At 43.2% G+C, this 72,089-nt stretch overlaps 1 protein-coding gene across 1 annotated transcript; it reads left to right on the plus strand.

Annotated features, from left to right (window-relative positions):
* The first annotated feature begins 28,631 nt into the window (after positions 1-28,631).
* LOC147903390 (pleiotropic drug resistance protein TUR2-like) lies at positions 28,632-34,805 on the plus strand. The gene is made up of 11 exons (XM_087373109.1): positions 28,632-29,174; positions 29,268-29,475; positions 29,651-29,676; positions 29,782-29,909; positions 29,997-30,494; positions 30,605-30,900; positions 31,002-31,234; positions 31,386-31,532; positions 31,684-31,938; positions 32,081-32,255; positions 32,398-34,805. The coding sequence occupies exons 1-11, from the start codon at positions 28,632-28,634 to the stop codon at positions 34,803-34,805; spliced, it is 4,917 nt and encodes a 1,638-aa protein (XP_087229235.1).
* Positions 34,806-72,089: the final 37,284 nt, after the last annotated feature.

Genomic DNA, 72,089 nt, shown 5'->3' on the forward strand with positions numbered 1-72,089 from the left:
TTTGCTCACAGGATGGGAGGATCTAGGAGAAGAAAAGAAACGTAAGGAGAACATTAAAGATGAAAGAGATATACCACCAACAGCTTTTGTTTTCTATTTTGATGGGGCTTTTAGTCCTTCATGCCAACAAGGAGCTGGGGGGATGGTCTTGATGAATTCTAAAGGTCAAGAAGTATGGGCAAGAGGACAAGAGCTTCCAAGTATCACAACTAACAATGTAGATGAGTATAATGCTTTGATTCTTGGTTTGGAGGGTTGTCTTCAAAGTCAAGTTAAAGAATTGGAAGTAAGAGGAGATTCTCAGCTTATTATAAAACAAATGCAAGGGCATTACAAGAGAAGAAGTCCTCATTTGAAGGAGCTTAATCAAAAGGCTATGGCATAATGTAGTCGGTTTGATTTCCACAAGTTTGTTCATATAAACAGAAAGAAAATCAAAGGGTAGATGAGTTAGCTAAAGCCATTGTAGTACCAAACTGGGGGGTGGTTTCTTGGGTAGACACTGGATGGCCAAAACTACAAGATGTTCAACAATACCACAATAGAAGCACAGATTGGTTACTTTTGGCCACGCCTCCATAAGGATGTATTTGAATGTCACCAATGGAACCTATCAGTTTGAGGATGTTGATGGCATGGTGATACCTGGATGCACCAATGAGTGTCGCCTTACATTCTTCTATGCTCGACCACCTTGAGGGCTAGCAGACCGTCTCTGTCACTAGAGAGGATCTGTTGGGGGGGGGAAAGATGTAACGCCAAAGATTGATATTTTTAATTTGGCATTGGTATTATTTTTCTCTATGTTTGATAAGAGTTTAAGTAACAAGTGATAGCCTAGCAGCTCTCACTTATTTCTATTTTCTATAATATTATATGGGATTGAGAGGATGAGGGAAATGGCTCATTGTGAATACCATAGGTATGAGTTATAAATACCTTGGTATGGGGTGAGAGTTATTTGTGTATGGGATATTATGGAGTTTTTAGAAAATAGGAAGAGTGAGTCATATAAAGAGGTGGGCTCATGTCCATGTGTTCCAATGATATAAGAGAGGCCACATGCCAAGCATGTGGAAGGCATGTGGAGGAGTGTGAAGTCAAGAGGAATCCTTCTAGAATTCCTATGTGGAATAAGGAGGATGTGGACATGTGGAAAAGAAAGGGTCCCTATGGGCTCCATGTGGGAAGACTCTTGACTTTCTCAATATTTTAAGAGTCTTGAGCATCTTGTGATGGGACACATGGCAAGAGTAGCAAAAAAGGACATGGATGGTGACAGATGAGCTTATGTGATTGATGGGGAAAGGAATCTATAGGTAGCAATTGTAAATGGGTGAAGTAGGGTAATAGAATCTCTATAAAAGGAGCCCTCCTCTCCCTTGTTCATCAATCTCTTCCACCATTAGGCCTCATGTTGCTGTAGCTCTAGTCTCCTCAAGCCTCTTCCATGAGCCTTCTCTCCCTCTTGTAGATATTCTTTGTAGATATTCTCTTATGTAGACTCTTGAGTCCATATCTCTCTAGTTTATTCTCTCTCTATGAGTAGTCTTGGAGTTTCTGCTCCCTCTTGTATGTATGAAACCTCTTCTTCTCCCTTGTGTTTGAAGTGTTGGAGTGGATTATCACTCTATTGGTAATGAAGGTCACTTCAGGTTCTCTCTCTCTTGAGTGTCTCTTCCCTTTTCTTTCTTTCAAAGCCTTAAAAGTTCTTTCTATTCGGCCGCTCACTGTGCACACATGGTCCATCGGTTTCCTGAGCCACCATGCAAACTTCTTCCCCTCTTCTAGAAAAAATCTATGACGGTTGGATCATTGATGAAGGTGGAGTCTTGAGGGAGCATCCTGCTCAGGAGAAATTAGCATGGGTGTAGGGCAGTTTTCATGATAGTTTGACCCCCTGTTAGTGTTTTGCTCATAACTTTCTGCTCGGTAGTCCGATTTTAAAGAAATTTATATTAGCGTGAAGCTCTCTTTAAGGAGCATGTTTGTATTAGATCTTGAATCAGATACTTTTGCAAAAAGTTATGAGTCTTTGTGTCTGACAGTCTATTTTCATGATAGTTTTTACCCCCATCTAGTAAACTGTCCATAAGTTTTTGGTTGCTTCTCTGTTTCTTACGAAACATATGTCAACACGAAGCTCTCTTTAAGATGCATGTCTTATGTGCTTAGATCTTGAATCAGATATGGTTGCAAAATGTTATGAGTTTTTGTGTCTGATAGTCTGTTTTCATGATAGTTTTTACTCCCTTCCAGTAAACTGTCCATATCTCTTCAACCGTCTATCTATTTTCAACGAAACTTATACTCGACGAAGCCCATTTTAGGGTGCATCTCTTTGTGTGTTTGAATCTCTGATATCATGTCTCTATTGAAAGTTATAGGCCTCTATGTCTAATGATAGTTCATAGAGTGTTTTGAGCTAAGTGTAAAGGTGTCTATGAAGGAGGTGCAATGTTTCCTCGAAATCTACCCATCCGACCCAATCAGCCCCTTCAAACTCCTCGATATATATCAGTTCATGTCATGTTGAGCTGCAAGGTCTTGTTTCAACAATGTATCACTCTTCTCTTTGGTGTAGACCAGCTCACTGAGATTATGGCCTCTGCTAATCCTTTCCTTCTCCCTATGCTTGAATACAACATCACTTGGGATGTTACCATCTTCATTCTCATATGAGGGAGGAAAGTATGGTGTGGTATCTTGGCATAAAAGCTTCTTTTTAATGTCCCATTCTTAATGATAATTATCTTTGTCAGTTAGTTCAAAAGCAACAGGAAGTGAAGAGGTGCGTGAAGTTTATTACCCTCAACTTCATATCACAATACCTAATTCTAGAAGACATCATGCTCAAAAAAGGAGCCGACCATAAGGGAAATTTTGGAATAAAAAAGGTCCTCATGAGGAGTGGATTAGCAAAATGGACTAAGAACTAACAAGGCCCATGTGAGTCCAAAAAAGTGCTTCTCCTTAGGAGGTGGTGGTCCCAATATACCTCAAAAAGTGCACCTCACTGTCCCACTTGGAGGGCCCCCTTACTTGGAAAAAGGTGCCCCTCTCTTCCTCCCCAAGGTGGTCCCCATTCCCAAAAAGTAGCTCGCGGGTACCACTACCCCAAAAATTCAAAATTTTCGAAAAGTTTCAAAAATGGCTAAAGCCCCTCCAAATCTTGCCCCAAACCACGCCTATGAACCAAAATCATTTTCCAACCGTGAAATCCTTCATGTTCTCACCATAATCACTTTCCAACTCCAAAATCCTAATTTGTCTCACCATAATTACTCTTTAATTCCTAAATCCAATTTCTTCTCATTGCTTTGTTATGTTCCAATCCCAAACCCTCACTAGTTCCATGGATCCCATTCTATCCTTTGCTAATCTTAAATCTTATATCATTTGAGTTTCTGTTTGCAAATCTTGTTTTGAATCCTCTCATCGCTCCATGTAAGATTGCACCAACAAGCCACAAAAAAACACCTTGCATATTGAAGTTCCACCTGAGTACATCAATGCAGCATCCACAAGATTGCTGATGACAAAGGGAAATTATACCATTTATGACAATAAGGAGCAAGGCATTTCGACCTATGCAGTATTGGTGGACTCTATCCAGTGGATCCTTTGATAGGTGCTCCTCCTATGTTTGAAAATTTGTCAAGTTTACTTCAATATGTGGGAGATGGTCTTCAATTACTTGGCTATTGCAAATGCATTGGTCATAGTGGTATTGAAGCCCAATTCGACAAGGTTTACTTATTCACAATGGAAGAGAGAGAGGCAATGTGTATTGCAAACCTTGAAGCTCTTGTCTTGAGCACAACATTGTATATGTATGGAACATGAAACTAGAAGAGAGAGCGGCAACTTGTATTACAAAGCTTGAAACTCTTTTCTCGAGCATGGCACTACACGGAGAAAACGCGAAGCTATGCACATTGAAAAGATGCACAACTCTCAAGAAAGTCAAGGAATCTTTCAAGTAAAGTATCCATGGGGGGCTCAAAGGCACAGATTTTTGTCCAATCATGGAAGGAATCAATTAAACATGCAACAAAATTATTGGAAAGATTTATGTGATTATACCACTAATTTGGAAGCTGACCCTAACTTGAGAAATTTGAGAGCGTGTGTTGGGAAAGCACTAGATAACTTGGTTAAGATACTAAGAAAGCCTTCCATAGATAATGCGGATGTGAAACAAGTTATAGTGAAAGAGTTCACCGAAGCCATGGTGGATGGATGGGGTGAATCGCACAATACTCATTACATGGTATGTTTATTCTCCACAAAATTCATTTCTTAAATCTACTTTTTTCTTTAATGTTTACCTTGCCTATGGATGCAACACATTATTTATGCTCACAATCCGCAGTACCTTCAAGAATATGGTTCATTGAATGTTTGGAGTGCTCAAGAAATGGAGAAGTCACATTACAGAGCTCGAGGTGCATACTTCAAAAGTAGACAACATGGAGGAGGGATTAATGGAAGTAGTGCTCTTCAAGAAATGTTTGAGTGGCTTTATCGAGCAATAATTGGGTCCTTGAATGCAAGGAAGAAATCTTTGTAGATATAGTTAGCCAAAATGGTTCATCTAACTCAAACATTCATGGAAAAATTTGAAAGCATCCCACAAGCACAAAGGATGGCTAGCAACCAGAAGTTGGTTAGATTAGTTTGCCAAAAAGAATGTGCATTGATGCCATTGATTTATACCATATTGAAAATATAAATTTTCTTGGTGGCTATTTTTTTAATTAGCGGGGCTTTATTGAGCAAAAAGTTTAACAAGGCCATTTATAACTTTAAAAGTGAAAGCCCTTCATTATCTCACCGTACCTATTTCTTCAGTAAAAGTCTCCTCTCTCTCAGAAAGAAAACCTCCTATCTCTTCTTCCATCTCTCCTTGTGAATCTCATCCTCTCAAAATTGCATGGGAGGCAAAAGAAAACTAGCATAGTAGTGGACAAGAGACTAGGAATACCGATCCCACAACTAGTAGCTAGTAGAGTTAGGGAAGAGCATCCGAGATAGCTTGATGAAAAATGGGACGACACCAACTCAGAGGCAGATTTTGATTCTAAGCTTGAAGTAGAGGAATGACAACAAAGACAAGAATAAGAAGGAGAGAGACAAGAAAGGCAACAAGAGAACAAGAATACCGATCCCACAACTAGTAGCTAGTAGAGCTAGGGAAGAGCATCCGAGATAGCTGGATGAAAGATGACACCAACTTAGAGCAAATTCTAATTCTAATCCAAAAGTAGAGAAATGATGACAAAGACAAGGACATGAAGCAGAGAGATAGGAAAGGTAAGAAGATGATGGCTCTAATGAAGAAAGAATAGAGGACGAGGACCAAAGACAAGAAGAACATGATGACTCCAATGAAGAAAGAACGGAGGACAAGGACCAAAGATAGCAAGAAGTCCCCAAAAAACAAGGGGAATCATCAAGCAAAAGGCAACGATTGGATGATGAGGCATGAAGGAGGCAGTTAGAGCCACAAAGATGGGCAAGGAATTCTTGCATCTCAATAGATAAGGAGCCAATTGCAACTGCCACCATGGCAAGCCAAAATTTCAGATGTTCTAGCACTAAGAAGATTGGCTGGTTGAAAGACTTTGCCATCAAGGGAGGGCAAAATAAAACCAAGAAGGGGTAAAGGAGGTGGAGGTAGAGGTGGCCGAGGTGGATGTGGAGGTGGAGGTGGAGGAAGAAGATGCCAATGCAAGAAGCTAGGGATAAAATCTCTTCATGAGATACAAAAATATCAAAATAGTGCAGAACTGTTGATCCCCAGAGCTCCCTATGCTTGCCTTGTCAAAGAAATCATAGAGCAATACAAGGATAGTTTGCGTCTCCAAGCTCTCACCCCATCTGCCCTGCAAGAGGGAGCATAAGCTACTCTTATTTCTCTTTTTAAGGATACAAATCTATGTGCCATCCATCCCAAGAGGGTTACTATAATGAGCAAGGACATCAAGCTTGGATGAAGAATAAGAGGCAACGATGCACTCAAAAAATCATGATCAATGATTCACTAGTTTTGGTGGTTGTTAATGTGGGGTTAAAGGTCACTGTGCCTTAACCCCAGTTATGTACAATACTCAAACACATATATAAATGAATGAAAAAGAAGATTAGGGTGGTTCTGCACCCACCAAAACTTGTGTGGCTCTCTGTCTCTCTCTCTCCTTCTTCCGTTCTTGCTTCCGTTGAGAGCACTCTCAACTGGTATTAGAGCTCGGGTGATCTAGCTGAGCGTGCGTGAATGCTTGGAAGCTCAGCAGCTCTGTGGGAGGAAGGAGAAGCTTTGTGGGAAGCTTTGTGGGTGACTTTACTTGCATCCGAGTGTGCAGAGACCTTGGAGGAACCTTTGGAAAAGTCACTTTGGCTTTACGAAGTGGTTTTGAGAGCCTGTTAAGAGCTTTCAAAGAAAAAGTCGTTTTTTGAGCTTTTCCCTGTTCCGTTCGATGACAGAGACTCCGTATTGACTTGTGGAGGCAACTATTGCTTGCTTTTGGTGTCCACATTACTTCAGGAGCTTGGAAACACCTTCATTCTTGAATCTGAGATCATTTCAGTGGTTTTCTGACTCACTGTGTCAATTCTTGCGTTTTTTGCCCGGGTGTTGGAACTCAAGTTTGGAGCAACCATTTGCAGATCTGTCAGTTCCGGTGGACTCAGGAGGTCCTAAAACTTCTATGTTGCTCATCATTCGCACTCCGGTGGAGTTTACAGATAGCTCTGTTTCCAAAAACGTTTTTCATTCCGTGTGTTGGACCTAGTGATTGAGGCCACGGTTTCCAAAACCGTCTGTCCCATTGCGTTCCGGACGCCCAAAAACCCCTACCTATTAGTTCTTGTGTGATTCGGTGGAGGATTTTCAGAGTTATAAATCTCTGTGTATTCGATTTCGTCTCTCTGTTATGCATTTTTCATGCTAAGGTTTTGAAACCTTAGATTTATGCCACATGGCAGTGGATAAGTGTTGACTCCCATTTCTCATTCATCGGTTGGGATTTTGGAGTTATGGCAGAAGAGAGATATTTGCAGATTTTCTTGCTGAGTCCGATTATGCAATGGCGCCCATGTTTTGAAGCATCTCAGGTTCTATTTTCAGTAGCGCTCATTACCGTGGGACTATGATTTCTTGAGCATACCTTATGCAGATCACTCTGGTTACAGTTTGAGCAGTGAGTTTGAGCAGTGTGCGCTCATTCGTGGTATGCATTGGGTTGCAATGGATGATTTATAGGCCATTTGGATGCATTGCGGTCCTTGTTGGATGCGCTGATAGGCCCAAATTGCCTTGTGGGATGCTATTTTTTATGGACGCTTTGCACATGGATGCTATTTTAAGCTGAGGGACAGCTTTGACACATTGCAGGTGATGCACTGATAGTGCTATGCTCTCTTGGATGAGACATTATTGATGCATATGCCAGTGGACAGTGTTTATGCTTGAGTCATTTGGCACTTATTGGCATTTTCTTTTGGGCCAGATTTGCTCATATGGATGCATAGTATATGCACATGAGTCAGATGCATCTTTTGATGCTTTGAGCTTTGAATTTTGGTGATATTTCACTCTATTGTGGCATACACATTTGGGTGCACCTGGTATTTGGTGTGATTCTCTCTTGCAGGCACTAGCATTTGGGATTTTGCTTTATTTGCATCATGGCATCCTCTTCCATGCCTGAAAAGGAGTTTTTCAGCATTAAAAAGTTTGATGGGACAAACTTTTCTTTGTGGAAAGAACAGATAAGGGATGTGCTTATTCAAAAGAAGCAGATTAAACCCTTGGCAGGGATTGAAGCTAAGCCTGCAAATATGTCTGAGGATGATTGGAATGAGTTGGATGCATTAGCAAAGTCTACTATTAGACTTCATCTTGCAGAGTCAGTTTATTTCACAGTAGTAAATGAGCAGACTACGGAAGATTTGTGGAAGAAATTGTGTGCCACTTATGAAAAGGAAATTGCCTCTAATAAAGTTTACCTCATGAAGAGGTTGTTTGAGCTGCAGATGAAGGAAGGGGTCTCCATTGCTTCTCACTTGAATGAATTCAATATTATTTTCAGCCAGCTTTAGGCTCAGAAAATGAATTTTGATGCGGAGACTAAGGCAATATTTCTCTTATGTTCATTGCCATCCTCATGGGATACCTTCCGTACAGCTGTCAGTAACTCTGCACCTGGTGGAGTACTGAAATTTGATGATGTTGTGGGTAGCTTGTTGGCTGAGGAGATTAGACGGAAGTCTATGGATGGCAACAAGCAGGATGCAGCCTTAAATGTGCAAAGGGGCAGATCACAGTTCAGGGGGAAGTCCCAAGAAAGAGGGAAGTCTCGGAGCAAATCCAGGGCACGGAACATTGAGTGTTACCATTGTGGCAAGAAGGACCATATGAAAAAGGATTGCTACAAGCTGAAAAGAGAGCAAAAGGATAAGAAAAAGAATGCAAATTGGGGTGCAAATCAAAAGGAAGAGAGTCCAAGGGAGGACAAAGGAAAAGTGAAGATCGAGGAGATCAATGCAGTCACACATGATAGTGACAATGATGTTCTCTTCATGTCTAGTTTATCTGTAGAGTTGCTTACCACTTCAGATGATGCATATTCCCAGAATTGGATTTTGGATTCTGGTGCTTCATTCCATGTTACTCCCCATAGGGAATGGTTCTCCACTTATGACAGTGGAAAGACAGGTTGTGTGCATCTTGGAAATGACTATGCATGTGACATAGTGGGAGCAGGTGACATAAAGTTTTCTTTTGCAAATGGGTCTGCATTTGTTTTGAAACATGTGAGACATGTGCCTAAGCTGACCAAGAGTCTTATTTCAGTGGGTCAGCTAGATGATGCTGGTTTTCACACCACTTTTGGCTTTCAGAGTTGGAAAATTCAGAAGGGCTCTATGCTTTTGGCCAAGGGTGCCAAGTGTGGGACTTTGTATCCCTTACATGTATCAGGGGTATTTGATCATGTTGTTGCAATAACCGAGCAGCCAAGCACTTCTTTGTGGCATTGCAGGTTGGGGCACATGAGCCAGAATGGAATGAAACTCTTATGCCGTTTGGGTTATGTACCGCATTTGAGTTTCTCTGATTTTGAATTTTGTGAGCACTGTCTCTATGGGAAGCAGACTAAATCAGCCCATAAAAGAAAAGGAAAGAAAGAGTTTGAAATGCTTGATTTGGTGCATTCAGACGTATGTGGTCCCATGCCTACACGGTCATTAGGCGGGGCTGAATACTATGTGACATTCATTGATGATGCAACTAGGGAAATTGTGGGCCTATGCTATAGCTCAGAAGAGTGATGTGTTCCAGGTATTTCAGAAATGGCTGGCCTTGGTTGAGAATCAGTCAGGTAGAACGCTTAAATGCCTACGGACTGACAATGGTGGAGAGTATCTCTCTCATGACTTTCAGCATTTCTGTGATACTCGTGGGATTAAGAGGGAGCTTACATCCCCTCGTACTCCAGAGTAAAATCCAGTTGCAGAAAAGATGAACCGTACCATTCAAGAAAGGTTGCAATGCATGCTTTCCAATGCAAGTCTTTCTGGTGGTTTTTGGGCTGAGGCAATGAAGACTGCAGTGCATGTGATCAATAGATCACCTAGTAAGAGTTTGGATGGTGGTATTCCTGAAGAGGCATGGAGTGGCAAGAAGCCCTCTTACTCTCATTTGCGTATATTTGGGTGTGAGGCATATGCACATGTGCCAAAAGAGCTTTGAAAGAAGCTAGATCCTAAGTCTAGGAAATGCATCTTTCTGGGTTATGGTGAAAGTGGAGAGATGGGCTATCGTCTCTGGGATCCAGAAGCAAAGAAGATCATACGCAGCCATGATGTGGTCTTCAATGAGAAGAAGATGCATAAGGCACCCATGAGGGATGTGGAAATGAGGAGAATCACTTTCCAGAATGTGAATCCACCTACATATGTTGATAGACAGCAAGCTTTCCATGCACCAAATGTGCAAGAAATGGTGCCACCAAGTACTCCCACAGGTATACAATCAAGGGTAGATGATGGATCATCTATTGGTGGAAATGATGAGCCAAATGTGGCTGATATGCAAGTGGGACAGCAAGCTGAAATGCCCTTGAGGAGATCATCTAGAGTGTCTAGACCGCCTGATAGGTTTGTTCCAGGGGTAGACTATGTGATGCTTACTGATTGCGGGGAGCCTTCTTGCTATAGAGAGGCTATGATGCGTGAGGATCAACGCAAGTGGGAGTATGCTATGCAATCAGAGATAAGTTCACTTATGAAGAATAAGACTTGGGACTTGGTTTCTTTGCCACATGGAAAGAAAGCATTGCCATATAAATGGGTCTACAAAATGAAGGTCACAGGTGATGATGTGCCTAGGTACAAGGCCCGTTTGGTTGCTAAAGGGTTCAAGCAAGAGAAGGGTGTGGACTTTGATGAGATATTCTCTCCGGTTGTGAAGATGACCACACTTAGATGCATGCTTGGGCTAGTGGCAGTAGAGGATATGGAGCTTATGCAAATGGATGTCAAGACAGCTTTCTTGCATGGGGATTTGCATGAGGACATTTACATGGTGCAGCCGGAAGGCTTTGAACGAAAGGGCAAAGAGCATTTAGTTTGCAAGCTGAAAAAGAGTCTCTATGGTCTTAAGCAAGCACCTAGAGGATGGTATCAGAAGTTTGATGCTTTCATTCGGTCCCAGGGTTTTAGAAGGAGTGAAATTGATCACTGCCTCTACACTAAAAGGGCTAAGGATAGTAGCCTGATAATCTTGGCACTATATGTGGATGATATGCTATTGGCTAGCAAGCATACTTATGAGCTAGATGCATTAAAGGAGAAGTTGCATGAGGCCTTTGATATGAAGGATTTGGGACTTGCAGGTCATATTCTTGGTATGCGCATCACGCGTGATCGGAGTAGGAAACTCCTTTGGCTTTCACAAAAAGAGTATGTTACAAAAGTATTACAACGTTTCAATATGGAGGGGGGGAAGGCAGTGAGTACTCCATTGCCTCCATATGTGAAACTGAGTCATACAGATAGTCCCAAATCAGATGAGGAAAGGGCCATGATGGCCAAGGTTCCTTATGCATCAACAGTTGGGAGTCTTATGTATGCTATGATAGCTACTAGACCAGACATTGCATTTGCAGTGGGAGTTGTTAGCCGCTATATGGCTAATCCAGGAAAGAGGCATTGGGAGGCAGTTAAGTGCATCATGAGGTACATGAAGGGTACCAAGGAGATGTGCATTTGCTTTGGTAAAGGAGACATGCGTGTACTTGGGTACACAGATTCAGACTATGCAGGGCATGTGGATAGTAGGAGATCCACTTCTGGTTATGTGTTCACCTTTGCAGGTGGTGCAGTGTCGTGGATGTCTCGTGCACAGAAGTGCATTGCTTTGTCTACCACAGAGGCTGAGTATGTTGCAGCCACAGAGGGTTGCAAGGAGGCTATATGGCTTGATCGGCTAGTGGGAGATTTGGGGATTCATACTGGTGTACCGACATTGCATAGTGATTCCATGAGTGCTATTCAGCTAGCACGGAATCCGGTCTTTCATGCAAAGACCAAACACATTGAGGTCAGGTACCATTTCATCAGGGAGGTACTTGAGGACAAGCGCATAGAGCTTGTCAAGGTTCATACAGATGATAACCCTGCAGATATGCTGACGAAGAGTCTACCTAGTCAGCGGTTTGAGTATTGTCGTGTATTGATGGGCATTGGATAGTATGCTCACTAGTTGTTCTCCCTTAAAGGCACATTGTCCTTTAAGTGGGAGGTTGTGGGGTTAAAGGTCACTGTGCCTTAACCCCAGTTATGTACAATACTCAAACACATATATAAATGAATGAAAAAGAACATTAGGGTGGTTCTGCACCCACCAAAACTTGTGTGGCTCTCTGTCTTTCTCTCTCCTTCTTCCGTTCTTGCTTCCATTGAGAGCACTCTCAGTTAAAACTCTTTTTGTAAACATCTTGACATATCTTATAATAAAAACTTTTATTTATTTTGTTCCAAGGTTATTTCCATTCTATTTGATTTCATGTTATTAATTTGTATTGAATAATTGAGTTTCTTGTGTATGGTGATTCGAAGAGAGACAAGTACAAAATTTGGTTTAATGCATGCATGCAACTACTTACTTCAGATGTTAATTAAAGTTATGCCATGCACTTGGGTTGATTGCATGCACTTGGCATTCAAATATTTTTTTTATTTTTTTTATTTTTTTAAAGGGCTTCAAGAGCCCATCCTCGATCTGACATGCTAGGAGCTAAGACGGCGATGCCCTCTTGGCCTATGGCATGTCAGATCGAGCATAGGATCTTGGAGCCCCTTTTATTATTATTTTTAAAATGATGGTTCTTGCATGCACATGTAAATATTAAAAAAATAAAAAAGAGAGCTCTAAGAGCCCATGCTTGATCTGGTGCACTAGGATCCAAGAGGGCAATGCCATCTTGACTTGTGGCATGCTAGATCAAGCATGGGATCTTGGAGCCCTTTTTTTTGTTTTTTAATAAAATATTGTACTTGCATGCACTTGGCATGCCAATATATATATATATATATATATATAAAGGGCTCCAAGAGACCATGCTTTTTTAGGCACACCAGGAGCCAAGACAATCATGTCGTCTTTCCCTATGGTGTGTCAGATCATGAGCATGGGCTCTTGGAGCCCTTTTTTCTTGTGTCTTAAAAAAAAAAAAAAAGGTTCTTGCATGCACTTGGCATGCAAATATTTAAAAAAACAAAAAAAGGGCTCCAAGAGTCCACGTTCATTCGCAGCATGCGATGAGCCAAGATGGCGATGTCGTCATACCTTGTGGTGTGCAAGATCAAGCATGGGATCTTAGAGCCCTTTTCTTTGTTAAAAAAAAAAAATATGGTTCTTGCATGCACTTGGCATGCACCGAGCATGTTTAAAAAAAAAAAAAAGGGCTCCAAGAGCCATGCTCCATTTGACACTTCAGGAGCTAAGACAACGATGCCGCCTTGTCTTGTGGCACACCGGATCGAGCATGGGCTCTTGGAGCCCTTTTTTAAAAATTTTATTATTCATATTTGCATACCCATTTCTTGCAAGTGCATGCAAGCGCCTTATTTCAAAAAAATAAAACTTTATATTCATTCCCCCTTTCATATTAAAATTTCCTTTGACATTATTACATGAAACATCAATGTTTTTAGAAACATCCAAAACACAAAACTTGGTTCTATTCCATCTGGTTTTGTTTTGGATACAAAGATTTGCCAAGCTCTAGTTGCCATAAGTGAAACTTTTCTTTCACACCAATAGTGGTACTTGGTAAAACTTATGCTATATTCATTCATTATTATGACAATTGCATATTATTTTTCCAAATAGAGATTGAAAACCTTGTTCAAAGTACACATGATAAAGAAAGCATATAATATATACATATTATCATGTTGGAATGTATACAAAGTTGATGTTGTACACCGTAAGTCAGCTTGATTTTGTTTACAACATTTTTTTTCTTTGGCCTCCAAAAGTTTTTGCATAATACTCTTTCTCCTCAAGGGTGCCAAGATAGTGGGATGTGAGAATGTCTTCTTTATCTATGTGGCATTGCGAACACCAATGGTGGCACCCATAACAATAGCCACTAGAATCTTCCCTTGAAGTTTAAGCATAAAAGCTGATAGAACTGCATCTTGCCTCACAAGAATTCATTTGCGTGAAGTGTAAGGTAAGGGCACAAGGGACATCAACTTTGATAGTGCACTACACTTCACTGATTCCCCGTTTCCATTCAGTGATCAGCTTGTAAAAGTCAACAGATTGCGTCAACTAGCCATTTCTTTCTCTACATCCACTCTTTTTCTTGTAAGTAAGTTTCATCTTCTTATCACCCTCTTTATATCCCTTATTTACTTTCTCCCCCATTGTTTTTGTGTTTAACATGAAGCTTTTCTAAATTTTGTGTTTAAGCATGCAACCAAGCATGATATTTTTAAAAGAGATAATGTGTGTTTCTAAGGAACACGGTGTTCAGAATTTTCAGACTTCAATATAGTTTAAGTCTAGAATTGGATTGAATAAAAGTCCATTTTTTAAATATCATACCCATGGTTTTTATGTTGAGATTTTTACATTAGATGACTAGAGGGGTATAAACCTACTTCTGTGTGAACCTTGCTTGTATGGTGTGGATCATCTTAGCCTTCTTTTGATAAAGCCCAATCTTTAAGAAACACCATATTTATAAAATTTGGACTTTTATTAATCTCCAATTTCACAACTGGACTTGAGAAAAGTTCAAATTTTTTGAACATCATAGTCCCATGGTTTTTGTGTTGATATTTGTACATCAAGATGACTAGATGGGTTAAAATATACTATCATGTGAAACCTCTTGGATAGTGTGGATAATCTTAGCCTTCTTTTGGTAAGGTTGATAGCTAATATGATCTTGTGTATTGGCTCCTACGGAGTGATCTCCACTGTTCTCTCCATCTCGCTTTGTGAGCTTCCTCTTTTGAGCACTCTCTTGCATCTTGTAACATGGCATCAGAGCAACAGGCTCTTCCTTCTCTCTACTTGCCAAATTGTGACCTTTTCCTTCGGGTTGGTTATCGCTAGAAAGTTTCTCAAGGATCTGCCCTTTGTTCACATTTAATTGTTGTTTCCTCACTTGTTCTCAGAAAGCATGCCCTAAGAGGTTTCCAATAGCATCTTTGATTTAACAGTTCTCCTTGTAGTGGTCCTCTTGAAATCAAAGTTGCCATATGCTACATTTTTTTCCTTTTTTCCTAAAATCAAGCAACGACATCAACGTAGCATGAAACAAAGAGCAGATGCGAACATCAAATATCCAGCATTATTTTTTTAGATTAAGGTTTATTGCTATAGTCAGTTTTCTTAGAGCCTTAAGCATTGGTAATAGCTGCTATTCTACTTAGGAAGAGCTTATTACAAGTCACCAACTTCTTGAGGTTCATCCTTGTCTATTGTTAACTATTATGGAATCTCAATGTTGTTTTTTATTGTTTGCTAAGAGACCTCCTACATTACCTCATTGTATTTTTCTTAGCACATTGCTATTGGGAATTGTACACTGTTAGGATTTGTGTAGTTCCTTGTTTGTTGTGGTTCTATAACTGTCTATCATGCCATGTGTTATAGGAGCTATTGCATCAGGGTACACCTAGGAGTCCTTCTTCTTGTGTAAAAAGGGGATGTGCACTATGATTGAATCATTTTATGGGTTTGATTAATCTAATCTATTCCCTGTAGACATGCAACACTATATTCAACCAATGGTGTTTTATATTTGGGTGAAATTTTGCAAAGTAGGCAATTTTTTTGCATCTCCAAGGAATCTTGGAAAAAATTATAATGCCTTGTAGGCCCCAAAATGAAACATTTAGATGCCTACATAATTATGCTCATGGCATAACACCATGCCATGCAATGACTTTCCAATCCCTCCCTTAGATGTAGATGCCAAATTTATAAACAATTCATCCCATTGTGCTTCTTGGATCATAAATAAGACCAATGTTTCTCTTTCTTCCTCTTCCATAATACATTGTATCACAACTACTATAAGTCACTGCCCATTTCCCTAAATTTGTCTGTATCAATTTCCTTGATAATTACATAGTTTGAAGGATCCAATAATAAACCAATGTTCTAAGAGGGCTTGGAATTCTGGTGGTAGGTTCAGATTGCTTTGTGCTTTTTAGGACATTTGACTTTACACATAGACAAGAATCCTTGCTCATACATCCTTTGTTGGTGCCACATTGCTATCCCAAGATGTCATCCACTTCATGGCCCAAGCCTTCTCATACCATTTTGCGAAGCTAGCCCACATGCTTTTTCCTCATATAATTTATGCAACAAAAGCATTAATGCCACATACAGTGCTTTAACCTTCACTACTTGTTTGACCATTTCTTCGAGGATCCCGTGCTTGTTCTTCTTTCCAAAGAAGCATTCACCATTTCAAGAATAATTGATGGTAGACCATCTCTACTATCAGTAGGGTATCTCAACGGCCTCCACCAGACAACAAACATTACACTAAGTCTTATGGTTTTTCCCTCTTACTTGTGTTCATTGGGCAACTCAAATAACATCTTACGACACTCATATGCAATGCATACATACATAAGAAATTGGAGAAATTGTTAATCACAAAACACAAATATATGTGTAATCCTTGTATTTGATAATGGCTCTCTTTAAGGTGCTTGGCTAAACAACATTCATCACACCTACAAAGCATCTATAAAATTGAGTCTATCTTCCCAGGAACTCTACATTGGGTCTCTTTCTCTTTGAAAGCTATGGCTTCCTACACCCAACCTATAACACCCTTGCTTTAATGAGAACCTTGTAGATTGCAATATGTATTTTGAGCCATCTCAAATAGACTACTATAAGCTATGCATCTTGAACTCTTCTTTGTGTACTCCTTGGATGGAAAGTTTCATTTTCTAGATTAGTTGCATGCAATTTTGCATGCTTCATAGAAATGTTACCCATCAGTGGGTTTGAACCTATAGCTTTCAAGGGACATGTTTCAAGAGAGCAAGTACTTTTTTTTTGGTCATCTTTGTATAGGCTCTTGTAAAGTGCTACTTTTTGAATGAACCATGTCAGTCTATCTAAACTCGCCAAATGCACCAAATAAGTTTGCATGCTTTTGGAAAGTTGCATCATGCAATACTCGAATGACATCAAGCATAAAGTGATGCTAACTAGGAGATGGTGCTTTTGTCCATCTTGCATCCTCTTATAAGTTATAAGCTTTCTTTGATTCGTAAAAAAGGAAGCTCAATCCACATATAGTGTCAACACCAAACATTGTGAGGCATCCCATATATACTGCTCATCACTAGCAAAGTGTAGCTCTATGGTTGTAAAATTAATGTTTACAATAAGTGATTTTGTACCCACTATCATCATTAGTATTCAACCTCTCATATTCTTGTAATAGGGTTGTATTTCAGCCTTTTTTTAAAGGTGGAGGTGTTTTTTGTCCTCATTTGGTACAACTATAGCTTCCAAATAAGCAGTTGACTTGGATGGAATGTTTATCTTTTAATTGGCCATCGCAATTTGCACCTATGCTTGTAGAATGTAAAGTTTGTATAGATACTTTAGTAGATTCTTTAAGTGCACCACTACCCTCAATATTTATCAATCCATCCCATATAGACTTCAAAGAATGTAAGCAATCACATATGTATGGATACTCTACCAAATCTAGCACTCACTACAAGAAGGTACTTTCATGATGTTGTTCTCACTTTGTTTATCTCAGTTTATAGTTTGTTCAAATCTAACATAAACATTTAAAATTAGAAGTATCATTTTGAATTTTAGATATCTCAATTCACACATCTAATACATAAGGTATTTTAAAAATAATGCCGTGTGAAGTAATTGTAAACATTAAGCATTGAAAAGGTGTTCAAGAATAAGGCCTCTCTCTCTCTCTCTCTCTCTCTCTCTCTCTCTTGTGCTATGAACTTTATCATTTTGAATATCATATTGAATTTCGTATATATCAATGCTTGCAATTATTACACTAATATTGTCACTAATTTTTATAAATTGTAGATTAAGAAAAAAATGTCAATGTTTAGCATGGAATGGTGCTCAATGGTAGTAACATGTGTCAAACATTAATACATGATTATGTAAAATTGGTCCAAAATCATATAATACATACATAATTTTTCATAGGTAGTCACTAATAGTGAGTGCATACAAAAATGTATGCATTATACCTTCTACCTAGCACATACCAAACCAGTTGGAGACCAAATCTTGCATGGATGTATGTCTAGGGTAGCCTAAGAGTTGTGCAAAATTTCATGCCCAACAGATAAGTCCACCGGCATATTTGGTTAGTATGTTCGCCATTTTTCATACATAGTCACTAGTAGGGAGTGCATGCAAAAATGTATGCATTATACTTTCCATGCGGCACATATGAAATCGATTGGCAACCAAATCTTGCATAAATATATGTCTAGGGTAGCCTGAGAGCTGTGCAAAGTTTCATCCCCAACAGATAAGTCCACATGCATATTTGGTTAGTACGTGAGCCATTTTTAATACATAGTCATCACTAGTAGTGAGTGCATGCAAAAATGTACGCATTATACCTTCCACGTGGCACATACCAAATCAGTTGGAGACCAAATCTTGCATGGATGTAGGTCTAGGGTAGCCTAAGAGCCATGTAAAGTTTCATCCCCAACAGATAAGTCCACATGCGTATTTGGTTAGTACATGTGCCATTTTTCATACGTAGTCACTAATAGGGATTGTAAAAATGCATGCACTACACCTTCCATGTGGCACATACCAAATCAGTTGGAGACAAAATCTTGCATGGATGTAGGTCTAGGGTAGCCTAAGAGCCATGTGAAGTTTCATTCCGAACAGATAAGTCCACATGCATATTTGGTTAGTACGTGCACCATTTTTCATAGGTAGTCACTAGTAGGAAGTGCATGCAAAAATGTAGGCATTATACCTTCCACGTGGCACATACCAAATAATTTGAAGACCAGATCTTGCATGGATGTAGGTCTACGCTTGCCTAAGAGCCGTGCAAAGTTTCATCCCCAACAGATAAGTCCACATGCGTATTTGGTTAGTACGTGCACCATTTTTCATACATAGTCATTAGTAGGGATTGTAAAAATGTACGCATTACACCTTCCACGTGGCACATAATACCAAATCACTTGGAGATCAAATCTTGCATGGATGTAGGTCTAGGGTAGCCTAAGAGTTGTGCAAAGTTTCATCCGTAATAGATAAGTCCACATGCATATTTGGCTGGTACGTGTGCCATTTTTCATAGGTAGTCACTAGTAGGGATTGTAAAAATGTACGCATTATACCTTCCATATGGCAATACCAAATCAGTTAGGGACAAAATCTTGCATAAATGTAGGTCTAGGGTAGCCTAAGAGCCATGCAAAGTTTCATCCCCAATAGATAAGTCCACATGCATATTTGGTTAGTATGTGCACCATTTTTCATACGTAGCCACTAGTAGGATTGTAAAAATGTACGCATTATACCTTCCACATGGCACATACCAAATTAGTTGGAGACCAAATCTTGCATGGATGTAGGTCTAGGGTAGGTTAATAGCTATGCAAAGTTTCATCCCCAATAGATAAGTCCACATGCGTATTTAGTTAGTATGTGCACCATTTTTCATACGTAGTCACTAGTAGGGATTGTAAAAATGTACGCATTATACCTTCCACGTGGCACATACCAAATTAGTTGGTGACCAATTCTTACATGGATGTAGGTCTATGGTAGCCTAATAGCCATGCAAAGTTTCATCCCCAACAGATAAGTCCACATGCGTATTTGGTTAGAATGTGCACCATTTTTCATACGTAGTCATTAGTAGGGAGTGCATGCAAAAATGTATGCATTATACCTTCCATGTGGCACATATCAAATTAGTTGGAGACCAAATCTTGTATGGATGTATTTCTAGGGTAGCCTAAGATCCGTGCAAAGTTTCATCCCAAATAGATAAGTCCACATATTTGGTTAGTACATGTACCATTTTTAATACGTAGTTATCACTAGTAGTGAGTGCATGCAAAAATGTACACGTTATACCTTCCACGTGGCACATACCAAATCAGTTGGAGACCAAATCTTGCATGGATGTAGGTCTAGGGTAGCCTAAGAGCCATGCAAAGTTTCATCCCCAACAGATAAGTCCACATGCATATTTGGTTAGTACATGTGCCATTTTCCATACGTAGTCACTAGTAGGGAGTGCTTGCAAAAATGTATGCATTATACCTTCCACATGGCACATACCAAATCATTTCGAGACCAAATCTTGCATTGATTTAGGTCTAGGGTAGCCTAAGAGATGTGCAAAGTTTCATCCCCAACAGATAAGTCCACATACGTATTTGGTTAGTACGTGCGCCATTTTCCATACGTAGTCACTAGTAGGAAGTGCTTGCAAAAATGTACGCATTATACCTTCCACGTGACACATACCAAATCATTTGGAGACCAAATCTTGCATGGATGTAGGTTATGGGTAGCCTAAGAGCTGTGCAGAGTTTCATCTCCAATAGATAAGTCCACATGTGTATTTGGTTAGTACGTGCAAGAATTTTCTTAGTCACATTTTTAAAATATCCTAAAGCACAAAACACAATTACAACATAACTTCTAATAAACAATTTTTTGTTTTATAGAAACAACAAATCCCATTGAGAAGACAATGGACATCATGTACAAAATAGAATCTAATACAATGATGTGTATGAACGTGTATAAAACCATCATAGTGAAATACAAAATATGAGTCCATGAAAATTACAATGGTATGGTCACACAGTGAGCCTATACATATCGAATACAAAAATATGTAATCAACTAGTGATACCCAATAAAAATCTATCTGATCAATTGATGATCCCAAAACTATGATATGTAATGTGCTACTCGTTAGGATCGGCTCTCATGCCAATAGTTGCAAGTATGCTGTCATGATCCTCCACTGTAAGGCGCCATCGTGGAGTGGACATCACCTTGCGAGTGCAAACACGACTCAAAGTAATCTTGATCACAACAACAAGATGAGAATACATGTATGCCTCCTAATCCACCATGTACTCCTGGAACTCAATATAACAACCACACCTCTGTATCTGCTGAAAATAGTGGCCACCTATGATCATGCTATGAGCATCGAAGTGCATCCCATGCCCATCCACTGTATCCTCATTCAACACACTCTTCGCCATAGAGAATCACAACAAGCAATAATCCACACCCTCCTCATTGCCCTCTGAAGCAATGACCATGAAGATATCACCAATATGCAACATATCTGCAAGCTGGTCATAATCTCTAGAGGAACTGAATCCCGCATCCTGATCATCATGTACCTCCTCCCAAGGCTAGAAGGGAGAAAGCACTCGCTGTGCCCATAAATCGGCCTATGGTATCATAGAGCACCCTCCCCAATCATCATCAATGCATTGGAGCAAAAACATGCAAACTGTTGAGAAAAGATCGCGGGGTGAGAGTCACCTATGCTCCTGATGGAATGGAAATCAAGAGTGCTAGATAGTGAACGACAATCAAAAGTCCTGGACTGATCAAGACTCCTAATGTCCACACACCAAAAATACCAGCTCACCACCCTATCGTCACACGACTGAAACAAGGAGATAGCACTAGTGGATAAGTGCTGGCTATACCAATGCACCACATATGTGCATCCTTGAAGCGATCGGCAATGTGATGCAACTAGCATAGATGCAAAGCACGCTTCACGCAAGCACCTGCACTATCATGCTCTCCCTTATCATGCCCTGTCTCGAAGTAGCTCCATGTGATCAGAATGCCTATCTCATGGTGCCATCTACAAAACCAATAAAACTGTTTAGCAGATTTGAACTGACCACCACAGCCGTCTGACCAGATCTAGCACTGCTGCCATGTGACACCATGATTCCTTAAGAAACTATGATGCAAAGTGAAGCAATGCTGCACAAAATGGGCATCATGCGATCGATCATCACTAATGTAGAAGTGATACTCTCGCACAATGATGGGTGAGTCCATGGTGCTATCAATGCCATCCACATGAGCCTGTGCATGACGATAGCTAATGTGCACAAATATAGCAACCTGCAATATGGCATTGAAAAAAAATATGACTATTGAAATAATTCAATATAATGAGGCCATAAAAAAACCAATAACTCAATCACATGTCACATATTCGAGAAATAATACTCCGATTGGATCTCATGCTATGGTGAAAAGGTTTAATTCTCTAAAAAGTCCACCACTGAGACAACCACCCCTATAGGAAATGTCCTCAAACATGCACAGAACTGATAATCGTCCCACTTCTTAGTGGCGTATGTAGCGGTACAGATTCCCTCAAAAACTGTCAATGAATACAACACGTGGTGTCTCCTTCCCCACAAGTTGCAACCTCCTTGATTATGCACCACCATCTAATGTCAGGGTATTGTACTCATACTGTTGCCAATGAACCATCTACATGTCACAAGTATCTAGTGCAACTCGTGGCACTCTAGCAAAGTCACCACACAAAGTACACTTGCCTTCCACACAATCAAGGGAGTGGAATAAAGCCTCAATAAAGCATTGCCATCTCATGTACACAATATGGAATGAATGAAGTCATGAGGGCTAGTAGGAACCACTCCCCTATGACCATCAAGGGAACAAAATATGTCATACATCAATCAAAAATCCACATGGTAGTGACAACAGCATGTGTCACACTCTTGAGAGCATTGCACAAACCATGGCCTACATCGCTCAAATGACCTTTGCCCAATCCTGATCTCTGGGTGCACCTCTACAAATTGAGTGTACAACTCAGTCTGGGCACACTCCAAAAAACATGCACCATGCTCAATGTACACACTGCATGACACCCTCTTCCACAATGCCTTCTTGAACATCGGGGATGCTCTGCAATGCTCCTCCCAAAAATGTTGTATGAAGGACCTAGTGGAATCATCCAACAATCGATCGTTGCGAGGTGCATGACCACTTGAAGCCCAAAGAGCATCAGTCTCACTATCCTCTAGACTTTGCCTCCTAATCATGCTTGCTCACAATGTGCACGGTGCAATCTGAAGAAGACGTGAAGCGATATGCACATGGCCTATCATATGAGGTCTACTAATGGCAGCCACAATAGCATGATGTGTTGCCAAGGCATCACTAGAGTTCCTATTCTTAATAGAAGCATAGGAATGTCAAAAACTGCTAAGGACCTCACTACATACAACCCTATCTCTACGTGCACCAAGGCCAGCAAGCGTCCTACACTCTACCAAGTCAGGGTGATCAATCAGGGACATGAGAAGAGTAGACTATGAAGCTGGCATAAGGTCACCAAAAAAAGACTGCATAATATTGCTAGTACGATGACGGATAGTGGACTTCGGCATCGTGAAGCAACACTGTTGCTACAAGGTGGGGCAAGGGGATCAATGGCAGATGGTAGGGTGGAGGGGGAAAGGGAGGCACCAAGGGGAAGGGGGGGAGGGGGAGGGGGAGGGGGGAGGGTGGAGGGTGAAGAGGTAGAGGTGGAGGGCAAAATGTAGGTGGCTAGGGGAAGGGCAGAGGCTGGAGGTAGGGGAGTGGATGAGGATGTGGAGGGGGGGACAATGGAGGTGGTGGTGGGGGTGGGGGTGGGGGTGGAGGTGGGGGTGGGATGTAGAGGTGGAGGTGGATTGGTGGTGGCAGTGCAAGCTCTAGCTCTAGAGGCTCTCTTGTGCTCGTGAGCCTTCCGCTTGCGCTCCTCGTCCATGAGATTTGGGGGGGGGTTCCTACATCTTTCACATCTACTAGCTCTATGGCTTTGAGAACCCATTCTCAATGAAAGTAGGATGGAATGTGTGACAAAGTGATGGGGAGGCAAGAATGGCTAAGAATGGGTGAAATGAACCAAAATGTGGTGTCTTATAGAGAGCCTGAACTCATCCCCTAGATTATTATTGGTGGAGAAGGTGCTAAGATTGAAAATAATTGGCTACTAAAATTCCGTTTGATTTTGTTTTGAAACTAATTTTTGTGGTCTCCTCAAATAAGTTGATTTTAATCATATTATATATACATGGAATCCAATGTTAATTTTGAATATTTTCATCGTTTGATTTTATTTCAGTTTAATATTCACATAACATATGTGCCTATCTTGATTAATATTTTCGTTAATGGAATTTGAGAATAACCTATGTGATAAACCATGATAATTTGATTATTTTGCCACTTCCAAATATCTCCAATTACCTCGATCGTGGTCATAAACCATGACAATTTGATTATTTTGCCACTTTTGGATACTCCAAATACCTCAATCGTGGTCATAAACCATGACAATTTGATGATTTCACCACTTCCAAATACCTCCAAATACCTCGATCGTGGTCATAAACCTCGATCGTGGTATTCTATGCCTCATGCACTCATATCACATGCATGTATTATCATGCATGTTGATGATGTGGCTCACCATCATCATGATGTGTATACATGTGGCTGATGTGGCACCATGCATGGTGATGATGTGGCAATATGGTGTGGAATATATGAGGCTCTTCCATGACATAGAAATGTGATGTGGCATGATGAGTTGGCATTCATGAGGTGGTAGATTGACATGGCAAATTGAGGTGGAGGGATTGGTGATGTGGCAATGTTGACGAGGTATGCCAAGGTGGCAAGCTGTGATGGCATGGCTCCAAGAGTTCTATATTGTGGAATGATGAGGTGGCACATGTGGCTGATGTGGTAGCATGTGTGGCAATCTAAGGTGACATGGCAACGAGTGATGTTACATCTCCTTGATGACATGGCACCATGTGGTCTAACAACATGGCATGGTGGCAAGGCAAAAATAGATGACTCAGCCTTCCACATGGGCAGCATGCACACTCCAAAGGCTTGCCACTAGGGTTAGTGATGCTCCTAGCCTACCTCACCAAGCCTAATACCAAGCCTACCTTGTCTTGGTATTAGGCTTGGCCATGTCCTGTGGCATCAAGTACAAAAAAAAAGAGGAGTGTATATACAAGAGAGGCACGAAGCCAAGCCAATGGCTTCAAGTACAAAAAAGAGTAGCTAGCACTACTTCTACGACTAATCTAAGTTCTCTACATCCTTGCTCCCTTCTTTGCTCCCTTCTTCACTCCCTTCTTCGCTCCCTTCTTCCTCATCTTCTTCCTCCTGATTAGCCCTAGGGCCCTATAAATGAGGGACAACATGTATCAATGTATGAAAAATCAAATCTTTATTTAAATATTGAGATTATTTAATTATGTTTAAATACGGGGATGCTCCAGTAGCCCAGATATACTGCTCCTCAGTAATCAACCTATCATCATAAAAGTGCCTACATGTATCTCCTCTGCGATGATGGTGGTGGTAGGCTATCTCGATAGGAGTAGGGTACTTGCCCATGATATCAAGCTGCAAGATGACACAATTTGCGGAGGGGTTAGTAGAAAGAAACAACCTCTTAATAAACCACAAAAACACAATATAATTTGAGATCGATACTTACAAATTGGGCCTCCTGTGATTCAACACCCCCTGCTCCAAAATGCATGTTTCCATATTGCTCCATTTGGATCCTTTGTGCCTCCACATGCTGTAGAGTGGGGTCCGCCTTTGCTACCTTCATTGCTTTCTTCCACTCATGCTTGTGAGTGGTGTGGGGCTGGCCCTTTGGTGGTTGACCTTCCTCTCTCCTGGCAATCTCGGCTAGTGCCTACCTCTTAAGTGAAGATCTTTTATTTGGCAAGTATCATAACAATCTTTGACTTGGCCCATGTATTTGTGAATTGAACATTAGGGGATTGGGATACCTAGAGCGAACAGCAACGAGGGTTTCATTAGCCAACTTTTCTAGCTAGTCTTTGTAGTGAATAAAGCAATCTCTGTAGTTGTTAGCAATTACAGAGTGCATGAAGGCCATAATGTCCTTCCCCCGTGCATCCATCAAGATGCCTCCTATCTGAGTGATTTCATAGAAGATCATACCATCACCCTCTAGCATGTCTGCATTATCTAAATCATCCCCACTCCCACCATTACCCCCCCCAAAGCAGTGTGCCATGCATCCCCCACCGCTCTCCCTGCTACTACGCCTACTACCCTGTCGTGTTGTTGAGCTAGTACGCTAGCCACTCGTAGCTGGAGAAGCGACTCTCGACTGCACGGGAGTACGCTGGCCAATTGTAGCTGGAGAAGCAACTCTTAACTACACGGGAGTACGTCGGTAGCTCTGTAAGGTGGAAGGGCCTCTTGACCATGGGGGGGAGAAGGGGCTTGGCTCTATAGCCGGCTAGGCTATCTCAACTCCACTGGGGTAATCTTAGCTAGTGTGGGGCTGGGGTGGTTTGGAGTCTATACTGCCGACTCCTGAGGCATGTTTAGAGTACCCCTATCATGTATGTGCATAACTCTCCAGGAGTGGGAGGGTGCCCCAAAATGTTATATAACTCTTGAAAGATGGCATCCCGAAGATCACGTGAGGCTGAAGAGCTTCTTGGCTACATGATGAACTGAAGAAAAGAAAAGAAGAAGATTACCATCGAGCATGCCCTCTTTCCATCATGCAAAAGAAAAATAAGACTGAGAGCTTGACATTGAGCAAGCATTTACAGACTCCTACATTCTTTGAATTAGAGTGACAAAAGTCTATATTTGCTTGCTCAATGTCAGGCTATTGAAGCTTCACATGTAGAAAAAGAGAGAAGGAAAGAGAGGAGAAAAGAGAAGAATTACAATAAAAGGGTGCTTACAAGAAGATGTTAGAAATGCTATATTCAAGATCTGTGGTATGCTTACTATCAAATCGCATTATGTATTTTCTTAATGGACATGTGAAATAGGTGGATATCTCAAATATCTTACATATGCATGGACATGTGAAATAGGTGGATATCTCAAAAAGAGATCTCTATATCGAGCATCAAGAAGGCTAGGGTGGAATCCATCGAAGCCGTATGCTTGCTTGAGAAGCACTTTCCCTCAAGCATTATGACAACTCAAGTCCACTTGCTTGTGCACATAGTTGATAAGGTGGCTATAGCAGGTACCGTTCATAATCGATGGATGTTTTTTCTTGAGCGGTTTATGAAAACTTTAAAGGGGTTTGTAAGACAAAGAGCAAGACCCCGGAAGCAAGCATGGCAGAGGGATGGCTTGTGCAAGAGTCATTAGTATATATCACAGAGTTTCTTGCATCCACGGAAGAGCTACCAACTACACTAATAGATTCCCTAGAACATGAAAGAAAGAGTTTATTAAGTACTGTTATGGATAAATTTGACCAAAGTAAAAGGCATAAATATGTGTGTGTGCTTGTATGTGTGGCAATAGTATAACAAAATATGGTGTGCATAAGGCCCAGGGATGAGGCGGCAGGGCATGACCATGTGCCACCCTTCCATGTAAGAGGACCCATAAGGTGTGTTGTACATAATCCATGGTAGTACTAATATAAAATGATAAGGTGGCATGGGTCCTCCATGCACCACCCCTCCACCTAGGCAGTCCCACGCCTGCACGTAGTGAGATATGGCCCAAGGACCATGGGAGAAGTAATATAAAATAGGTGGAGATGGATATTATATTGGATTATTCCCTCCATGTAGGATAGGCCCATGTGGGGGGGGGGGTGTAGAAAGTCCAAGAATGCAAGTTAAATAATGGGAAAGTAGGATGAGGTGGCAAGATTCCTTGTGCCAACCCTCCACTTGTCCTCTTAGATGTTTGAACATATTATAAAATTGGGAAGAGGCCAAGGGAGTATCTTAGACTTGGGATATAGGGGTTGATGTATGTGGAAAAATGAGGCAAAGGGTTATCGCACACAATTGAGAGTGTGTAACCGTCTAGCCCACATGGGACACTCTTCCACACACACCCTGCATGTGGGAGGATGCATTTATTGAGGCAACCTTTAATGGCCATTAACACTCTCTAGACACAAAACTCAGACACTAAGCTTCTTTCTAACACAGTTAGCTTGACCAAAAATAAAAGAGAAAAAGAGGCTTGGCCAAGATTCTCTAAAACAAACCCAAGACTTTCCATAGACCATGTTGAGGCAAAGAGGACAAAATGACCATGACCAATAAATATTATTAGAAGGAGAAGCTATTGCCCACTGGTTAGACATGAGTTTATAAGCTATTGCCCACGGGTTACACAGGAGTTTATATTAGGGGACAAAAGCGGAATTAGTTGCGAGAGCTATGGCACAAAGGAAGGAAGGCAAGCCAAGTGTGAGAAGAGGAGAGGAGAATAATAATAAGGCAAAGGATGATTCAAGCAAAAACGACGAAGGGATGATACTAAGGCATGCAAGGTAAGCAATGGCGTGAAGCCGGCATATTAGGATTGGCCGGCTTCTACGTGTTCTCCATGACAACCGTCAACCGTCCGATGCTCCATCAACGGTCTCCATGCATCCTTAGACAAGTATACGCTTCCTCCTCTGTCCCTCTTTGTGTTCCGCAATGGCGGATATACCCAGTCGTCATCCGGCCTCTCATCCCCTAGTCCCACAACAGTACCTTCCTTGCCTACCTCGTTCCATCTTCCTCGGAAATACCGGTTCTCACCTTGTCCTCTGCCTCATGTGAGTTTGCCAGCCTTGGTCCCCTCCTTTCTGCCCCTGGAATTTTGCATTTTGCTGTGGATCGATCTCTCAGAAGAGCCTTCCAACTCGACCTTGCATGCAAATTGGTGAATTTTCCTGCCTCAAAGAACCCATTTCGGATCCAAAAGCTCGTCCCGAAAACGCTGAGTGATCTGCTGATTCAAGCTCCCGGTGGGGAGTCGAGCTCGAACTGACACCGTTCCCTTCCAGGTCGAGCTTGCATGCAAATTGTAAAATTTTCAGCCCTATTTCGGATCCAAAAGCTCGTCTTGAGAGTGATCTGCTGATTCAAGCTCCTGGTGGGGAGCTTCCAAGTCGAGCGCAGCTTTAGCTGACTTCTTCCGAGAAATTGTGCCAGTTGAGAGGAAGTTCTCCCATTCATGAATGGGCACTAGAGGTGGTGCACCCTGGAAAGGCTTCCAACCCTCCAAGCCAGCTGGATCTGCACCAATCTGGTGGCATGGGGATGATCCGCTGCCCCTAGAACCCTCCTATCAGAGCTCCAACCCCGATCACAGTTTCCAGAGTAGTTTTACCGGAGGTGCATTGTCGGAACTTAGCACGCTACAGGACGACAATGGAACGATGTTTGTTGTTCCCGTCCGTGGTTCAGAGACCCCCCTCACTCGGGCCAAGCTGCCAGGGATACATGGCTCATCTACGCCAGAGGTACAGAGGAAACTCGCTGACGCAGACCCTGAAAATGTTCATGAGGTGGCAATGAGGCTATACAAGACGCTCAAACTACATGGGCTGTCAGGAGAAGCGGAAAGGGCGTTCAGGCATCTCAATGAGGCAGGCCATATCAAAGATGAGGACAAGGAGAGAGAAAGCGAGGAGCTGGTGGGGATGGAATACATCCTCAAGAATGGAATAGTCAGTTACCTCCGGGATGTAGCTCGTATTACACCACCTATTCCTCGGCAGGTACAAACTAGTGATAGTTTGTAGTTATAGAATCTTTGATTGATAGAAAACTGGAACAAATCTTTGCAATAGATCATGACGTATGTATTTTAGGTTGTTCGCTTCATGGGAATCCATTACACAGCGAAAATACCGATCGGACCGGATGGATATGAGACCTTCGGGAAGAAACTCCTTGGTTGCTTCTTGGGTCCTTTCATGAGCATCGGCAGAAAAAAGGAGTACGTAGAGATCGAAATTTTGAACGACGTACTTGGCTACGTGATGCCGGGATCGATGACACTGCTCTTAGGACCACCAGGTAGAGAAGGGACGTGCTTGAATTGCATCTCGTTATGGGGGGTTACGTCGATGTATAATCGATCACTCTTTACAGGGGATGTGGTGGAACAGATTTAAATTTCCATTCGATTATATCTATATATGTTAAGACGTCGATCTAATCGTCTGCAGTGCCTAATGTGTGGGTTTTGCAGGAAGTGGGAAGAGTTCTCTCCTGAAGGTGTGTCTCAGGGAGTCCATGCATTCTACAGTTCAATGGAAATGGAATGCTTGTCTCCCAATTGTTTCCGAAAGCTATCTACTGAGACCTTCGTGAACGCCGCAGGTTCTCGCTGGAAGAGCTCAGGTTAACCGGAGTACAACCTTGGATGGAACGGTCTTATATAACGATATGGAAGCTTCCGAGGTTGTTCTCACTCGACTGATAGCTTACATCAACGGGCAGCTGAACAAGTAATTAACTGACCATTGCTCACCAAACAATCCCAACAGCAAAATTCGGATGTTTAAACTGATCTCAGCTCCACAACGTGGTCGCAGGCACATCCCGTATCTGACTGTTCGTGAGACTCTAGAGTTTGCTGAGGACTGCACGCAGGGTATGCGGCCTGAAAACTTTTCACCCCAAATGAGAAAGTTTTTCGCTCACGCACTGGTGGAAGGTCAAGATCCCTTCCTCGAGTATGTGATGCAGGTGCTTGGCCTCAAATCTATCGAGCATCATTTAGTTGGGTCAGGCCAAGACGGAATCACAGAGAACGATCGAGCCCGGCTGACCACAGCTGAAATAGCGTTGGGTACTTACTCTGTGCTACTGTACGACCAACCTTGCTCGGGACAGGACTCCCTCGCCACTTACGATCTGGTGAACACACTTCGCGCCATCAGTCGAATACAACAGTGCTCCGCCGTGATGGCGTTGGTGCAACTTTCTGAGGAGGTTTTTGATCTTTTTGATCGTGTCATCTTGCTTGGAGAGGGCCAGATTCTCTACCAAGGGCCCCGGCAGGATGTTCTCCAATACTTCGCGAATCTTGGGTAAGTGAAGAATGATGGATGATCTGTTAGCCATACATTCAATTACTGTACAATCCACCTATGGAAAAAACGTTTTGAGGTTTTGCTAACCAAGCACGTCTATCCTGTAGTTATGTAAAGCCAGCTCACGTGGATACAGGCGATTTTCTTCAAGATATTGCCGCTGGTGAAGGGGCACAATACGTTGATCATGGCCAAAGGGATTTGCATGTAGAAGAGCTCGTTCTGGCATTCAAAGATTCAGATCTGTATCAAGATATCCTTCGCATAGTTTACAGTGAAGATGTGCTACATACATTCTGGGTGGAAAGTGAGCCTAGTTTGGGTTTGTCTGTCCGGACCGCCGAAACGCAGTCATATGATGCAAATGTTTATGAAGACCAAAGCTCACAGCGTCCAAGCTTAGGTAGGTGCAATCAAAGACAAATGTTACTCGATATTCTTTGTGCCACAATTTTATTCATCACCAGTGCTGATCTACTCCATGCCACTTGGATTTTTCTGCAGAGGTCGTGGTTGCAAAATTGTCAAAGAAGGTGGATTATACTCGTGGAATAGAGAGCACAGGACGCATTCGGATTGGAGACGTGGTGACTGGCATTTCTACGAATGATGGAGAGATGAAGTATATTGCCGTGGGATCAGAGAAAGACCAGCAGACCAGGGCTGAATCGGTGTACACGATGCTAAAGAATGCAAGGGGACATGTGAGACTACAAGCGGAGCGCCTGATAGACGAGGTGCAGTCATATTTGCGCAAGATGTAAATTGGAACTATGGCAATCATACACGAAGCAAAACTAATTTACATCCATGGCAATCATACACGAAGCAAAACTAGAGTTATCAACCTTTTACTTCCTGCTAAAAGTGCTTGTTCTGTGGGTGCAGCCTGAGGGAGAAGACGAAATAGTCGATGAGTTGCCATTTTCAAAGCCTTTTGTGCAAAACCGATGGGACTCGGCTAAAACTCTCATTAAGAGGCAAGTGAAGGTAGCCAAGAGACTACAAATTCTGATCAAGCTACGATTGCTTCAGGTGCTTTGCGTTCTTTTCTCTCAATCAAATTGTAGAATATGACTCTTACATCACCAAGTTTAGGCTTCACATACTTTCAGATGCATGCTTTTAGATTAATATCATCTCGATTTTGTACTCTATTAGTGACCATGCAGACTGCGGATTGCAGGTGATTATTCTCGGGCTTTTTACCGGCTCTCTGTTTTGGCATGCTGGTGGAGTGTACGACCCTTTGGATCTCACTTTGGTGCGTGCAATGGGATTTGTGTGCAACATGAGCATTTTGCTTGTCAATTTGGTCCAGCTTCCTGTGTACATGTTGCAAAGACCCATATTTTACAAGCAGAGAGCTCAGCGCTTTTTTCGAGCTTCATCTTATGTGATCGCTCATTGCACCATCAATATTCCTCAATCTTTTGTTGAGGTACAATTTCGACTCCTGAATTGGTGGATCCACCTTTTGGTTACAATTCACAGCAAAATCACGGTTTTTGCAGCTGTGATTCAAGGAAAACCAAAATTGGCAAGACTCCGGGCTGATAACGTTGTGCTGTTATTGTTTGCAGGCCTTGGTATATTCTGTGTGCGTCTACTTTATGGCCGGTCTTTCATTAAATAAGAACGGAGTACATTTTCTTGAATATGTGGCCCTTCTCTTCATGATCTGCTACATGGGCTCCTGCGTGACTCTTCTCCTAAGTGCTGTTTCCCCTATACTCGAAGCGGCTAATGCCTTAGCTGGTGAGGGCAGATTCTGTATCATAATATTCAATTTCACGTTCTCTGTTTCTTCACTCTCCTTACCATCCTGTTGCCTCAAAGATGTTTTGAATACTCACTTGCTGATCCTTTTGCTCTCCTTTTCCCGATGTTCTATGTACAGGGTTGATTGTATCCATTTTTCTGCTGTTCAGCGGCTTTGTCATCTACCCGAGCAACATCCCCAACTTTTGGAAATGGCTCCTCTATATGAATCCGCTCCATTGGGCCAACTTAGTGTATTGCATGACTCAGATCGGAGAGACCTACACAGACCCTTGCTCGCAATACATAGGCAGCGCGCTGGACTTCTGCGACATCTACCCGAATCTGACGGTGGGCGAGGCGTACTTGGAGAGGTACCAGCTGGCGACGATCAAGCACAAGCACTGGCTAGCGCTGTCGTACGGGGTGCTGGTGGCGTGGATCGTGGTGATAAACGTGCTGTGCTTCGTGGCATTGAACAAGATGAATTTTCCGGAAGGGAATCAGGCGTTGCCGAGGCCGTCGAAGGGGGGGGAGAAGGCGAGGGTGTGGAGCGTGGTGGAGAGGGAGACGACAACGGAGGAGGCATCGTCGAGGAGGGGGTGGGGGGGGGAGTGGATGAGCAGCCGGGGGGGCGGGGATGAGGAGGAAGGGATGGATCAGGCGAATGGGTGGAAGAGAGCGAACATACCGGTGCAAAGTGTAACGCTATCGTTTTACAATTTGGTGTTCGAGACGATGAATGAGAGGGTGGTGTTGAACAGAGTGTCGGGATGGGCGAAGCCAGGGAACATGCTAGCGTTGATAGGGAGTTCGAAATCGGGGAAGACGACGTTACTGAAGGTGTTAGCAGGTCGTACTGCTCCTGGGAAGCTCGAAGGTGATATACTCGCCAATGGCTTCAAAGCTTCTTCGTCGTCGTTCGCTCGTATTTCTGGATTCGTAGAACGTCTTGACGCTCATCAACCCTTCCTTACAGTTCGTGAATCTCTCGAATTCAGCGCCTCCCTCCGTCTCGACCACCAAATCTCTCCCTCCCATCGCTCCGCCTATGTCCAGCTCGTCCTCCAGCTCCTTGGCCTCTCTCACGTCAGTGAACAGCTCGTTGGTTCCATCCGTGACGCCGCTGGTCGTACCTATGAAACCGCTAAGAAAATCACCATCGCCGTCGAACTCGCCGCTAACCCCAGCTTGCTCTTCCTTGATGAACCCACCTCCGGCCTCGATAGCGTCGGCTGCCGCAACATCTTGCTCGCCCTCCAGACCATCGCCAGCACCGGTCGCACCGTCGTTAGCACCATGCAGCACCCCAGCGCTGCCGCTCTCGCCACCTTCAGCAACGTCCTCATCCTCAGCACCGGCGGCGAGCAGGTCTACTTCGGACCCGTCGGATTCAATTGCCAGGAGCTCCTGCGCTACTTCGCGGCCATCCCCAAGGTGCCTCCCTACATGGACTCGCAGAACCCCTTCACTTATGTGCTCGACATGCTCGGAGCAGGCATCAAGCGTCGCGAGCCCATCCACAACTTCGCTGCCGTCTACCGTAGCTCCTCCTTGGCTTCCTCCAACGCCGATGAACTTCATCGTCTCCGTCGCCAAAACCGTCGCCGTGCTCTCAAACCCGTCTCCTCCTCTTACGTCGCCCCTCTCCCCCGCCAAGCTTCCATGGTCTTCCTTCGCACGCAACGCTTCCTCTGGCGCAACACCTCCTACACCTTCGGCCGCCTCACCGGCTCCATCGCCCTCGGCCTCTTGATGGGCTCTATCTATGTTAGCATTGGCTATGGAGACTCCTTCCGGCTCACCTCGCGCTCGCTGTACATCTACATGCAGGTCATGTTGATCGGGGTGATTACCTCCAACAACGTCGTGCCTCAGGTCGGCTCCGATCGCCTCGCATATTACCGCGAGCGCCGAGCCCATATGTACTCGCCCGTCTTCTACCCTATAGCATGGGTACTCGCAGAGATCCCTTACTTGCTCCTCGCCTCTTTGGCCTTTGCAGGTATCGGCAATGGCATGGCCGACATTGCGACTGATTCATTTGGCAACTTCGTCACCTATTGGCTTTCCCTCTTTGTCTTCACCCTCTCCGTTGCGTACTTTGGCATGCTTCTCACCCTTGCCACCTCCCTTCCCATCCTTGCTGCCTTTGTTGTCTCCATTATCACCTCCATGTGGGTTAGTGGCTCTGGTGTCGTCGTCCCCTTCAAGAAAATCCATCGCGCCTACAGATGGATATTTTGGGCCAATCCTTACCAATACGTGGTCAACACCCTCACCGCCGTCAGCTTCTACTGTGACACCTCCTCCCCCCGGTGTCTTAGTTGCGCCCCCGGAGTTCCTTGCCCGGCTTGCCCCTGCAAGCAGCTCTCCAATTATAACTACACCTTTGCTTGGGATAAACTTGAGGGAGTGCGGTCCATTCGAGCCCATACAATCGGTCTCGACTTCGCGGCTCTGCTTGGCATGTCGATCTTGTTCGCAGGTTTAGCATTCTTAGCATTTGCAATTTTCAGGCACAATGCAAACCCAGTCAACCGATAAATACACAATTCGGACTCTTAAATTGATTGACTAATCTATATACGGGTGGCGAAGCCACAATTGACTAGAAAATTATATTTTGACTTGGGAACTTTTGACCAATAAATTTAAGCGTATTTCCTCCGAGGAAGGATTTTTTCATCTTTACCTAGCAAATTACTTCTACCACATAGATCAACGTCTACTTTTCCCATTGGGTAATGTCACTTTTCTTTTCTTACATGGCAATGTCCCCCCATTTTTCTTGCACGAGTTTTACCATGTGGCAATAGTAGGATTTACTAGTCACATGGGAAAATTGGAGGGCAATATTGAGATATGAGAAAAGTTCATTTCCACATGAAAAATAATAAACTACCATATATGACATTGTGCATCCTCAAAATGTTTAACATGATTGACTATATTGGAAGTTAATTGGAGTACATAATGACCTAAATACAATTGACATAGTAAAGTTCCTCCAAACAAAGTAATGAAGGAAGAGACATTGAAAAATCAAGGTAAAATGTAAGCCGTAATTGATGATATATACAACTCTCTCTAATGATGAAAGGTTGTCACAACAACACAAAGCAACTATAGACATGCTTGATAGACGCGCAAAATAACAGGCGCGTCTATAGGTATTACTTGAATAGAGAAATTACGGGCACGTCTAATAGCATGTCTAACAGCTCGTCTATTCGTGCGTGTATTGACACATCTATTTGCGTGTTTACATTGAATAAATACGGGCCCGTCTAACACTGCGTTTGTCAATGCGTCTATTTGCACGTGTATTAGCGCATCTATTAGTGCGTCTATACTAAGAATTAGATGCGTATTTAGATGCAAAACAGAGAATATAAAAAGTGAGATTTTGGTGTACATCACTCCTTTCCAAACATTACCCATGATTACCAAAGCACATAATTTTAACAAAAACATCAATGCTTTTTTGCAAGCCCACATATACAAGAATTAAGTGAGGTGAGAAGAGTGAGACAATATGTAAAATAGTTTTGCCAATATCAATGATGGGCTATGGTTCAATCTCATCGTCAATGGGATCAACCCTTGCCAAACTATATACTTCAAAATCCAAACAAGTGTTTAGATCTACAAATACATTCAACCCAGTACTACTTGTGCTACTCATGTGCTCATCGGAATCAGCATCACCAATGGTAGGCTCGTCCTCATGGGTAATGGCCTCAATATCTGTATCTCCTATCTCATGATCATCCTCCTCTCTCGTATCACGGTCATTATTACGTCCATAGCCATGATCATCCCCATACGCTCCATATTAGTAAATGTACTATACATCACTTTGGAACGTGGCATAATAGGTATGACATGCCACCATCTGTTATTATCCACCATTGGTTGATAGACAACCTAATTCAAACACAAATACAATCATGTTATTTTCCTTGCATCGAAGGTATCAAATATTTAAAAGCGAGTATTTTTATATGTGTGCACAGTACCTATTTACATTGTTGCAGTAGTACTAGTGTGTCCTTCCTACTTTGCCAAAACTTTGTGGAGTCAATAGTTACAAAGCCACTTGCATGGCGTTTGATTGTTGCATTAGGGCCTCTTTCCACCATGTCCTTAAACCACTTTGCATCCAAAACATACACAAAGAAGCGTTGAAAGTCAAGCTTAATAATATCTTGGATTATGCAACAATAATCATCCATGGCTCCATTGGCTCCCTCAAAGCTAGCAATGACGTCGCAATCTTGTGTGTTTCTCTTATCATCAATCCGTTGTGTTCGAAAATGCTTGCCCTCACACCATATAGCATTGAACATAGTGCACTACACCAAGAAAAAATCAATTAAATAAGCAATCTAAATTATTGAAAGCTCCTAACTTATGGATAATATTCTATATACCAACCTTGCTCATGCATCCCCTAGCATACTCCCATTCTTCCATTGTGATATGCATCGCCTCCTCTTTCTCTGCTTTCTCCATTTCATCAAGTATCCAATCCACATGAATATCCTTTGGAAGTGCTCTTAGATACTGAGGGTATGGCACACGAGATCTGTGGTGTGAACGAAAGAGGGCCCTTTTTTCTTATCTTCTTGCCTTTGCATCCTCGTATCTTGTCACCCATATTTTCATCATATCACTACTAAGCACGCAATAGAGGTTGATACTATTATTCAACTCCGTGTCTATTACTTTGTTGCATCCTTTCCCTTGAGGCACAATAGAGGTCATCCTTAGGTCTTCATCATCTCTCCATAGTCGTGGGAGAGAGCCACTACAATGCATAGGCCATTTTTTGACAAAAATATCGACGCTTTTTACATTACATTTTTTTTTTCACAGGCACAAACGTCTCTATAAAAGTCGCTAAAAGCGTCGGAAAAGAACCGTCGCTATATACCGACGATGCTAAACATCGCTATATAGCGACACTGTTAATCGTCGCTATATAGTGACACTGGTAAACGTCGCTATATAGCGATGATTAACAGAACTTAAAAAAAAGGATTAGTAGGGCTAAACAGGGCTTGCTATGGCCCTGTTTAGCCCCACTAATCCTTTTTTTTTTGTAATTATAAAATAAAGTCTTTTTATAACAAAATTTTCTCTACGAAAAGGGTGATACAAAATCGCTCAAATGAAATGATCAAGCAACAAAAGCATATACATGTCGAACATACACAACATTGTTTGTTACAAAATTACCCTTTCGAAAGGGCGATACAAAATTGCTCAAACGAGCGGATATACAAAATGACATACAGGACGAAGAAAATGCTTATACTACCACTACTACTACTTCTACTCATCCGAATCCAAATGGTCCTCGTCTTGTTGGCCTGTTCATTGGTCCTCGTGAGCTACGCCTTCTCCCTGATCCTCGTCATGTGCGTCTAATCCCTAGCCCTAGTGATCGCTCGCCTCCGATGATGGGACCCTTGAGCTTTGATCCTAAGATTGAACCATATAAATCAAAAATTAGATTGGAACTTAAAGGATAAAACAATTTAAAAAGTGAGATTACAAGTAGGAGTAAACTTATACCGTGTGAGCAACCACCTTAGCCCAATCGACCGTCGGTCACATTGCCTCTTGCTCAATAAACATGGCTTTGTTCCTATCCAAAATGCGCGTCGTGTCTCTGCATCTGTAGGAAGACGACCCATCGCAGCTTGCTGTGGATCCAATTTACGAGAGTTAGAGTTAGCTAAAGTGCATGTAATATGTAGTAAAACAAATAGAACAATACATTAAATGAGAAGAAAACGTAGACTTACCATGGTTGCCTCGAATGCCAACCGTTCGCCTACACCAAAGTGCGAAGTACATACAACGTCTAGCCATCTCTTCGCAGTCCTCCTCTAACCCTCGAACAATTCGGGATGGTCCCTATTCTGCTTCTTGAAGAACTTTCAATCAACTTTGTCTGCCCAGCTGGGTTCAGCCAACCCCTTTGTGATGGAAGTCCGCAAGGTTGATCTACGATGCTTCAAGACGAAACCCATGCGCTCTCGCATATAATTCTCATTAAACTCCCAATTTGGAGGGTTAGGGTATTTTTGTTTTAATTCATCGATGACCGCCTGCTTCTTTTGGTCATCTTGATACCACCAATCGGTAGCAATGCTGCTCTTAAAGTGATGGCCCATCAACCGCCTCATGGTGGCCATCACTTCTTTGCCCTTTCTATCTTCTATTATCTCTCTGATAGCTGTGATTTGATAGGAGAGATCCCCTGATGAGTAAGGAGGACTGATGGTAGTAGAGTCAGAAGGAGTGGAAGCTATGCGAGCGCTTCCGGAGCAAGGAGTAGCAGTGGGAGTAGGAGAGGGCAAGGGACCTAACTGATACTATGTATTTGGACCAAGTGGAGACCTATAGGAACATGAGTGTGCTGACTCGTCTACATCTCCCGAGTCAGCACAACATAAGCTGCCCTTCCTACTCTTCCTTCCCTTACGAGAGGCATGCGCAGGTGATGACCCCTCGGTCGAAGGGGCATGAGGGGATGGCTGGGCAGTACGTCCAGCTATCAGCGTAGGGAAGGGAATTACTGAGGTCCTCTGAGATAGCAGAGAGAAGAATCTCGCTGCCTCCTCATCGCTCATCTATGCTACAAACTCGTCGGGACTCCCGACAAAGCCATGCGCAGCTAGGTTCCCTAAGGGTTAGTCGTAGTGCTATGTGGAAGAGGAGTCGGACTAGGGGTAGTTGTAGTGCTAGGTCCGAGAAGACTCGGACTAGGGGTAGTCCTCGGGGTAGTCGCCTGAGATGAATCAAAGTCCTCTGGAGCATATAGATCGTGAGCTCTCCTCCTACGAGGCTGTTCGTTCTCGTCGGATGAGCGACGTGATCCCATGTCTAACATAGACACAAACACGAAAAAAAAAAAACAAACATAAGCATAGGCATAGGCATAGGCATAGGCATAGGCAAAGAGGGAGAGAAGAGGAAGAAGAGGAAGAGGAAGAGGAAGAAGAGGAAGAGGAATCTGAAGAAGAGGGAAAAGAGAAGGGGGAGGAGAAGAGGAAGAAGAGGAAAAGGAAAGAGGAAGAAGAGGGAAAGGAAGAGGAAGAAGAGGAAGAAAAGGAAGAAGAGGGAGAGAAGAGGAAGAATTGAGAAAGAAGAGAGAAAGAAGCTGGAAAGGAGAGGGGAAGAGAGGAGAAGAGAGAAGAAGAGAGAAAGAAGAGAGAATAAGAGAAGGGGGAAAGAGAGAAGAAGAGAAGGGGGAAAGAGAAGGGAAAGAAAAGAGAGAAAGAAGAGGAAGAAGAGGGAAAGGAAAGAGGGAAAGGAAGGAGGAAGAAGGAGAGAAGAGGAAGAAGAGAGAAAGAAGAGGGAAAGAAGAGGGAAAGGAGAGGGGAAAAGAGGAGAAGAGAGAAGAAGAGGAAGAAGAGGGAGAGAAGAGGAAGAAGAGAGAAAGAAGAGAGAATAAGAGAAGGGGGAAAGAGAAGGGAAAGGAAAGAGGGAAAGGAAGAGGAAGAAGAGGGAGAGAAGGAAGAGGGAGAGAAGGAAGAGGAAGAAGAGGAAGAAGAGGGAGCGAAGAGCATAAGAGAAGAGGAATCTCTTATGCTCATGCATAAGCATAAGCAATTTTATGCTCATGCTTATGTTTATGCATGAGCATAAGAGAAGGGGGAAAGAGAGAAGAAGAGGGAAAGGAAAGAGGGAAAAAGAGGGAAAGAAAGAGAGAAGAAGAGGGAAAGGAAGAAGACATTGGAAAAGAGGAAAGAGGGAGAGAAAGAGAGAAGAAGAGGGAAAGAGAAAAGAGGAAAAAAGATTATGCATGAGTATATGTCTACTTCTCTTATGCTCATGCATAAGCATAAGCACTCTTATTCTCATGCTTATGTTTATGCATGAGCATAAGAGAAGGGGGAAAGAGAGAAGAAGAGGGAAAGGAAACAGGGAAAAAGAGGGAAAGAAAGAGAGAAGAAGAGGGAAAGGAAGGAAAGAGGGAAAGAGGAAAGAGGGAGAGAAAGAGAGAAGGGGGAAAGAGAGAATAAGAGAAGGGAGAAAAAAGAGACATATGCTCATGCTAATGCATGAGCATATGTCTACTTCTCTTATGCTCATACATTAGCATAAGCATGAGCATATGCTTATGCTTATGCTTATGCTTAAGCATATGCTCATGCTTATGCTTATGCATGAGCATAAGAGAAGGGGGAAAGAGAGAATAAGAGGGAAAGGAAAGAGGGAAAGGAAAGAGAGAAGAAAAGGGAAAGAGAGAAGAGAAAAAAAGAGACATATGCTCATGCGTATGCATGAGCATATGTCTACTTCTCTTATGCTCATGCATAAGCATAAGCCTTCTTATGCTCATGCTTATGTTTATGCATGAGCATAAGAGAAGGGGGAAAGAGAGAAGAAGAGGGAAAGGAAAGAGGGAAAAATAGGGAAAGAAAGAGAGAAGAAGAGGGAAAGGAAGGAGAGATTGGAAAAGAGGAAAGAGGGAGAGAAAGAGAGAAGGGGGAAAGAGAGAATAAGAGAAGGGGGAAAAAAGAGACATATGCTCATGCTTATGCATGAGCATATGTCTACTTCTCTTATGCTCATGCATAAGCATAAGCATGAGCATATGTCTCCTTTTCTTATGCTCATGCTTATGCATAAGCATAAGCATAAGCATATGCTCATGCTCATGCTTATGTATGAGCATAAGAGAAGGGGGAAAGAGAGAATAAGAGCGAAAGGAAAGAGGGAAAGGAAAGAAAGGAGAAGAGGGAAAGAGAGAAGAGGAAAAAAAAGACATATGCTCATGCTTATGCATGAGCATATGTTTACTTCTCTTATGCTCATGCATAAGCATAAGCATTCTTATGCTCATACTTATGTTTATGCATGAGCATAAGAGAAGGGGGAAAGAGAGAAGAAGAGGGAAAGGAAAGAGGGAAAAAGAGGGAAAGAAAGAGAGAAGAAGAGGGAAAGCAAGGAGAGATTGGAAAAGAGGAAAGAGGGAGAGAAAAAGAGAAGGGGGAAAGAGAGAATAAGAGAAGGGGGAAAAAAGAGACATATGCTCATGCTTATGCATGAGCATATGTCTACTTCTCTTATGCTCATGCGTAAGCATAAGCATGAGCATATGTCTCCTTTTCTTATGCTCATGCTTATGCATAAGCATAAGCAAAAGCATATGCTGATGCTTATGCTTATGCATGAGCATAAGAGAAGGGGGAACATCGACAGGGTACATGCATTGCTTGAAAGGAGCATTTTCAAAGGACAATAAGCTTGGTGGGCTCAAGTCTCATGATTGGCACAAGGTCTTATAGGTATTGTAAGTAGAATTAGTGTACCGATAATCATGATGCGTTAGTGTAATTATTATTATGTTATTTTGTTGACATGACTTCTTTATTGCTTTGATAGTTCATCCTCCCAATTACAATAAAAGGGTGCTTACGAGAAGATGTTAGAAATGCTATATTCAAGATCTGTGGTGTTGTGAGGTATGCTTACTATCAAATTGCATTGAATGTATTTTCTTTAATTTAAGCTGATTAATCTGTAGAATGATTATGAAAATATCTTACATCGACATGTGAAATAGGTGGATATCTCAAAAAGAGATCTCCATATCAAGCATCGAGAAGGCTACGGAATCCATCGAAGCCGTATGCTTGCTTGAGAAGCACTTTCCCTCGAGCATTATGACAACTCAAGTCCACTTGCTTGTGTACATAGTTGATGAGGTGGCTATAGCAGGTACCGTTCATAGTCGATGGATGTTTTTTCTCAAGCGGTTTATGAAAACTTTAAAGGGATTTGTAAGACAAAGAGCAAGACCAGAAGCAAGCATGGCAGAGGGATGGCTTGTGCAAGAGTCATTAGTATATATCACAGAGTTTCTTGCATCCACGGATCCCGATATGCCGCAAGCTTGGCATAACAAGGATGATGATCGCATCATTGGCGAGGTTCCCCAAGGAAAAGGGATTGAAAGAAAGATGAGCGAAGAGCAAATGGAGAAATTCAATAAGTTTTGTATCCTCAATAGCCTTGAGATGCATAAGTGGATTGAGAGATATGAAGTGGCCAAAGCAGAAAGAATAAATGCAAGGATGAGATTCAGAGTAATGTGCAGGCGATCATAACCATATCCATGGGATCAGGCTCTTCTCCCTACTCACATGTCACTTGATGGGCTACAATTGGCTCTACGTAAAGCCGAACGTGATGGAGAGACAATAAACGAGTGCGAGCGAGAGTTATCATCTGGATGTATGGTGCATGTAAGTTTCTTACCTCTTGATGTAATTATGTAATTATTTGTGGCAATATACACTCTAAAATAGATGCATCTTCATTATTTTAATGATGCTCTTTTATAGTACAAAAAGTACAGTGCATTATGGTCATATGGACGACATTTTCACGTGGAATGCATCGATTCAATTTTTGTCACGTATGATTGTGGAGTCATGGCTAACTTCACACAAGATAGCCGAGCAAGTGCTTCGGATACCAATCTTCTCTCCTCATAGTTGGATTATTGTGGAACCATACGCGACATCTATGAAGTTGATTTCAGACGATTTAGTATTTTCATTCTTGATGTAAAGTGGTTTAGAACTATTTACAACGGTCCCCATGCAACAGTGAGAAAAGACAGTAGTAGTTTCTTTGCAATAGACTCCACCAAACATTGGACCGATGAAAGTGATACTTTTATTCTTCCCGAGCAGTGTGAGCAGGTGCATATTAATGATTTAATTAATCAAAGCTTTCGTTTTTAAAGATCCATTTTGATACATGTACTTGAGCATAATTTCATATATATAATTGACGACATTTGGCACCCATCTTCAATATAGGTGGTTTTTCATCCGGATCGTTCTGATCCAAGATGGTGGTACGTGATCCAAGTTGCACCACGAAGTAAGCAAATTTTTGAAGATAGAGATGTGGATATGGAGATGCCACTATCAATGCCAAATCCAATTAATGAATCTAGTGAAGAAGATGTAGATCACCATATGAGCCAAGAGGAAGATGCGCATAATGACATTGCATGGGAGGAAGATGGAGATCATGATATTGAGGAAGAAGACAACGATCATCAAGAATCACCACACTTTATTGAAGAAGATTATCAAATACTTTTAGGTGAACGTACAATGCTAGAGTACGATGATGATATAGGAGATCGACTCGGTATAGAGTTGGAGATGGACTTGTTTGGTGCCTTAGACTTGGCTCAAGATGAAACAGTTGATGTAAATGCTCTTAATTGATTTTTCTCATCTCAAACTTGGACATGAATATATGAGCTTCAACGGCTTGATGTACATGCTCTCATTTTTTTATTCTCTATGAGATCAAACATGTATGAAAATTTAAAAAAATTTGTCATTGGAAAAAACTAACTTTTAAGGCCTATATGGAAAAAAAAACCTCTTTGGAAAATGTCACTATAAAATAGTATATCAGTGTCACTATATAGCAACACTTAAAAGTTGCTATATAGCGACCTTTATAAAAGTCGCTATATAGTGACTTTTGGCAAGCATCGCTATATAGCGATGCTTTACAGAACTCCTTTTCATACCAATGATTAATGCTACGCGAGTGCTAAATGTCGGTATGTAAACATCTCAATAGGATCCGTGTGTAGTAGTGAGCTATCCACATCAACAAGAAAGTTCTCAGAAATATATACAAGTGACTCTTGTACCAACCAACCCTCGGCCATGCTACCTTTAGGTCTTGCATTTTGTCTCACGAAGACCTTCAAGGTCTTCATGAAGCACTCGAGGAAGAACAGTCATTGTGCATGTATAGTACCGCAAGTACATCCATAGACGGTTTGCAAGTTTAGTAACTCAAGGGAGGCATGTAGAACAAAGAATGTGCACCCCTCAAACAGTGGAGTCGATGCTACGGTAAAAAGATCGTCCTGCTCCATGCTATCATCCCTCCCTTCGAATTGATGGACGGCAGAGGGCTACTATCACCATCACTCCATGCTTCCGTAACGATCCCTTTTGAAGATCCCACCTCATATTGCCGACGCTTCGCCTCCTCACAGTGAGCATAGGGCAACATATGGGGTGTGGCACTGCATCCTGTATCAAATTAAAACGGGATCATAACTCAAACATATGAACACCCATAGGTATCTCAATCAACATTAACTCTTTAACAGTTACCATGTTTACAGTCGCATCCCATTCTCCATACTTTGACATGTGATTGAGTGTAATCCTGCGTGCACGATACATGTTTCCTCGACATCAATCACACATACATTTGATTTTTTTCTCCAACCACATTTCGCGATTGTGGATATGGAGGGATTCATCCTTATTGGAGCTACTTATTGAAAATGAAGACATCCTACAAACAAACAACCCAAAAAAATTTGCTTTTCTTCAAATATTTAATTTTAAAACTCTGTGGCATGTCTAAAGGCGCGTCTAAAACTGCATCTGCTCTGTGTATCTAGACGCGCAATTACACGTGTATTTAGACGCGCTATTAAATGTGCTTATAGACGCGGTTTTCAAATCTGCTTTTAGCGCGCTTGCTTTGCTTTTCTTTACATTACTTATACTTCACGTGGCTTTCTTGTTGTGCTATTAATAGATCCACAGTTTCAACGCTTAAGAGGAAGGCACCCACACTTACTTCCAAGCTTACAGGAGAAGAGGGTGAACAAGGAAGAGAAGCAACTTTGAAGAAGGAGAAGAAGCTTCCATACCTTTGTCTAAGGTAAGTCTCTTTATAGTTGATCTTTTTTGGAAGTTGCTCTCTTTGGATTTGTCCTTTGTTGTATCCAAGAAACGAATGATTTTGGTATCAGTGTTACGTTTTTGTGTCGGGCGCATGTCTTTTTCTACTTTTTAGAATAGTCCGTCTACTGGAGAACGTCTAAAACCACATCTATAGGTGCGTCTAAACTGTTTGTAGACACAGACAGCCGCATCTATAGATGCACTGTTATATGCAAAAATAGATGCGCTTCTCAGATGCATCTATAGACGCGCTCCGATAGTAATCTTTTCTTCCCTTCCCCTTTCTTCTCAACTCATCAGTAATTGTCTTTTTTTCTTTTTTCCAGTTCATCATGTGGCGAGGAAGCTCTTCGAGCACCTGATCTCCTGGAGTCTATTTTTAGGGACTTATATAACCTGTTAGGGCACCCTCCCAGTCTTGCGTAATTATACGGGTATATGACGGATACTCTAAACACCCCCCAGGAGTCAGCACTACAGACTCCAAACCACCCCACACCAGCTGAGATTACCCCAGCGAAGTCAGGACAGCCCAACTGGCTACACAGCTGAGGCCCTTCTCCCATGCCATCTTATGCCCCTTCCCCCATGCCATCTTATGCCTCTTCCCCTATGCCATCAGGAGGTCCTTCTGTCTCACAGAGTCGTCGACGTACTCCTATGCAGTTGAGACTCGATTCTCCAGCTACGAGTGGTCCATGTAGTCTCGTGCAGTCTCCAGCTATGAGTGGCCAGTGTACTAGCTCGACACAACACGGTAGTAGGCGTTGTAGCAGGGAAAGCAGTGGGGGATGCATGGCACAGTGCTTTGGGAGGGGTGATGGTGGGGCTGTGGGGGTTAAAGGTCACTATGCCTTTACCCCGGTTAGGTACAATACTCAAACACAAATATAAATGAATGAAAAAGAAGATTAGGTTGGTTCTACACCCACCAAAACTTGTATGGCTCTCTATCTCTGTCTCTCTCCTTCTTCCGTTCTTGCTTCCATTGAGAGCACTCTCAACTGGTATCAGAGCTTGGGTGATCTAGCTAAGCGTGCGTGAATGCTTAGAAGCTCAGTAGCTTTGTGGGAGAAAGGAGAAGCTCTGTGGGAAGCTTTGTGGGTGACTTTACTCACATCTGAGTGTGCAAAGACCTTGAAGGAACCTTTGGAAAAGTCACTTTGGCTTTCCGAAGTGGTTTTGAGAGCATGTTAAGTGTTTTCAAAGAAAAAGTCGTTTTTTTAGCTTTTCCCTATTCCGTTTGATGACAGAGACTCCATATTGACTTGTAGAGGTAACTATTGCTTGCTTTTGGTCTCCACTTCACTTCAGGAGCTTGGAAACACCTTCATTCTTGAATCTAGGATCATTTCATTGGATTTCTGACTCACTATGTCAGTTTCTGCGTTTTTTGCCTGGGTGTTGGAACTCAAGTTTGGAGCAACCATCTGTCAGTTCCGGTGGACTCAGGAGGTCCTAAAACTTCTATGTTGCTCATCATTTGCACTCCGGTGGAGTTTATAAACAGCTCTGTTTCCAAAAACGTTTTTCAGTCTGTGTGTTGGATCCAGTGATTGAGACCACGGTTTCTAAAACCGTCTGTCCCATTACAAAACCGACTTTGCAACCACATGGGGTGTGTTTTCATCCAAGGTGATGTTGTCTAGGCTCACCAATGCGCCCACCATGTTTCACCATAGTTGATGATCACCGCTTTCAAGAAGCACCTGAGAGACTTTGTCGAAGTCTTCTTAGATGATGTGTGTAAACTCCAAATGGGATGATCTAAAATACTTGAAGTTAACCTTTGAGAGGTATAGATTGTATACGATATCCATGAATCCTCTCAAGTGTCAATTTTGGATCAAACACAGAGTTTTTCTTGGTCACATAGTGGCCAAGAATGGGATCTCTAATCGTGCTCTATGCGGACAGAGCCTAGCCATTGTATAAGTTATTGATAATTTTTGAGTGGACTGAGGAGTGTCAATGAAGTGAAGTGGATACCAAAAGCAAGCAATAGTTGCCTCTACAAGTCAATACGGAGTCTCTGTCATTGAACGGAACAGGGAAAAGCTCAAAAAACGACTTTTTCTTTGAAAATACTTAACAGGCTCTCAAAACCACTTCGCAAAACCAAAGTGACTTTTCCAAAGGTTCCTCCAAGGTCTCTACACACTCGGATGTAAGTAAAGTCACCCACAAAGCTTCCCACATAGCTTCTCCTTCCTTCCACAGAGCTACTGAGCTTCAAGCATTCACACACGCTCAACTAGATCACCCGGGCTCTGATACCAGGTGAGAGTGCTCTCAATGAAAGCAAGAACGGAAGAAGGAGAGAGAGAGATAGAGAGCCACATAAGTTTTGGTAGGTGTAGAACCACCCTAATCTTCTTTTTCATTCATTTATATATGTGTTTGAGTATTGTACATAATCGAGGTAAAGGCACAGTGACCTTTAACCCCCACAAACCTATCACGTGGTTTGATGCACTTGAGTCAACATACCACACATCATTGCTTTCTTCTGCACTTGTCATAGAATTGGTCATGTCTGCACCATAAATAGATGCTCATTTTTGTCATCACCCTGTCTACTAGAAGATGCATAATTCCCTTGCTGCAATTTTCCATTCATGATGTCATTCTGCTTTTTGTAGCAATCTTTAGCCATATGACCCATTTTACCATAGTAGTAGCATTCAACATTTTTGTTTGCATTTTGGCCTCTCTGCCATCCACCATGACCTCTTTGGTTCCCCTTGCCTCTAGAATTACCACATCCTCCTCCATAGGATTGATTTTCTCGAGTTTGTGGATTTTCTGATTTCTACCACAGCCTCTAGATTGGCTCCTCTACTAGTGCCTCTACCTCTTCCAGCATTTGAGTAGAAGACAGTTTCTTTTGAAGTTCCTCTTGAAGAAGATGCACCACCATTTCTCTGATCTTTAGAAATTAGAAGAGCAAACAACTCCTCAAAATCAAGAAATTTTTCACGGATGGCAATGGATGTCCGGAACTGTGCATAATATTTTCCTAGGCCATTCATGGTCACAGAAACTAGATCATCATCTTCCACTGGCAACCCAATGGAAGCAAGTGCATCTGCAATTTTCTTCATCTTCATGTGGTAGTCATTGATGCTCATATTTTCTCTCTGCACATTGTGCAGAGCTACATTTTCCTGGCTTGCATATTTGTGCTGTACATTTTTGCCAAAGTATCCCATGCCTACTTTGGCGTACTTGCATCCTGAATATGCACAATCATAGAATCTGAGATACTAATAGAAAGCTAGTACATAACTTTTTTGGGTCTTTCATTCCATCCTTTAAATGCTTGCATTTCCTGTTGATTGGGAACATTAGGAAGAACTGGTTCTTCTTCATTTCCTATAATGAATTCCCAATAGCCTTTTCCCACAAGGAAATTCGTCATTCTAAACTTCCATGCTTGGAAGTTGTTCTTGTCAAGATTTTCAGTGACAATCTGTGAAAGAGAATCAAACGCCATTATAGAACACTACAAAATATTCTGTCACTACAAAAAACACAGCTTCTGCCTCACACAGGCGAATCTGCAAAATTGACGAAAGTGGTATTTGACCACACAGTCACTTCTTAGTGATGATTTTGCATCAACAAGCAATAAGGATGATTCTATAACTCCCAGTATCTCTGCACAAAGTCATACGATGCAATTTCTACGGCAACTTTTCACTGACCTATAGAGCAAAAATAGGGCCTTTTTCTTAGTGCTTATGGAGAACATTTGCCTCCGAAATGGGCCCCGAAATGGGCTTGAATCAAAAAAATAAAGTCTCAATCTGAGACAATGCACTCTCACACTTTTCGACTGTGCTACCTGCAGAGATTTGCTCCCAAACTCAAAAAAGGAAAGCAACATTGGTCCTCTTACCAGGACACCGTGAAATTGGTTTGATTTCTTGAGCTCCTTACCATGAACCAGGCTCTGATACCATGTAAAGATAGTGGGAGAGAAGGAAGGAGTCTCACTTGCAGCTTTCGCACATACACAGTGGGGGAATACACACAAAGGTGGAGGCTAAAAATAGTTTTCCTCTTCTTAGTTGTGAAAGCCAAAATAGCACTTGTACAAGGAAATAGAAGAACCCTATATGTGGGTCTCAAACCAAACTCAGCTAACTAAGGTGGCATACTAATTGAGCCACAAACTAGAGTACATAAGGATACCTGTCATCCAGCTATTATTCATGGGCGGTGTACCAACCGCATCTACAGCTAATAAGTCGGTGACATAAATGCACAACAGTCACCCTGGCATATCACGAGTGGAGCTCGATATCTCAACATAGGGTGCCAAGGCATATTTCTATTCTTTCCATCTTTCCCTAGCGAAAATAGTGCTTGTGTTAACATTATTAGAGTGCTTGGGACAACAAGCCTAGCTTTAGGAGGTGTTCCTAACCGGTAGCTCCCAAATAGCGCTTGTGTTAGCCTCGTGCCTCCAAAGCTTAGGTGATTTGGGTCTCAAACTCCCTAAGCACCCTCATGCCTTAAGTCATTTGGGGTTCGAAGCCCATCATGTAATAGGATCAAAACCTAGAGTGATGAGGCTTAACTTCTGCAAGACACTTAACAATAGCATGCAGCTGGAACATACAACCTGTGCATGTTGCCTGGAGGCCTTGGCCTTGAAATATTTTGGGATCAAAATCCTTGAGTTTGAGCTGTAATCCTTCCATAGCTATTTCCATTGATGTAGATCTGAAATGTGTACCTTGCCTATAGTCTTTGGCCTTGCGGTATTAGATGGAAGCCACAATCTATGCACGTTGCTTGCAATCATTGGCCTTTGGGTATTTGAGGATCAAACTCCCTAAGTGTGAGCTATACTCCTTCCATGTGCATGTTTCCTACAATTAATGGCCTTGGGTTACTTGGGGATTAAACTCCCTGAGCTTGTTTGTTGAAGTAGATAATGAAGACTAATTACCTCTAATCACTTATTACCTTGCATTCAATGATTGTACTCTGTGGATGTTAACAATCCCATAAGGTGGACATGATGCCCCTAACAGCAAGAATAATAATAGATCAGCCTTTTGAGAAAAGGGGCATAGATTCTAGATAATGATATTGTAAGCCCAGTAGCTAAGGAAACGGGAGCTAGATATGTCATCCTAGCTACTGATTATTTTACCAAATGGGTGGAGGGTCGGGATACAAAGAAAGATGATGCAAGGTCCACAACTAAATTTCTATATGAAAAAGTAATCACACGGTTCAGTTGTCCCTTGGAACTAGTTAGTGAACAAGGAACCCATTTCCTCAATGAAACAACAATGATCCTAACTAGTAAATTCATGATCATATATAGGAAATCCACACCATATTACTCTAGAGCAAATGGCCTAGTTGAAAGATAAAAAACAAGTGCTACATGAATATAACTTCCACAATCTCATTGTAGCACTATGAGCCTATTGGACATCATATAAAGTGGCAACCAACTGCACCCCCTTTAGCTTATCCTTCGGGGTAGACTTAGTTATGCCAATGGAGTATGTAGTGCCTAGCCTATGTATGGCGGTTAAGGAGAGGCTCAACAAAAATGCCTTAGCTAAGTGCCTAACTGATCTGGAATGGCTAGATGAGACAAGATTGTGTGAGTGTATTGCCTTCGAGTGGAGAAGACGAGGTGCAAAAAATGTTTCAAACATAATCTCAAGAATAGGGTCATAAAAGAAGGGGACTTAGAACTCCTTTATAGCATCCGTAACACCAAGCACAAAATTAAATATACGGGCATAGGTCCTTATTGCGTAGTGGAGATAACTCCGCAAGGCCCATGTAGAATAGGATATGGATGCCTACTTTAATGGCAGCAAACTAAAAAGATATTATGCTCCCCTTACTCTACCATGAGAAATAGCTTAAAGCTGAGGTATCATGGATGAAACGATAGGCCATCGCAAAGGCTAGGATACGTAATGCTAAAATTAAACAAAGGAAATGAATGTCTCTATTTGAGGCTATAGTAGAAATCCTAGCCCTGCCAAACGCAACTAATGAATCAATAATAGAAATGGCTAGATTGAGTATCTATCAGTAGTATCCCAGTACAAGGGTGAAGGCGCTCGTGGATCTAGGAGCGAGTCATAATTTCATCTCCTGCAAGGTATGGGAAGTACTAAAGATACTGCTAAACCTCAATTTTGCTTTAGTTTGGGTCATTACTGGACAAATTTTAAATACATGGGGTTATGTGGATTTGAAACTAATCGTTGCTCGCCATGTGGTAGATACACGATTTATGTTCTTCCCATAGAATTGTCAGATGAATAGATGATCCTTTTTCCTCTTCCTCCCAAGCCCATTTCCAATTTTTGAACCTTATCCTTACCCCCGTAGGGATACCACTTGGTCTTACCCTACCAAACACGTGGCAAGACTTATTCCGCCAATCAATGCGATACATCTACTCTGCCACCCATCGCATTTCGCTCACTCCACCACCCATCGCTATAATTATCCCACCGCCTGTCACTATATGAGTATCCTGCCATCTGATGCAATACCCTATCCCTATGATCGTCACCATAGAGCTATCCCCACTACTGTTGGGATACCTCTGGGGTAGCCCAAGAATTAAGAAAAATTCTAGAACCTCAATTCAGCCTGAGTATGTCTAGTTCTCCCACATGCACTTGAGGTCCGAGAGAATTTTGTCCAAGAACCCCACATCAAAAGATAGTGCTTCAAGATATGCTCATCCCACCCTCCACCCTAGCTGGGGATCTTGAAGCTCAATTCCTAGCCTCCACTCATTAGTAGGCCCTCGACAGGAAGATCTATCTAGCTCCAACAAGATGGAGAGCTTAGACAAAGTAATGCAAGACTCCACGGGCTTCTGAGGCCCCATTCATTAGTGTGGCCTTGCCCAACTCTCTTGCACCTTCGATTGCATCAAGACTTAGAGGTACATTCTCCAACATCTTCAGGCATTTAGGCCGAACAGAGTCAATAGACATGGAGAACCCCTTCATCATCGACATGTGTGTGGGAAGGAAAGGTCAGCAACATCCAACTTACAAACCATAGACTGGGATAGAAACCACCTTTGCAAACCCAAGACCCTCTTCCTATGCAAGACCTCCCCAATGGGAACACATGGATGATGAAGATCCATGGATGAGAGAATTCAGAAGGCAAGACTCTAGCCAAGGGGATGCAAGGAACTTCCAAGGAGGGGCACCTTATGAGCCCCCAACAATCGAGGTGCCACCAATCCTCGTCAACTATGGGGCACCACAGTTCCCACCTTATCACCCATTACAAGGAAATAATGTTCCCATACCCCAAGATGCATCTCCTCCAGGAGTACGTCCCTTCCCATCCATAGTTATTGCATCGATAAATGCAGGACTTGGCACATCTATTCCAATGCTGGTACCAACAACTACATGGATACCACCACAAGGGCCAAAAGCTTAAGGCTAGCCCTATGTCCTGTCTGGCCCACAGCAACACCACCCCCACTAGCTGCTCAAATGGTGTTAACTAATGAGGCAATGCGCATCTTGGTGAATGCCCTAGGAAGGGGGGCCACACCACCTCCACCTACCCTAGTGTTTTTTGCGGGGATTGCAAATCCCTCGAGGAGCCGACCCATAGGAATCTCCAAGTCAATGATCAAGTTCCTTTGAGAAGGAGACCCGGTATCCCACATGGAGTGATTTGAGCAAATTTGCAAAGCATTTGGTGCTCCCGGAGACCTAGAAATGACCAATGCATTTGGTCTCAGCTTGGATGGCAAAGCAATCCAATGGTATAGGGCTCTCACCATGGTATAGGGCTCTCACCCTAGAAGAAAAAATCAACTTAGAGACATTGAGAAAGGCCTTTATTGTGGGGCTCTTGCCCCCAACAGCCATAAATGGAGCCCAATTAATCAATTATATGGGGTAAAGCAGAATGATAGGGAATCCCTAAGGGATTACATTTCCAAGATCAAGCACCTTAATGCCCATTGCTGTGAACCATACGAGGAGATGAGCGATGAACGATTGTTGCCCCGTTTTCTTATTGGATTGGCAGAACCAAAGCTGCACGACCACCTAATGGTGATGAATCCTACCTCCTTCAATCTATGCAGCAAGGTGGCCATCCGTGTTGAGAGTTGTGGTGCCATGAGCACATGTAGAGCAAAGGTATGAGCAAAGGGTAAGCTGCCACATGGCATGGAGGAGATATCCCACATGTGAGCAAGCAAAATGGATGTAAGTACCCTCACCTATAAAAGGGAGGTTCATTTGAAGTAATATCAATCAAGCACTTTGCACTATCTCAAGATTCTCTTTATGAGTCCAAGCTAATCTATCTTGGAACCTAATTGACTTGAGATACATGTCATGAGCACTCTCTTCATCATGTTTCCACATAGGTTCCATCCACCTTAGAGTGCTCCATAGATCCTGAGGCACACATGTTTTGTCATGGTATCAGAGCATAGGTTTAGCTCTCCTAGTTTAGCTCATTAGTAGTTCACTAGGATTGCTCCCATTCGTAGATTAGTTGTAGGCATGCCTTAGGAACTCATGAGTTCTCCTAGATTAGTTTTTAGTTTTTTAGATTGAGAGAATTCCGTCCATTGAATGAAAATTCCGTTCATTGCTATGAGATATTTCCGTCATTCTTGATGAGAGAGAGAGAGAGAGAGTTCCTTTTAGAGATCTATTTTGTGAGATAGATCTGTGAGAACTTCTTCTTCTTCTTCTTTTTCTTCTTAGAGAGAGCTTGTGAGAAAGAGACTCTGTGATTGTTCAGTTTGTTGAGAGTGTTGAGAAAATTCGGCTTCATCGACCTACGCAACTACAGTAGCCAGTGAAGAAAGGACTCCACGAAAAGTTTGGGCAGCTCCACGAATCCAATGAAGGTGATTGAGTGGCTGAAAACAGAAGTCGACGTTCACACAGGGCTCTTGCGCCTCCTACGTAGCCTACGACCTCCAAGCTCCTAACTCCAGCGAAAGCTTTAGTAATTCAGCACTCCAGTGGCTCCTCGATTAGTGCCAACCCATCATCTTGACCGCCTCAACCTTATCTTTGCTCTACAGCAGTGCCTACCAGCAGCCATTGCACCTGATGGCAACTGCAAGCCACTAGAAGCTAAGCTACTACGACGGCTCACCTGTAGCTCACAAAGCTCTACAGCTGCATCTACAACAGCAGCGACTATTAGATGAAGGCGCCTCCTCCGTCAACCGGTTGTGCAACGAGATGGTCTCCTGCAACAACATCTGTTAACAAAGCAATCAACTGCGCTTCAGCAGCCCATGCTCCAAACCACCTCCTCCAAGCGGATAGCTCTAATGCTCCTTCAGCCAAGCCTTCACCGGCAAGACAAACAGCTCCTAAGGAGGCAGCCAAGCTCCAACTGACTCTGCTACGCCCTCCACCGATGGGCAGTCTTCAGCGCACAGACGAAGAGCAGCCAGCAATGAAGCAAGATCGAAGGAAGATCGCATGCACAACCAGCACCAATGTGGCAGAGAATGCAAAGCACCGTGTCACCATGGCCATAGTTGCCCCGCCGCCGTCATCGCTGTAGCATAGCCTTCTCTCTTTCATCTCTAAGGTCCTAAACCTTAGGACACATGGCAGTAGATAGCAAAGACATGTGGCAGATTGGATTTAACTAGGGTTAGTCAAGTAAACCCACAAAGGTAAAGTCAAGTAAGGGCTTGGTCAGTAATCTGCCACGTGGCAGATCAAAAGAAACTATGGTTAAGTTAACTCAACCCACACTTAACAATGTTAAGTTTAGGTTAAGGATTGGTTAATTGCCACATCAATAAGTGCCACCTAAGCATAGAGGCCCTTGTGAAGCACAGTTTGAATTCTGTATGTGAATGTCTATGCCACATCATCAAGGCCCCCCCCCTCTTCTTCATAAAAGCTTCAACAAGCCGTAACTTGCAATCCAAGAAGAATTTGGACACGCTCCAAAAAGGAAAAGTGATCGTCTCTCTGAGCTCTACGTGCCTGTCAGTTCAGAATCATTGTATGCAATTAGACACTGCCAATATTGAAAGAAATCAATTGGTAAGACCTTTGCAACAAATGGAAAAGCAAAGCATGAATGCAAACATCGATGTAAAAAGCAAGCCGAAAGCACAAGTGCATGAGATGACCATAGCAGAAAGCATGGCATCCACACATAAAGCATCAAGGCATATGGTAGAACAAAGCATCATGTAGGTAGCTACACCAAGCAAAGAAGCAAATGCATCGTCATCAAGCCATGAGCCAAAAGGTGACATAAATGGAATGTATTGAGAAACCAAAACCTTGCCAACCTTGCCTATATGTTTGTAAATCAAGCCTGACCACCTGAGAGTAGCTATGAAAGCACCCAGGGGAGGTATTGACATGTAAAAACCACACTTGACCACCTTAAGTAGCATGCATGCACTAAGGGGAGGTGATGGATTTGTAACTCACATCTGACCACCTTGCAGTAGCCAAAGGATTATGGCACCAAGGGGAGGTGTTGAGAGTTGTGGTGCCATGAGCACATGTAGAGCAAAGGTATGAGCAAAGGGTAAGCTGCCACATGGCATGGAGGAGATATCCCACATGTGAGCAAGCAAAATGGATGTAAGTACCCTCACCTATAAAAGGGAGGTTCATTTGAAGTAATATCAATCAAGCACTTTGCACTATCTCAAGATTCTCTTTATGAGTCCAAGCTAATCTATCTTGGAACCTAATTGACTTGAGATACATGTCATGAGCACTCTCTTCATCATGTTTCCACATAGGTTCCATCCACCTTAGAGTGCTCCATAGATCCTGAGGCACACATGTTTTGTCAATCCGTATATGTGACAACATGGTGGACAAGGCTAATTTGGATAAAACCCTAGATCCCCCAGAAATAGCTCCATCAGTTAGGTCTTCTAGTGTAGAAATGATCAAGAAGGAGTCCAATGAGCCCAAGGGCTTGGATATAGTGAGCTGGCCTCCAATCTCCTAGATTAGCTAGGCCAGCAGTGGATGACAGGAACCTCCAAGGAGGTGCCAAGCAGCCCCCACTTGTTTCCACAGAGAGACAATGTCTCATGTGGGGTATGCAATGGCAACCACCCCTCCATTACCACCACCCATATTGGGCCCACAACCACTGCTACCTCGTATAACCCCAGTCAATCAAGTGTTGATATATGAAGTGCCCAATAACTGTTGGGAGGGTATGGATCCAGATCATAGACCTCACAACTACTACCCCTACGAGGAGGGAAGTCACACCCTGATCCACTACTTTTTGTCAGAGGATCAGTAGGTCCCACTGCTCCACATCGCACCCCCATGAATGCAAGGGCAAGAGACCTAAACTCGATCGCTTGGAGAGCCTTGATCTAATGTTACACCTACCAGGGTACCCATAAATCAAGTGAATTCCCTATCGAGGTACTTCAAACCCTCTGGTGTCCTATTTCAAATGCCAAGGGCCACATTTCTTGAAGGACTGTCCATACAAGGATCGTACCCTTGCCGCTCCAACCATGACCCACCCCACACCCTTGTGTGCAGGGTGTGGGACCAAGTATCTATTCCAAGACTTTCCCATGAGGAGACCAAAAACCCCAATCATCCAACAAAAGAGCACCATCCTTAATCTAGTTAGCATCAAACAAGGCTAGGTGGCTGCAGTGCCCCTACAAGTCATCATAAGGATGCAAGCCAAGGCATTAGGCAGGGCAATGAGGAAGCTTGCAAGGGTAAAAGGCCCTTGTCACCTGGCCCCGATATCCCTCCACCCCCCCTAACCCGATCCAAGAAGGCCATTCAGGTAGGTGGATGCTTAGACCAGGTGCTTATTTAAGATGATTTTGATGAGGAGATAGCTACTCTCACCACCTCCTCTACTTTTGAACATGCTTCCACCTAGGGTGACCCTAAAGTGCCTCCAAGCCAAAAGGTAAACAATCTGGCACAGGCCGAGGGACTAGCACCCTCATCCTCCTATATACAAAGACCTATCTTGACCTGGTCCTAGAAAAGGAATACATAAAGGATGCCCAAAACTTGGTACAAGACTGCCAAGAGAAGTTCAAGCATCGACTCAAGGCAAGTAGAGGGTCAGATACTATTCATCTAGCCCACCTGATGGGACACCGAGGGGTGAAATCACTCAAGGTTCTTGAGAGAGTGGAGGAAGAGGAGCACCTCATCTTCGATCAGCTAGAGGCTCTAGATCTGATGCATAAGATGTTCCAGGAAAACCCAGTACTGCAAAAACTCCAAGAGGGAGGAGACTTGTATGGCTTCGAGGACCTGTTGGCCATGGAAGAAGATACTTTCTGCAATAGCACCGAATTGGCTACCTTCCTATGGACAGAGGTAAAAATGATGATCAGTTCCCTGCTAAGAGGAAATCCTATTGTATGGCATGATCTATCCAATTGGATGAACAGACCGCTCTTGCCTCTAGTTCCTACCAACCCTAGTCCCAACCAATCATTGCCAGAAAAGGGGAATCACATCAACAAGCTAGGACAATACTTCGAGGGTGATGACACAAACACCGCTATCCCCATAATCTATCAAAACTAGAGGGTTGAGGCCATCCTGGATGGGGGAGCGGGAGTGAGTGTCTGTACCAAGGAATGCTAGGTGAAATGGGAACAATCTAAACTCGAGCAAACCCATCTCATATGTAAAGTGGGCCGATGGGGGAACTGTGGAGCCCTCGGGAGTGCTTCCTAGCATAAACACTAAGGCATTTGGATTCACATACCCTGTCAAGTTCATAATCATGGACTTCACTCGACAGCCAGGATATGAAGCTATCCTAGGTAGGCCCCTCTTGCAAATGTGTGGACTTGTGCACGACTAGCATAATGATAACATTTACTTGCGGCATGAGGAGCAAACCATGAGAGTGGACTTGCACACCTACAAGGCCAACCAACTGTCAGGACACCTCTTTGCCACAAAATCTGATACCACCGTTTGCACCACCTCCATGAAGCTATTCCAACCTTGTGACAAGGAAGAGGTCCATGAGTCGTCTGATGAATTCTGGTATGCACCTCTCCCCAAGCCCGAATTCTCGCAGAACTAGATACACATCTTAGCCAATATAGATGTACCAGAGAGAGTAGGGTTTAAGATACTCACTCCAGAGCTCGAGGATCTGACCCCAGTGGTTCCCCTAAGAATGTTTAACATGCTCAAGCCCCGAGAGGTAAGCAAGGGAACTATGAGGGTAAAATCAGGTCTCCACTAGCTCTCCTATGTGGGGGCCATGACTGCTCACCATCAGTTCTCCTCCAACTGGGAAACCAGGGCAAGTAAGGTAACCTCTCCTATCAGCTCTATAAGCGCAATGGAAGAGCCCCCTTCAAGTAAAAAACCCCTTGTATTCAAAAGTGTAGCTAAGGCCAAAAGTGCCATGGCTCTGACAAAAATAAAGGAGATTGAAGAAAAAGAGGACCTATGCCAGGTACCATCCCATTACAAGGTCTACATGATTGAGGATCATAAGATCCTATACCATTAGGCCAAAAGATCTCGAGAAGATGGATGCTCTCAAGGGTATGATGGGCCAGCCTCAGTCAAGGAGGTAAACCTAGCCTAGGAAGGGTAGGACCCCAACCCATATTTGTCACCGGCGATCTCACCCCCAACGATGAGAATGCCTTAATATCTCTCCTACAAGAGTACAAGTACTACACAGCTTGGAAGTAGACCAATATGAAGGGAGTTCCTACCGAATTAGTGCAGCACACAATCCCCATGCTAGATGATGCCAGGCCGGTACATCAACACCCTTACTCTCTATGAATCCCAAATACACACTCATAGTGAGGGGACAAATCCAAAAACTCATAGATGCGAGATTCATCTATGAGATTGAGCATATGAACTGGGTATTGCCCATCATAATAGTCCTAAAGAAAAGTGGAAAAATTAGAGTATGCATGGATTTGAAAAAGGTTAATGCCACCACTAAATGTGACCCTTACCCCTTGCCATTCACGAAACATATTTTGGAAAGGGTAGTTGGAAAGGAAGATTATAGTTTCCAAGATGGATTTTTGGGTTACAACCAAGTGTCAATCACCCCACAAGATCAACATAAAACCACCTTCGCAACAACTAAGTGGGATGTGTTTACAACAACCAAGGGGATGATATTTGGATTAACCAATGCCCTACCTTCCAACAGATGATGATCATGGTATTCAAAGAGTATCTAAGAGACTTTGTGGAAGTCTTCTTGGATGACACTTGCATGAACTCAACGTGGGATGACCACCTGAAATACCTTAGGCTTGTTATCCTCGAGAAGTGCCACTTATACTGCATATCCCTGAATCCTCTTAAGTGCTACCAAACATGGTGTCATTCTGGGCCACATAGTGTCACAGTATGGGATCTCTACGGAACACATTAAAATCAAACTCATCTTGGAGTTACCACCCCCCACCAATGCTAAGGGAGTTCAACAATTTACTAGCCACACTAGCTACTACAGGAGATTCATCTTGTTCTATGCGAACATAGCCTGCCCATTATACAAACTACTAGTATCCTTTGAGTGGATCAAGGAATGCCAGACATCCTTCGAAACTCTTAAACTAGCTCTAGCCACTGCACCAGTGTTAAGGTCACCTGACTAGAATTAAATATTCCACGTCCATATCGATGCCTCCAACTTCGCCATCGAGTGTGTGTTAGCCCAACCCGGGGAGCATAATCTGGATTACCCGGTATACTTTGCGAGCTGTCAACTAAACAAGGCCAAGGTTAACTACACCACAATAGAGAGGGATGGCCTAGCCATGGTCTATGTAGTCAAGAAGTTTAGGCACTACTTGTTGGCTAACAAGTTTGTCTTCTTCGTGGACCACCAAGCATTGCTATACTTTGGTCAACAAGCCCTGCATGACTAGATGCATCACTAGGTGGATGTTAATCCTTTTAGAGTTTGACTTCACAGTCATTGTATGCAAAGGGATAACCCATGTCTTGACCGACCACCTATCAAGAATCCCAAATGGTGAAGCCCTAATGGAAGTAGAAGATGATCTCCCAAATGCTTCTCTCTTCTTCCTCAACATCAGGCCACCGAAATTGGCCACTACTTGGGAAATGGATTACCCCTAGGCCAGGCCCTTAAGAAGTATCGAGCCCATAAACTCATTAAGGATGTAGCAACATACCAACTGATATAGCAGGCAAACTATACCTTAAGGGCAAGGATGGCATCATGTGAAGATGTGTGTGCAAATAGGAATACATCGATGTGCTTGAACAAGCCCACTCAGGCATCGCAAGAGGTCATTTTACCACTAATGTTATAGCACGTAAAGTGTTGCAAGCTGGTCTTTGGTGGCCGACACTCTTTGGAGATGCAATTGAATTCATCAAACCTGCCAGCATATCCAAATCCCACACAACCCCCTTGATGCCCTTGATTAGAGTCAATCAACCCTTCAACAAGAAATGGGGCATCGACTTTATTGGACCCATAATCCCAGCATCTTAGGAAACCGAGGCCAGAAGCCAAGGCTAGATACATCATCCTGGCCACTGATTACTTCACCAAGTGGGTAGAAGGGAGAGCCATGATGAAGGCCGATGCAAGATCCATGCCAAATTCTTATATGAACAAGTCATCACGTGGTTCAGATGTCCATTGGAGTTACTTAGAGATCGAGGAACTCACGTCCTCAATGAAACGATAGCAATTGTGACTAGTGAGTTTATGATCATACATAGGAATTCAATGCCATACTACCCTAGGGCAAATGGCTTGGCCAAGTGCTCCACTAAAATGTGTTATAGGATCATCACCTGTATAGGAGAAGCCAATTGTACCGACTAGGAGCATAAGCTCACAGCAACATTATGGTCCTATAGAACTTCCTATAAAGTGGCCACACATTGTACCCCCTTCAACCTAGCCTTTGGGGTGGAGGCATTGATGCCAATGGAGTATGGAGTGCCTAGCCTTCATCTTACCATTAAGGAAAGACTTATAGAGAACTCGTTAGCAGAAGAGCTAGTTGACCTCAAAAGGTTAGAAGAGACAAGGTTGTGTGTAGCGTGCTCTCTCTGGGTAGAAAAGGCTCGACATAAAAAGTGGTTCGATTGCGACCTCAAGAATAAGGACCTAGTAGAGGGAGATTTGGCACTCCTATATAGTGTCCGTAATACCAAACACAAGCTAAAAGTATTGAGGTATGGGTCCCTACTGCATGGTTGAGATCATTCCACTAGGGTCATGCCAAATGGTCACCCTTGATGGGACAAAAATGGATGGCTACCTTAATGGGAGCAAATTAAAAAGATACTACGGGCCACTCACTCTCTCCACCCTTGAAGCCATGCATAGAGAAAAATAACTCAAGGTCGAGGTGGCTAGAATAAAATGCCAGGCCATCGAGCAAGCCAGACCCCATAAGCTCCGATAGTGTAAGCAAATGACACTACTTAAGGCAATGACTGAACAGGTGGAACTAACGGGTGAGCTAACAATAGAGCTAGCTAGGTTGCTTTTTCAACTACAGGTTCTGCGTATGAGCATCAAAGCACTCGTAGATCTAGGAGCGAGCCACAACTTCATCACCCGCGAGGTATGGGAAAAGCTATAGGTACCCCTAACCCTCACCATTGCTTTAGCAAGCCATGAAGGTTCCAAAGATAGCAACACAAGAGCTTGTGTCATTCCAAGATGCAGCACCACAAGAACCTACCAATGAATCGAACACAATAGTTCAGCTCTAAAGTACTGAATATGCACTATTGCCACAAATAGTCCCCTCAATGTGAATGTCACGAAGGGTAGCAGTGCAAGGACCGACCCCTCCCCTATGAAGTGTTACACAAGAACCTCCCTCTATTCCAAAGGCAAACCCTCGAAAGTAATTGCAATCATACCACATCAGATGGTACCGTCCTTCCCTTGAAAGCAAGGGTCTGTGCCAAGGGCATTCTCACAAGAACCCGCTCCCCCCAAGAAAATGGACCACACCGCAACAACTAAGCCCAACGCTAATGTGACTCTAGCATCCAAGGTAAAACACAAGCTGGACACTTACTCTACATGGCTTTTAACACACTAAACAACAACACGGCATCCACCCACACCGGATTCCTCATAATCATTAAGTCTAGGTCTAAGTGAGTCAATATGGTAGGCATCCCACCCGATGCACCCGTAGCCCACAAGTCACTATCAAACACGAACATGCATGTAAAGGTGATATGCCTGATTTTTCAAGAGAAAACATAGAAAACGCTTGTAGCAAAAATGTGGAAGACTGACTTATAATTCTAAATCCTGGTGGGTTCCTTTTAAGGACTCATTGAAGGTATAGCATAACTTTTTTTGTATGTCTATATGCACCAAACTCCAATGATTGCTGCAAGAAAAACAGCAAACATGAGGGGCTGACCAAGAGGGTGTCAATACAATTTGAACGTATCAAGATTTTGTCAATAGAGGGTTATAGTGGAAAAGGTCTGGGAACATACTCTGAACAATATGGGAGGAGAAGTATATCAACCACATTGAGATTACAAAAATAGAACCACTTGGAAGTGCTTTTTGTGTGGGGATGCAAAATATATATAAACAGGCCATATCCCACTGGGTTGTCGCCATAGCAGTTTCCCCCAGACTCTTCCAAAATTTGTCCAAAGTTCTCACAGCCTCCTGCCCTCTTCCACTGCATCCAGAACAGTCTACTGTTAATGTCCTCCTGCTCTTCCTCGTCCACCGACTCCCTCATCACTCAACTACCATCACACTTTCCCATGGATCCCGAACATGAATTCTTCATATTCAAAACAGAGTTGGGACTCCGCTATCCCATAGGCCATTGGCCCTTGAGATTCCCAAAGCACTCCTTCTGCAACAATCTATATGCCTTCCGAGTTCTCCATTGAAGACTTGCAAGGGGAAGAAGAAGTGTCCAATAGACATGCCACCGAGGAGGGTACAACATCAGTTGATATGCCCCCCTCAAGAACAAGAATGCGCACTTCGGCTCGAATAGCAGGCGAGTACAAGGTCGTATGCTCCCAATCGCACTCATTGCTTGGAGAAGCATGGCTCTAGCTATGCATCATGCATTCATGCTTTGCTTATGAGGGACACAACTACACCCTCCACTATCATACAATGGTAGCCTATGCAGCACTGAAGGAACCAGAGGTGGAGGATGTGCTCTGAGTTGCTGGAATGAGCAGAGTGGCAGTGGACCACCTCCCATTCCAAAGTCCTGGCAAAATTCCTCCAGGTGTACAATAGGAACACCAATGTTGGTGTCCTATGAGATGCAACAGGCACTACCGACCACTACCAGATCAATCAAGATGTTGTACGTGCAGCCTTCAGCCTGCCGATCATTGACGAGAAGTACTCCACAAAGAAGAAACTAGACGATGCCCACAATAAAGTCTCCCAATATGACCACCAGAGGAGCAAGGGATGACTCTAGTTCACTGCCATTCACAAGACTGAGGTGGAAAGGCCCCAGCAAGAGCCTTACAATGGCTCACACAAGTCAAGCACACAGGTCACCCAGTCCATCATGCCCAATATATTGCTATGCTTGGTGGAGCCCTAGCTTACAAACTAGGTAGACTACTTCTGCACCCAAATGAGGGACGAACTCAAGACACATGGGAAAGTAATCAGCAACCCCATGATGTACATGCCGGTTCTCTACTACTTGTTGTAGTAGCATCCACCAGTTGGCTTTGGGTTGGGGCCAAAAATTTGCCACAAGGCCAGTGTAGATAGAGCCCGAAGAGACAAAGGTCAAGCCCAAGCGAGTGAGGGCAATGCCTAGTGCCACTCTCGTTGATCATGTGGAACTGAATCTAAGTGAGCTTCTCACACAATATGAGGATTGCTAGATGCAAGAATTTATGAGCCAACAACTGTGACTCTAGTAGGCAGATTCTCAGAATAAAGGCAAACAGGTTCAGCCCATCCTCATCCAAGACCTCCAAGGTGACGAAAAAGTCATCATTGGCCTCCATCGAGGAGCCAAAGCCACACCGACCACTTCGGCTATGTCGTATGTCTCAGTCTCCACAACCCCCTAGGAGACCACATCCTTTGCCATCGGCACCTATTCCTCTCCATGGGTAGGCCTAGCAGAGGCCATATAGTTTTGCAGCACACCCCAATATAGGGCACCAAGTGGCTATAACCACACGTTGGCTGAGCAATTATCGAGTGCAGACCTAATGGAACAATGATTATTTGAATCCATGGCATAGCTCCCATAGGTCACATGCATAATTTTGCAGAGGTAGGAACAAGCATCACAAGCTAGTCACCTTCAGGCACAGCTCTTTGCACATGATAGCCAATTCGTAATGGCTGCAGCCCAAGACATGGGTCAAGCAGCAATACAAAGAGTAGAGGAGTACTGTGCAAAAGCTAAAGAGATCGAGCTAGCCCTTACAAAGCTCAAAGATGACCTCGCCACAAGCGAATCCTTGGTCCAAACTCTTATGGATCAGTCCACAAGGCAGAGTCTAGCCTAGAACCACGTTAAACCAGAAGGAGCAAGTAGAGGCACAGTACGCCAGAATGCAAGAGCAATAGGAATGATAGATCCAAACTCTATAGGATCTCTTAGCATAATAATGGGAACTTGCGGTGTCCCTCCAAGTAGAGAACGAATGACAACGCACCCTCGGCCAATCATAGGAGTCAGGTTTAGAAGATCAGGAGCAATAGGGGTTTTGACTATATAGGGAGGTCTCCGCATAGCAGTTCACCACATACACACTTGCACCATGCACAATCCCCCAAACTCCCGAAATGCACTTCGATGCATTCTGTGCACAAAACCTCATCTTCCACTTAGACCCACTTAGACCTCACAACTCCACTTCCTCCTAATGCCCTACAAACCATCCTCCATTGTAACCTCGACCACTGTTGCCCCATCCTAGTCATGTCATACTTATTCTTAGATCTCCAACCCACTTCTCTCTCTCTCCTCCACCCCTCCCACCTCCAGACTCTAGCCGCCCATCCCATTCTCCTCAATTTTCAGGCCTGGTGAATGCATCATAATGAAGTCCCTTAATTATCCTATGGATGATGAAGGGATGCAAATCTCAAAGCCGGAGGAACTCACACCGTGGGTCTGCACCCCTAAAAGTCTACAAGTATACATTAATTGGATGCAAACCTACGGCCGAGCCTCTGCAATCCAATCTCAAGGGCACCTTGTGGCATTCGAGTCCACCACCTACAACACCCTCATCATAATAATCCTCTTTAATAGGGTGCTACAAGTTCTCCAAAACTCACTTGAGTCCTTGGTGAGCAATTTTGAAATGATTCATGTAGCATACCCCGAGGAACTCATTGAGGAAGATAGCCAAGAAGTCATCACCCTCTTTAATGCTATCCCCCCTCCTGAAATTCCACCACCACCTCCTCTGGATTGTGCCCTTTGTGGAGGCAGGTTCTAGTGGTACTATGGCGTTAATGGGCCTCAATATTTAATTTTGTGCTTGGTGTTACGGACACTATAAAGGAGTTCTAAGTCCCCTTCTTTTAAGTCCCTATCCTTGATATTTCATTTGAACCATTTTTTACACCTTGCCTTCTCCACTCAAAGGCAATACACTCACGCAATCTTGTCTCATCTAGCCATTCTAGATCAGTTAGGCACTTAGCTATGGCATTCTATTGAGCCTCCCCTTAAATGCAATACATAGGCTAGGCACTATGTACTCCATTGGCATAACTTCTTCTACACGTAAGCTGAAGGGGGTGCCATTGGTTGCCACTTTATATGATGTTCAATAGGCCCACAATGCTACGATGAGATTGTGCAAGTTATATTCATGTAGCACTTGTTTTTTATCTTTCAACTAGGCCATTTTCTCTAGGGTAATATGGCATGGATTTCCTATATACGATCATGAATTTGCTAGTCAGGATCGATGCTATTTCATTAAGGAAAGTGTTCCTTGATCACTGACTAGTTCCAAGGGAACCGTGTGATTACTTGTTCATATAAAAATTTAGTTGTGGACCTTGCATTAGCTTTCTTTGTATCCCGACCCTCCACCCATTTGATAAAATAATTGGTAACTAGGATGACATATCTCACTCTTGTTCCCTTAGCTATTGGGCTTATAGTACCATTAGAATCTATGCCCCTCTTCCCAAAAGGATGATCTATTATTATTCCTGTTAGGGGCATCATGTCCACCTTATGGGATTGTTAACATCCACAAAGTACAACCACCGAATGCAAGGTAGTCAGTGATTAGAGTTGATTAGGCTTCATGATCTACTTCAATGGACAAGGCCAAAGAGTTTGATCCCCAAATACCCCAAGGCCAATGATTGCAGGCAACGTGCACATGGAAGGACTATAGCTCACACTCAAGGAGTTTGATCCCCAAATACCCAAAGGCCAACGATTGTAGGCAACATGCATAGATTGTAGCTTCCAGCTAACACCCCAAGGCCAAAGACTGGAGGCAACATGCACATTTCATATCTACATCAACGGATATGGAAGGAGTACAAATCAGAGTTTGATCCCCAAATATCATGATGCCAAAGCGCCCAAGCAATGTGCATAGGTTCTATGTTCTAGCTACAAGCTGATGTTAAGTATCTCGCAAAAGTTAAGCCTCACCACTCCAAGATTTAAACCCAAATGACTTAAGGTGTGAGGGCGCTCAGGGAGTTTGAGCCCCAAATTGCCTAAGCCTTGGATGTGCGAGGCTAACACAAGCACTATTTGGGAGCCACTTAGGAACACCTCCTAATGCCAGGCTTGTCCCAAGCATCTATTATGGTTAACACAAGCACTATTTCCGCTAGTAGGGAGATATGGAAAAATAGCAGTATCTCTTGGCACCCTACAGGCCCAGGAGCCTTTGGTTGTAAAAAGAAGGAGAGTGCTAAAAGGAAAAGGATTGGCCCTCCCTTCAAAAGGTGACATGTGTAAAAGGCCAAAGTGTTGACTTTGGTCTTCATTGTTGTTTGCACAAGTCTGAATACAAGATCCCTCTTCTCTTCGAGGAGAGTGTTTTGGGTGTCCTCTTGTTTCCATTGTAGTGTCCTTATGTTTGCCACTCCATCCCCCTTCAATCTCCTCTTCCCTTGTCCTTCTCCCTCCCTTCTCCTCTCCCTTCTCCCCTCTCCCCCTTCCCTCTTCCTCTTGTGCAAACACATTACAACAATTCGGACACCGCTTGAGTGACACTTGTGGATGGCTTGTGCCTTGCATTTTCTCAGAAGGAGTATCTTGGAGTGGAGGCTACATCGACATCTCTTCAACATCCCCACGACACGTGAGTCATCGCTGAGACCCACACATTTTTGGTGCCACTACCGAGGATAGAAGGTATGCTTTTGCTTAACTTGGAGCTTTGTTAATGGAATTGTAGGAGAAGAAAGAGTGAAGAATTGAGAGTTGTGGACGAAAAAATAGGAAATCTGTCATTTGGTGTTTGAAAGTCATTTTGGGGCATTTGAAGCTTGTTTTTTTTGGCTTTTAGTGTTTTGAGTTGATAGGAACTTAATTTGTGATATTGCTAAGGAGTGTGTGATGTCCAAACACATTAAAAAACAACAAAAATGATGATTCTTGCTGAATTTCAAAGTTGTTTTGTGTTCTAGAACTCACCCCTCAAGATATTTTGCATTTTGGCTTGCAAAATTATTTTTTTTCCAAGTTTTTTTCATTGTGCAGGTAGACTAGGTAGAGTAGCACCCCCCTAGTATAACAAACCAAAACACAAAATCAACATCTCCCAAAAATCCCAAAAAATCAATCGGTGACAGTGTGTTCCACTATCCCCAGGAGTCGGTGCCATAGAGCTATCCCATCGATCGATGCCTTAGCAGTATCCCACTGGTCAAACCATGTTGACCCGATGCGATAACCGTATCCTACCAACCTAACCTCTAACCATGGCCTAACCTGTCGTGCTTTCCTACAATGAGGTTAATGCCTTAATAGCTTTCCTACAAGAGTACAAGGATTGCATGGCTTGCAAGTACACTAACATGAAGGGAGTTCGTCACACAATACCCATGCTAAATGATGCTAGGTCGGTATGTCAATGCCCTTACTCTATGAGTCCCAGATACACACTCATAGTGAGGGGAGAAATCCAAAAACTTATAGATGTGGGATTCATCTATGAGATTAAGCATACGAACTGGGTATCGCCCATCGTAATAGTCCTAAAGAAAAGTGGACAAAATAGAGTATGCGTGGATTTGAAAAAGGTTAATGCCACCAGTAGACATGACCACTACCCCTTGCCATGCACGAAACATGTTTTGGAAAGGGTAGCCCAAAAGGAAGCTTATAGCTTCCAAGATGGATTTTTGGGTTACAACCAAGTGTCGATTGCCCCGCAAGATCAACATAAAACCACCTTCACAACAACTGAGTGGGGTGTGTATGTAGCCAGGGGGAAGATATTCGTATTAACAAATGCCCCTGCCACCTTCCAACAATGGATGATGATCATAGTATTCAAAGAGTATCTGAGAGACTTTGTGGAAGTCTTCTTGGATGACATCTACATGAACTCGACGTGGGATGACCACTTGAAGTACCTCAAGCTCGTCCTTGAGAAGTGTCTCTTATACCACATATCCCTGAAACCTCTTAAGTGCCACTTTTGGGTCAGACATGGTGTCATGTTGGGTTGCATAGTGTCCCAGAATGGGATCTCTATGGACCACATTAAAATCAAACTCATCTTGGAGTTACCACCCCCCACCGATGCCAAGGGAGTTCAATGATTTACTGGCCACACTGGCTATTATAGGAGATTCATCTTGTTCTATGCGAACATAGCTAACCCATTATACAAACTACTAGTATCCTTTTAGTGGATCGAGGAAATCCTTTGAAACCCTCAAACTAGCTCTAACCACTGCACCGGTGTTGAGGTCACCCGACTGGAAGTTAATATTCCACCTCCATATTGATGCCTCCAACTCTGCCATCGTGTGTGTGTTAGCCCAACTCGAGGAACATAATCTAGATTACCCGATAAACTTTGTGAGCTGCCAACTAAATGAGGCCGTAGTTAACTACACCACAATAGAGAGGGAAGGCATGGCCATGGTCTATGCAGTTAAGAAGTTCAGGCTCTACTTGTTGGCTAACAAGTTTTTCTTCTTCATGACCACCAAGCATTGCTATACTTAGTCAACAAGCCCTGCATAACTGGATGCATCACTAGGTTGACCTTAATCCTTTTAGAGTTCAACTTCACAGTCATTGTACACAAAGGGAAAACCCATGTCTTGGCTGACCACCTGTCGAGAATCCCAAACAATGAAGCCCCAGCGGGAGTAGAAGATGATCTCCCAGACACTTCTCTCTTCTTCCTTGACATCACGAATGAGCCGCTGAAATTGACCATTACTTGGAAAATGGATTACCCCTGGGCCAGGCCCTTAACAAGGATCAAGCATGTAAACTCATTAATGACGGAGCACCATACCACCCGATATAGCAAGCCAACTATACCATAAGGGCAAGGATGACATCATGCGAAGATGTGTGTGCAGACACGAATACATCGATGTGCTTGAAGAATCCCACTCGGGCATCGCAGGAGGTCATTTTTCCATTGATGTTACAGCACACAGTGTTGCAAGCTAGTCTTTGGTGGCCGACACTCTTTGGAGATGCGTCCAAATTCATCAAATAATGTGACCCCTACCAGCATATCCAAATCCCACACAAAGCAGACATGATGCCCTTGACTAGAATCCTGACCCATCAGCCCTTTGAGAAATGGGGCATCAACTTTATTGGACCCATAAGCCCAGCAGCTAAGGGAACCGGGGCCAGATACATCATCCTGGACAATGATTACTTCACCAAGTGGGTAGAAGGGAGAGCCACGTTGAGGCCGGTGCATCCACCACCAAATTCTTATATGAACAAGTCATCACGTGGTTCGGATGTCCATTGGAGTCAGTTAGCAACCAAGGAACTCACTTTCTCAATGAAACGATAGCAATCCTAACTAGTGAGTTTATGATCATACATAGGAAGTCAACACCATAATACCCTAGGGAAAATGGCTTTTCCAAGACCTCCAATAAAATGTGTTGTAGGATCATCACCTGTATAGTAGAAGCCAATCGTATCGACTGGGAGCATAAGCTTATAGCAGCAATATGGGCCTACAGAACCTCCTACAAAGTGGCCATGCATTGTACCCCCTTCAACCTAGCCTTTGGGGTTGAGGCAGTGATTCCAATGGACTATGTAGTGCCTAGCCTTCATCTTACTATTCAAGAAAGACTTACAGAGAATGTGTTAGCAGAACGGCTAGTTGACCTCAAAAGGTTAGAAGACACAAGGTTGGGTGCAACCTACTCTCTTTGGGTAGAAAAGGCCTCGCATAAAAGTGGTTCGACTACAACCTCAAGAACAAGGACTTAGAAGAGGGAGATTTGGCACTCCTATACAGTGCGTGTAATACCAAATGCAAGCTAAAGTATCGAGGTATGGGTCCCTACTGCGTGGTTGAGATCACTCCCCTAGGCTTGTGCCGAATAGCCACCCTTGGTGGAACAAAAATGGATGGCTACCTTAATGGGAGCAAATTAAAAAGATACTATGGGCCACTCGCTCTCTCCACCCTTCAAGCCAAGCATAGAGAAAAAGGACTCAAGGCCGAGGTGGCTAGAATGAAATGCCAAGCCATCCAGGAAGCCATAGCCCATAACGTTAAGCTCTGATAGCATAAGCAAATATCACTTCTTAAGGTGACAACTGAATAGGTGGAACTAATAGATGAGCTAATATAAGAGCCAGCTAGGTTGCTTATTCAACTGTAGGTTCCATGCATGAGCATCAAAGCAATCATAGATCCAGGAGTGAGCCACAACTTCATCTCTCGCAAGGTATGAGAAAAGCTACAGGTACCCCTAACCCTCCCCATCACTTTAGCAAGCCCTGCGAAGGTTCCGAAGGCAACAACACAAGAACCTGTATCGTTCTAAAATGCTGCACCACAAGAACCTACCGACACACCAAATGCAGTAGGCCAGCTCCAAAGTATCAAGTACACACTATTACTGCAAATAGTCTGACTCAACGCAAATGTCACCAAGGGCAACCAAGGAGTAGTGCAAGGACCCGACCCCTCCCCTATAAGGTGTTACACACAAGAACCGCCCTATGATTCCAAAGGCAAGCCCTTGAAAGTAATTGCAATCGTACCACCTCCGATGGTACCGTCCTACCCTTGAAAGTAAGAGTCTATGCCAAGGGCAATCTCCCAAGAGCCCGTCCCCCCCAAGAAAATGGACCATGCCATAACAACTAAGCCCAATGCCAACATTCCTTTGGCATCCAAGGTAAAACACATGCTGGACACTTACTCTATGTGGCTTCTAACATGCTATGTGGCAGGATGGCATCTGCCCACACAACATTCCTCATAGCCATCAGGTCTAGGTCTAGGTGATTTAGTACAGTAGGCATCTCACCCGATGCACCTGCAACCCACAAGTCACTACCGAACACAGACATACACACACATCCATGATCAACACTAGGTGATTAGGGTCAGTACATCCATTTTTGCATTTGGTCACCATCGTGCATGGTTGCCTCACAATCAATCCCACACCGCACAAATTCACTCCACTCACTCCCTCTCCCACTCACCTTCACACCCCCTGTCTCTTTTACTTCTCTACACAGTCAATATCTCACTGGTGATTGCTATGGAAGTATCTCGCCAACCATTGCTAGCCTGGATCTTGTCAGGCAGTGCCATCAAGTATCCCACCAGTCGTTGCCAAAGAATGATCCCATCGATCGTCACGATCCTCGATCCCACTGATCATTGCCCTTGACAGATCACACCGACTGTCACCATTTCGTATCATGCCGCTCGCAGTCTTTTTTTCATATCGCACCGACCGTCACCATTTCGTATCATGTCGATCACAGTCTTTTTCTCATATCGCACCAACCATTGCCATCTCGTATCATGCCGATCGCGATCTTTTTTTCATATCACACTGA

Source organism: Dipteris shenzhenensis, chromosome 3, assembly GCF_047967505.1.
Source record: "Dipteris shenzhenensis isolate YYH24624 ecotype China chromosome 3, Dip_SZ_1.0, whole genome shotgun sequence".
Classification (NCBI taxonomy): Eukaryota; Viridiplantae; Streptophyta; class Polypodiopsida; order Gleicheniales; family Dipteridaceae; genus Dipteris; species Dipteris shenzhenensis.

Excerpts from the sequence above, each read along its gene's own strand:
- LOC147903390 (XM_087373109.1), top strand. The coding sequence starts at position 28,632 with ATGGGCACTAGAGGTGGTGCACCCTGGAAAGGCTTCCAACCCTCCAAG. Across the intron at positions 29,175-29,267 it reads CACCACCTATTCCTCGGCAG|GTTGTTCGCTTCATGGGAAT; the intron begins GTACAAACTAGT and ends TATGTATTTTAG. Across the intron at positions 32,256-32,397 it reads AGCGGCTAATGCCTTAGCTG|GGTTGATTGTATCCATTTTT; the intron begins GTGAGGGCAGAT and ends TTCTATGTACAG.